Source organism: Neodiprion lecontei, chromosome 2 (genome assembly GCF_021901455.1).
Source record: "Neodiprion lecontei isolate iyNeoLeco1 chromosome 2, iyNeoLeco1.1, whole genome shotgun sequence".
Taxonomy (NCBI): domain Eukaryota; kingdom Metazoa; phylum Arthropoda; class Insecta; order Hymenoptera; family Diprionidae; genus Neodiprion; species Neodiprion lecontei.
Genome location: NC_060261.1, coordinates 24,438,041 through 24,494,977, shown reverse-complemented (window position 1 = coordinate 24,494,977; position 56,937 = coordinate 24,438,041). Strand labels below are relative to the sequence as shown.

At 36.9% G+C, this 56,937-nt stretch overlaps 3 protein-coding genes and 1 non-coding gene across 6 annotated transcripts; all 4 read left to right on the top strand.

Moving 5' to 3' along the window:
- The first annotated feature begins 15,499 nt into the window (after window positions 1-15,499).
- Window positions 15,500-22,842, top strand: LOC107222623 (aminopeptidase N). Of its 3 annotated transcripts, none has more exons than XM_046732817.1 (12): window positions 15,519-15,562; window positions 15,813-15,866; window positions 16,734-17,226; window positions 17,663-17,821; window positions 17,892-18,188; window positions 18,305-18,645; window positions 19,101-19,182; window positions 19,664-20,524; window positions 20,604-20,771; window positions 20,866-21,012; window positions 21,101-21,179; window positions 21,455-22,842. In XM_046732817.1, the coding sequence occupies exons 3-12, from the start codon at window positions 16,736-16,738 to the stop codon at window positions 21,746-21,748; spliced, it is 2,919 nt and encodes a 972-aa protein (XP_046588773.1). In that variant the 5' UTR covers window positions 15,519-15,562; window positions 15,813-15,866; window positions 16,734-16,735; the 3' UTR covers window positions 21,749-22,842. The 3 variants fall into 3 exon arrangements, with proteins under 3 accessions (XP_015517542.1, XP_046588773.1, XP_046588772.1); XM_046732816.1 differs by having other exon boundaries at window positions 15,525-15,562; window positions 15,731-15,866; XM_015662056.2 differs by lacking the exon at window positions 15,813-15,866 and having other exon boundaries at window positions 15,500-15,562.
- A 1,070-nt stretch (window positions 22,843-23,912) lies between these two features.
- On the top strand, window positions 23,913-37,735 carry LOC124293131 (aminopeptidase N-like). The gene is made up of 14 exons (XM_046732818.1): window positions 23,913-23,932; window positions 25,381-25,865; window positions 26,059-26,217; window positions 27,053-27,358; window positions 28,749-29,089; window positions 31,853-31,934; window positions 32,025-32,214; window positions 33,433-33,634; window positions 35,494-35,771; window positions 36,016-36,212; window positions 36,305-36,472; window positions 36,549-36,695; window positions 36,806-36,884; window positions 36,974-37,735. The coding sequence occupies exons 2-14, from the start codon at window positions 25,381-25,383 to the stop codon at window positions 37,211-37,213; spliced, it is 2,874 nt and encodes a 957-aa protein (XP_046588774.1). The 5' UTR covers window positions 23,913-23,932; the 3' UTR covers window positions 37,214-37,735.
- Window positions 37,736-38,361: 626 nt separating this feature from the next.
- LOC107222622 lies at window positions 38,362-51,238 on the top strand. The gene is made up of 26 exons (XM_015662055.2): window positions 38,362-38,433; window positions 38,702-39,177; window positions 39,412-39,570; window positions 39,648-39,950; window positions 40,063-40,403; window positions 40,645-40,726; window positions 40,813-41,002; window positions 41,354-41,555; window positions 42,071-42,348; window positions 43,110-43,300; window positions 43,599-43,766; window positions 43,987-44,133; window positions 44,216-44,294; window positions 44,371-44,586; window positions 46,025-46,083; window positions 46,204-46,704; window positions 47,199-47,651; window positions 47,738-47,921; window positions 48,020-48,179; window positions 48,265-48,346; window positions 48,418-48,800; window positions 48,892-49,169; window positions 49,269-49,459; window positions 49,924-50,238; window positions 50,346-50,424; window positions 50,530-51,238. Exons 1-26 carry the CDS (start codon window positions 38,431-38,433, stop codon window positions 50,803-50,805), a joined length of 5,796 nt encoding a protein of 1,931 aa, XP_015517541.2. The 5' UTR covers window positions 38,362-38,430; the 3' UTR covers window positions 50,806-51,238.
- Window positions 51,239-53,832: 2,594 nt separating this feature from the next.
- LOC124293176 lies at window positions 53,833-53,986 on the top strand. Its single transcript, XR_006903127.1, has one exon. It is a non-coding gene; the product is annotated as a U1 spliceosomal RNA (small nuclear RNA).
- Window positions 53,987-56,937: the final 2,951 nt, after the last annotated feature.

The window sequence follows — 56,937 nt, the reverse complement described above, 5'->3', positions numbered from 1 at the left end:
GCTCACGCACGTAGAATTAAAAATCCGGCAGGGATATACATATACGTCAGATTTCAGAATTTATAAAGAGAGGTAGGTCAAATACAAACTACGAGTGACAGCACAGTTCCAAATGACAAGAGCTACAGTAAAATCAGTTTAAAATTTTCAAATCATACGATTTTAGATGGCATCAAGCACTCTTTATAGGATATAAAATACGGTAGTGAAACCAAATTTTTTCCAGGAATAATGCAGTCTCAACGCAATCGCGGTCTTCTAAGAATTTCATACACAGATGCAAACCAACAATAACAGTATCGATAACCCACGATAAAGTAACGGTCCGTCAAGATACGCATCACAAAGATTCGAGACAAGAAAGTTCAACACTGCATTTCACTGATACTGCACTGTTAGTGTGGAGAGATCACGATAGACGAAACGCACAACTTACACCCATCCGATGGTACACTCCAAAACTTTTTTACAGTAATTCGTGCTTCTATATATACTACAAGGCATAGAGCACATTTTGACACGTCCGTCCAACCAACCTGCCAGCAGAAAGAGAGAGAGAGAAAGAGAGAGAGAGAGATAGAGAGAGAGAGAAACGCATTTATTAATGCTTCGGCAGAGAGAAATCAGCGGAAGCCCAGCGAAAGGGGATGCAGCAGGCTTCCCGCATTGACTACTTGCCACTGCTTCTCGAAGCCTCGACGGCAGAACCTCAGTAATTATATTATGTGGCTGTTTGAAAGCTTTGGTCCTCTCCAAGAGACGCGGCCTGCTGCTGGTCCTGCGGAGGCTCCGCTGCCGAAGGATTTTATTTGCGTGCTGCTTCGAGCACCCTAACTTGATTATGATCTTTGCAAATAAACGGCTTCACTCACTTCAGTCCACGCAATACTACTACAGACGGAGTACAACCCAGTTTCTGCAGTCAAGTACTGTATAACCTGACTTCTGAGCAACCTCTATTTCATTAGAACAACTTTGTGTTCGGCACGCCCATATTTTCAAGCACATACACCGCAGGAAAAGAATTCTTGAACCAACGAAATAGATTTTGAAACTCATTCACGGCATTCTAGTATCCCTCATTGGTTCCAAATACGGTATCTTCAATTAAACTACTCTGATTGAGTTAGTTTGTCAAAGTTATTTAGTCAAACAAATTTCATGGTTCAACAAAAATCTTTCTTGTAGCGATCGAGTGAAGTATTGGTTCATCTGAACCTTTTGATGTGTTTCCAAAATTGAGTCAACTGAATATCGTTTCATTTAAAGTTTATGTCTTATTCCTCCAAGTCACAGGTTCGTTGACATAAACGATTAGGTGTTTCGAATGAAACAAATACGAAACTCTAGCCACCAAAAATTTACATCGATTGTATGACATACTTCGTTGATCTCACCGGAGATCGTCTGGTGTAACTGGCTGAATCAGTTGCACTAATTTGTTTACGAGATGAAAGAAACACCGCATGCTTTGATATAAGTAGAGAATATATTCATCGTATACATCAATATACTAGTATTATGAGCGGCCACTAGGCGGTGAGTTCTCTCGCTGCGGAAATAGCTTCAAAGATAGTTATAAAACCGGGTAGTGGGTGAACCGAAACTCAGATACGAATAACGTTATATAAATTTGACATCAAACCTATTACAAACTAAGACAGCATAATACCAAGTTTCGAGTCATCAAATTTGATATTAATAACACAAAAAGAAAATACTTTTGACACATGTTCGATATAAATTAATATAAAATATAGTTATACTTCGACATATACAACACTAAGCTTTCTAGTCTTACCCGATTACAATCGAGCGAATCTCACATAATTTTGAGTCAACAACATAAATGACATCATGCGATGAATACGTTTTGTGTGCTTCAGAATAACTCTAATGTTCAGTCAATGTAGAAGTTTTTTTTTCCATTAAATTTTATTACATATTTCTACCATTGAACTCTTGACTCAACAAAAATGAATCAGAACAAGTGTAATTTGTTTTGATATAATTTCATAATTTTAAAACAAAACGATTGAGGTGCGTTCAATCAAGGTTTTAGTCATTTCAATCAGACATTTGCTAACTAAAAAATTCACATTATTGCAAAGATCTCTCGCCGTCTTATCTTGAATAAACTGATAGACAGCATGATCATTCAAAGGCTTGATTCAATTCTATATTAGGTTGTCACAAGTATTTTGTCCGACAAAAGTGTTTTGTTGTATTAAGCAAGTAAAGTGTTCGCCGCATTTGACTATAATATTTAGTTGAATGAAACGAATATCGCTTGACTCAAATAATCCTTTCCCTCCGTGTATTAAAGCGCATTCGGCGCAGGAGAGATAAAAATGAGACGTTTTTAATTAAAACCTTAGTAAACAAAGAATTATTATTTCACCGGTATTGTTTCATCCCTTGTATACATTTGTATGCCAATTCACCGTTGTTGAGTTTTTTGTTTTTCTACTTATTTGTATTTCGCATACGAATTCGGGGTGCATGGCATTCGCACCATTGTTTTAGGAGCTAGATTCTGACAGCAGCCTCGGAGTAAAAATCTCCCCAGTACTTTTACCCTCGCTTCTGCCGTATGCGTAGGAATATTTCCATTTCCCCGCGAAGTCTATGTAAGTAATACACCTGGCATGGATGCGCCTCTTTTACGCCCGAGTATTCTTGCACGTATAAACACAGACAGCCTCTTTGTGCTTTTGCCATTTCTTGTCTTCACACTAGGTTGACAGTCCGACGAGGACAAGAAGTGATCCCCGGAGGGAAGGCTCGTCTCTCTTCGTCCAGCCATCGTAGCTCGCAATCTCTTCCGTCAACCTCAGCTCGTAAGGTTTTCTACAAATCTTTCAGCGTCCATACTGTTTACCAGTTTTTCTTGGCTGCTGCAGGATCATCGAGAGTATGACAACGTAGATTCACGCCCCCGAGGTGGAGGATTTTCTCCTCACAAAGCAGTAAAGTCCTTGGCGTCGCCTGATGTCCCATCAGCTGCGACGATGAGGATCCCCCATATTCGCGGGGCGACCGACGTTGGCGATAAAGATTTCATCTAAACGACCCGCAACGTGCACTAAGCGACGATCGCAACTTTTTCTCGATGCTTGTAATACTTTGTGTTTGGGAATGTCAGGCTATAAACAAAATAAACAACGTGACATCAGCATTGAATGGGTAAATACCCAATGTTAGGAAAGACACAAAGCTACAATTTCATGGAAGGAAAGGATTATTTAAATCAAGTGATATTTGTTTGATTCCCATACATGTCATAGTCAAATGTGACAAACACAATACTTACTTAATTCAACAAAATAGTTATGTCGAACGAAATACTTGTGACAACGTAATATAGAATTGAATCAAGTCTTTGAATGATTTTGCTGAATATTAATTTATTCAAGATAACACGGCTGGGTTTTTTTTCAATAATGTGAAGTTTGTACCAAGAAAATTCAAAAGTTCAATGGTTGAAGCAGGTAATGAAACTTCTGTTAACTGAACATTAGAGTTATTCAAGCGCACAAAACGCATTCATCGAATGATATCATTTGTAATTCTGTTGACTCGAAATTTCGTGGGATTTACTTGATTGTAATCGGGTTAAACGCGAAAACTTATTGATTTATACGAAGAAGTAAAAATTGACCATCCGTCAGTAGATTTGTTCATATGTGGTCGATATCAATTTCGATGATTCGAATCTTGATATTATACTTTGTACGTTTGTAAACGGTCTGATAGCAAACTTATCATATGTTATCTGTATCTGACTTCGTGGCAGACTACCCCGTTTTATAACAATCTCTAAAGCTGCATCCGTAGCGAGAAAGTTCACTGCCTAGTGGCCGCTTACAGTACTAGTATACTGATGTTTACGATGAGTATATTCTCTACTTGTTTCAAAGCATGTAGTGTTTCTTTTACCTCGTAAGCAAATTAGTGCTACTAATTCAACCAGTTACGCCAAACAAGCTCCGATTGGATCAACTAAGTTGCATTCAATAGATGTAAACTTTTTGTTGACTATTCATGTACTCATTGTATTTGAAGTACTAATTGTTTCTGTCATTGAATATGCGGCCCGGAGGAACAATACATAAACTTCAAATGAAATGATATTTAGTAGACCCAATTCCGGAAACACATAAAAAAGTTCACTCGATCGCGACGAGAAAGGCTTACGTTGAATCAAGGAACTCGCTTGACTAAATCATTTTAACAAACTGACTAAATCAAAATTGTTGAATAGAAGTCATCGTACTTAAAACAAATAAGGAATACTAGATTGAAGAGAATGAGCTTCAACAAAATCCATTTTGTTGGTTCAAGAATTCTTCTTTCACCGGCGTATTTGACATATCGTTCGAAATTAGTAAAATCTTTCATCAATTTTATTCAAATCTCTGCCGGTATGCAATAATTTAACAAAATTGTTTCATGTGAATAGACATGAATTTTCAAAGAATTTTCTCATTATTTTGAAATTTCTGTTTTCGGAATTTCAAATTTTTTAAAAATAGAGGAAAAATCCCGAATTTTGGACACGTGTCCGTAAAAATGTTGTACATTACAATTAAAAAGTTTCCCGAGTATTGAACGAAAAGTTTCGTATACGAAAATTTCAAAATATTGGAAAAATTTATTAAAATTTGATGTGTATCCAGAATTAACGAATTCATTTCATGTGACAAAAAAAAAAAAATTCCCTAAAAGTTTCTCAGGCAATGCTTTTTTTAAACAATTTGTTCATAATTTTTGAGCATTATTATCATTCAAATTTAATTTTCTCATAATCTTTATTGTGGTTGGTTTTTTTCCATTTCTCACCTTATCATAAAGTATTCAATATTGTCGACGAAACTCATTTTTGGTTGAGAATGTATAGCCAGTAACCCTTAAGCACAACAGCCGTTACGTTACCTGGTGACAGTAAATATACTGCATTACCTAAGTCATATTTAATAGTAAAAATGGATTTTCGTAGCATGTTTCACAGTGCATTCACTGATTGTCATATGAAGAAGGTCCAACAGTATCCACAATGTTCTCTGTGCTTCGATGTTTTTGTAGAATCCAATTAAAACGATCAGCTGATTACCCATTTCCATCGCCATATCACTCTAAGCATCGCCATACTGAAGATGCCATTTTTCGACGGATGCTTCGCGCAGAATTTTTGAATGGATGAATTTTTATCTTAGCGTTCATTGCAGATGGGAAGTGCCGTTGTCTTATTAACGCTCCGTGCCAAAGAAATTAAACTAATTATCCTTTCACTGGGTGATTACCGTTTGCCAGTGCGCGCTAAAACGCATGAATATGTGGTTACTAGTATGTGCGGTGGCCAGTAGACAGGCGCTTAAGGCGCCGTTGAACTGGGTTGTTATATTATATTACGTGACGTCTTAATCACTACAGTGCTTCTGGACGTTTAAATTGAACTTAATGACTCGACACTAACAACAAGTGATTTGATTGGTCGGATTTAACGGAATAGTCCAATAAAATCACTTAGTATCGTGTTGTGCCAGAAAATTGACGTAAATCATGAAAGGGTTCCAGTCACCGGAAAAAATTCTCGTTAAAGCGTGCCATATTTACGGAAAGCTAACCGATGGAATAGGTTTTCCCAAATTGCGTAGTGTTATTATACGTCCCTGACTTTCTGTCGAAAGTGAAATACATTCTGAAATCGTAGAAATAGTAAACGTTCAACAAGTCGAACATTCCAGTCTTTTATGTTTGATATGACGTAATTTTATTTATTCATCATTATTTATAATAATCATTATCAGCAACCTAGATGAGCAATTACTGAATTAGGGACGTACACTTTTATTCAAGGTACGATTTAAAAATTTTCCTACTTAGATTCGTACCCCCGTTATCGCACACTTCAACGAGGAAATTTCCCCGCTTGTGACGTCATGGAATATATAAATGACAAAACAGTTCAGCGGTACCTTAATCTACGCTGCGGATGGCATGTACTCGTATTAGATATGCGTATAGTGTGACACAGGGAGTAAAAAAAAATCGTAGAATCACCCAAATCGATTTAAGCTAAACGAATAATTTCAACTTTCAGCTGATTTCATTGAAAATTTGACGGTTCCAAACAATGTTTAGTTGCACTAACCCGAACGTTCCGGTTGCAGAAAGATGTACCTGCGATTGAGTGCGTGCCTTTGCATCAATGAAATATTTTAATGTCGTTGAAGAATATAGTAATCTACGGAATCAAATTCAACCTTTTTGAATCAACTCCTATACGTCATTCAGTAAACAAAATGAGTTTGCCCAAACGAAGTGACTTTTATTTTTTTTCGTTCACTTATACATTGCTGAATACTTATGGTTGAATGAACTGAATAGCAAATGTGTCTATCGTCAGAAAATTCCGATGATTGGACGAAACAAATTAACTTTCTTAGCCTAAACAACTCAACTTTCGTACGATTAGTCTAGACAAATCTATATCTTGTAGGTCTCACCTGTTTTGTTGATCTAAGTCAGTGAAAATATAATTCAAGTAATTGGAAATACTTTTCTTGATTAAAATTTATGTATCAGTCAAAACAACAACATAATTGTTTCTATATGTATAAATATTTCGATGAATCTATCTACAATCACGAATAGCCTAATAAATTTAGCTACTTTCGAATATTATGGCGGTCGAAAAAAAACCACAACGGTTCGTGGTATGAAACAGCCGAGAAGATATGAAGATATTGAAATCCACATTTTCAGCGTGTTGGTCGAAACGAACGTTCACTAACTTAACTGTTTCATCCGCTATTTCGATACTTTCAACCTGTTTGAATACTGATAAAGTTCTTACATTGTTGCACAAGATCTCTTGACATGATCAAATGGCGATAGCTTCGTATCGCTGAAATATCTCGTCACCTAACAATCTTAATAACAGGCATGATTTATGCTCTGTTGTAAGGGTGAGGAGGACAACGCTAGTCCAATTCAATTGTCTCAAAACTCTTCTGTTCCGAAAATATATATACTTTCCGTTTTGAGGAAAGAATTTTTATGTATTAGTTTATTACAGGTGAGTCAAAAATTTATACAGACGATTGTTGTCAAAATCTTGCCGCCATCATTACGCAGGTAGTATATAATTTGCAGTTTGACTAAGAATAAAACATTTTATGTACAGACATATTCGTCAATGTTTGTCAAAAATCTCATAAATATCTCACAATAGTTTTTAAAAATACGTATTACGTGTGCAGTTGAAACTTTTTCATTTGAAATAAGTACTGAAAACATGGAAGTTCAGATCACTTTTCTAAAGTTGGAAACGAAAGATCGTATTTCAATATTCCTCATGTGAATACCTTTAACTTTGCGGAAAAAATTATACAACCTTTCAACTTTTCAAATGACAACAGATTATCTAAAGACGACCTCATGCCATTAGACATGCATTATGTAAATATGTAATATGCACGCAGTGATATGTGTTATCTAAACAGCATTTTTTACAAGATCGGTAATTTATTTATGACTGATAAGCGCTCATCTTGAGCCTTGACACCGTAACAGACCATTTCGTTTTTCCAATCGATCTTTGGTCGGTGATCAGTTATATCTGAATGCATTCCGCTCTTCTTACCTGTCGATAACGGTAAGATAATACAGCCATTACGCAAACAATTAATCCTGATTATATGTACGCTAAAGCGCGAGAACAAAGTAAGCGTTGATAAAAAATACGAGGCTGACTTCATCCTTAGCAGGATGTACGCAATTGTACCTTAATGAAAATAATTCTATTAATTTCTTTAAAAAATTCTATGCAAAATTGTAGGATTTGGGCCTATTCATAGTTTATGAACTTGGATCTGTTGACAATTCGTAGTTTTTCGTAGATTATAATCTTGAATATTATAATAAACTATGAATCAGCCTAGACCCGCAATTTTGCATATAAACTTTCAAAGAAAGTCATACAAATATTTTCACCAGGGTGAAATTGTCCTAGAGCATTAGTTTTGGGTGAAACGATTAGTAAAAACTACAATTCTTAAAGAATTGTTACGGCTTGCCCTTTTTCCTACTTTGTCATAGAGATCATTTTCACCAGGGTAGACATAGACGTGTAAGAACCTGATATCGATACTCGTGTACAGGTCGTAAATTCGTATATAAAAATTAGTGACCTATTTTGATAGAGCAAAATCAATAATTTCTTACTGCTTTTCAATGACCAATCCCGATTTGTTAAGTTAGAAATGTGTTATTCTTCATTAAGTAGTGAAAACGGCAGCGCAATTTTATTTTCCTAGGAAGGCATGGCAGTTCTTTTGTCGGAAATTTTTTTGAAACGATGCGAAAGGCCCTTGACACTCCAATAACTAGGGGAGAAATTATTTGTGACCGGTCGCAGTGCTGCTATTTATATAATGTTGTTACATTTTTCAGTAAAACATTCCGTATAACTCGGGGAATTTTCGGAATTTTAAAAAAGATAACAGTTGACACGGGCTGTTCCGAACCAACTCAATAAACGATTGATTATGACATTTTTATATTTTTACCACCATCGCGCACTGCCGAAACCCTATATGAAATGTTTTTTATGTTTCTTTGAATAACTCGTTTTTGGCATATCAGTTCTTAAACTTTTCTTAAAAACGTCCCAATCAGTGTTCAAAAACTGCTGATATAAATGTTTGACTTTCGATTTACGTTAAACCATTCACGCCAACTTCAAAATGGATTTTTAGTTTGTTCATGTGTATGGTACTAAATTGCATGTGAAAAGGAAGGTGAATACCATACAGAGTTGGAGAGATTTCGTCACTCTAAAGTCAGAGCTCAATCTCTTTGAGGGACGAGAGTATTCCAACGGCCGTCTTGGCCATTCGGCATAATGTTACATTATACTTATGACTATTTAATGTGTACAAAGGGACGACTCTTTTCAAAAAGAGGGGGCGGAGTAGCGAAGTGCTTTCTCACCCCTTATACCACCCTGCAGAGTTGATGCCGTTCATCTGTACCACTCAATATTCGTCGTCAACTGTTTCATTATTTGTCCCTGTCTTTGCGGTTACTGAGCCAACTCATATCATTGTACAGCCGGCTGTCTCAAGACTTTGGAACGAGAGCACTTACTTGTCCAATATACTCATTGTATCAAATACATTTTTGCCGTGATATTTCTTTAGCTTAAGGTCATGTAGTACTCCTACCTTCACCAACCGACCAAACTCACCCTTTTTCTTCCCATATTAAATAGACAAACGAACGGAAAGGGTTCAAATTTTGAAGATACGTCGCTCCTGTGGAACGGAATTCAGGGAGGTTACTTATAAGCAAGTTACTCCCAACCAAGGAATGCTCGGCAATGGGCTCGGCTGATCGTGAGAGTACCTTTTATGTATTTACGAAATTATTATAATTGATAGTTCTCTCTGGCAACCTCAATATTGCATAAAAACAGTCTCAGGATGGCTCATTTTACCCCTCATTCTTTTGAAAATTGCGCAAAGTATTTTAGCTACGCACTTTTTCCCCCCAAAATGCGAGAAATATGGAAATAGTAACACGTGCCAAAATACCACACATCTCTTTGACGATTTTCCGGATGTGAGTAACACTTTCCTGAATTCCGTTACAAAAGAGCGATGTACCGTCCAAATTTGTATCTTTTCCGTTCGTCTTTTTATTCAATATAGAAAGAAAAAGAGTGAGTTTGCTCGGTCAGTAAGGGTAGGAATACCGCATGACCTTAACGTTTGGTTGCAACAAATGAGGGACCTTTTCGGTTATAACCAAAGCAAACCCTGATTGTTAATTGTGTCATACTGATATCAGAAATAGGATTAAAAATCTTCATTACATGAATACGAATGTGAAGTTGGCGCCACGAGTCGAAGGATAGTACAGGAATTACACGAATACTAGCGTGAACGCACCATAAGCCAAGACGAGCGCTGTAATAACACGAGTCAGATATCGTATATCCGCACGTATGTTACTTGCTGTTTTTCCCAACACTTTTGATGAAAAGTTTTATTCGAGAAAAGGTGAATGTGCGCCTGACATCGCGCAGAACTTGGGTCAGACAACTTACACTTATAATTACAGTGCGTAAAAAGTAGTTATTCCAGAGTATAAATGTGCCGAAGAAAACCCTAGTGTGTAGGATATAGCATCTTGCTTGCGCGTATGTGCCAACGTCGTATTACCACATTGTTTAGAGGTTACGACTCTAAACACACAGCACAACCTTTACGACCGCTTCAGAGGTTTCAAAAAATGAACTTTCCGAACAAGTGTTGGAAAAAATATCGTGTGTCAGATGTGCACACTTGTTACACAATAGGTATTATATCATTCAATCAAGAATGAACGTATTGAAAAATGGCTCCGTGAGTTTTGTTCTTTGTGCGACTGTTGTTAGCCTTAGCACTAAATAATTATTTTGAGAACTTTCTTCTGGTTCCTGAAGGTAGAAAACAAAACAAAATTTGGATCTACTATCGACCTGGTTCTACGGCATAGAAATTTTGTAGGGACCTTCCTTTGATTTGCGATTTTATTTCGTAAACCTGATTCTACTTAGATTAGAGTTTTATTGGCAGGTACATTTTGCCATCTGTATACGATAGATGATGGATCACCAGACACCTCAAATTGGCTTGAGACTCACGGTGAAGCATGATTAGACAATCACTCATTTCTCAAAGCCGGTATGAGATTAATAATTCCAGAACTTTTGCGTCAGTAAATTCAAGTTTTTAGTAGCATCGGGGCCACAACATATTTTCCAAAACTATGGAGAATCACATTATTGTTTCACAGAACAACTGCCACACCAAAGCTTTTCACTACCATTCCGTCATCTGCTCATTTACTTTGATGTCAAATTAAGGCGACTTTGGTTACGGGAGCCGAAAATCATGAACTGGGTCAGACAGAAAATATGTCATTTTATTTCCCAAATCTCAAAGGTAATTAAAGTGCTCTATAACTTGTCCACCGTGAATTATGGACGCGGTACGCAGTTTCAATAATCCTTCAAGTTGCATTAAGACGAATGAAAATAAAAATATTTTCATATACACTGTAGATCTTCAGACAATAGTCATTATGAGAACTAATTCGATAATTATCAATGTCTGCAGGTCTACTTCTCAATCTCTTTGCAATATCGATTGAAGATTATGTAGTTATCTTGACTTACGAAATATCAGCTAGCTTAATATTATCATTGTACACAATGATAAGATAGAATTTGTGTCTACGCAAAAATTATGACAAGAACCTCTGGGCAAATTGAAATACAAACATACATCATATGTGAATTTGCAATTATTTATCAATCAATTATAAACAATGCTCAGGTGTGCCATGACCGACAATAAATTACCGAGACGGGATACGAAGGATATCATCTGAGATGAAGAATATTTGTACATAAAAGCGCCGGTTTTGAAGAAAAAATATTTATCAAATGGCGGGAATCCACAGTAAAGTGAGCAAATTATATTTCGATACGCATTTTCAGGGACTTTTTCGCTTTATTAACTTCTGTGTTATAGATGTTTCCCAACTCGAAAACAGAGGAAGTTGCTCGAAATTATTCGCAAGCCGCTAATATAAAGAATGACTAGTATAAGTACATAGAAGGGATAAAAAGTCTTGGGTGTGACGGTCAATTGCCAAAGAAATGAAACTATTGGGACGTTTCGGTCGAAGCATAGCCAGCCATCCTCAGGTCTGTAAAACGAGAAAATATGGATATTTTATAACATGTGCTTGATATAATAATACGGCAGACTAAAAAATAAAATTATTAGAGTTCCGGGGTGTAAATTTTTAACCCATTGCACGTTGTCAGAACTTCTCAGATTATGGAGGTTAGGAAACTCCACTTGATGTTTTGACTCTAATAAACTACTAAATGACATATATTATGCATATATTATGCATATATATATATATTTCAGAATTTATCAGCACTTAACGTTATTGGATGCTAACGATTAATAACTTACGATTATTGACTTCTTCAAAAGTACATATTGAAAAATGTCCTCACCCCTCGGCCTTTGAATTCGCTCTTTAGGTCGGAGGCTCCACTAGGTAGGTACGCACAGCAGCACGTAGCAGAGCTTTCCTAAGCAGCGTAACTAATTCCTAACGGCGCCACAGCCAATATTGGGGCCTATGGGTCTCGAGTGAACCCATAATGTTTTAGAGGAAGGATGTGTAACTTGTCCCAATCACATGCAAATCTCAGCAGGTTGCTTTGAAAGCCTCAACACGTCTCTAACAAGTATAGCCAACTTCCAGCTGCTCTTCAATCGACGCGGAAGTCAGTAAATCCATTTCCTTTTGTCCCCAACATTAAAACCCGTCTAGTTAAATGAAAAATGGTTAATCATATCGTACGTGATTTGTATCAACATAGTTTAACACGCACCCCCCGTTTTTTAACGCCACAGTTGAAAGAGCCAATGGCTATAAGGATTCTCACTTTGCAATGCCTCATCTGGTGGAACAAAATCAAACTAATGCAATCGGGCTGACAGCTGACCGTTGACCACGTTTTTTCGCATGTGGATGGTAGAACAGCTATATTATTGATTACGTTTCATTAATGTATGTGACATGAGTAATTTGAAGTCCAAGAATTACAATTTGCCTCCATTAAAATTAAAAACTTAGTTTATGTGATGATAAAATTGCGCCGGCAACCAGGCTATGATGTCTTCAGGACATTTTCCAATAGATGGTACCAAACGTGAAAATACATGATACGCAACTTCTTTTGGTACAAAATTCGAATTTTGAATCCTTTTCCAAGTTTTTAAAGGCTAATTTGCATGACTTGCTTACAAATGACACCCATCCAAATTTTTTAGCAACGTTACTTGCAGCACCTGAAAATGACTGAAAAAAATCGGTGTTTTGATCTGATTGGTGCAACAATATGAAAAATTGATATAACCGAGTTTTCTCTCCTTTATCGACACGTGGACTTTCGGCGTAATGTCATTTCTGTTTTGCCATCTGTCTACAAAACAAAAATCAAGTAGGCTGCGTATTAATTTTGAAAAGCCAGTACACCATTTCATAACGTTAAAACACTGCTGAATTAATGAAAAACGGGCTCTCCTCCCAATTCGGAAGATGCTTTAGACATAACTACTTTTTGGTTATACTTTTAAAATTTTGTTTTCTCATTAGTTATATTCACTTAAAATGGAGCGAGGCTTAAGTCCCAAATTTGAAAAGTCCCGAAAACGTTTAATTCCGAATTATTTGGTGACGACACTTAAAATAAAGAAATCAAACTTTTACAAAGCAACAAAAGTTTCGAATGGTCGGAAATCTGACGGCTCAAACTTCCGAAATGCAAGATTCTGAAAATTCAAGTTACGATACAACATAGTTCCGAAACGTAGAGTTCCCATAGAACAAAATTCCGAAAATTAAGTTTGGATAGAGTGAAATTCCGAAAGTTAAAATATACTCACACAGCGTAGTTTAATCAACAATTGGGTGTAAAAAATCAGAAAAACCAAAAATCAGAATTATGAGGATTCGGAAAATAAAAATATCGAAAATCCAGAACAAAGAAAGATGAAAGTGGCGAAATTTCATCACGCCAGAAATTCACAGAACTGAAAACCTTCGATTATTCGAAATTTCGATGTTTAAAATTTTTTAATCTTCACATTTTCGCACTTTTGGAACTTTGACTTGCTGAAGTTATGCCCTTTCGGAAGTTTTCACTTCCGCAACTTTGATCGTCGGGTTTCAGACCATCCGATACTTTGATGTTTCATCAAAGTTTGGTTTCTTTAATTTGAGAAAAATTCGGAATTCGGTGTTTTCGGAACTTTTCAAATTCGTATATGTCTAACCGAGCAAATTTCGAAACACGCGTAAGCCGCATTTGAAATATTGCTATATCAGAAGCCAAGCTAATTGGAAGGGCAAAAAGGTCCAGTAAACAAATTCTAGTTGCTCTTAATTATTATATTGGAATTAATTACCTAGACTTGGCTAAATAATAAATAATACCTGCCGCATGCGAATAATACCCAATAGTTGAACTGCCATTGGGATATTCACATCGGTGACGAAGCATTCCAAAATATCCTGTGGTATCGGGTCAATCTTATTGCCAATGAGAGACTTGTTAGTTTATCTGTTGACATGTCGAGATCTCACTTTCAATGAATCTTTCTGAAGTTTGTAGTATTTAATGTTCTTTGCGACACCATCGTTAAGTATGAAACAGCCTGGGAATATTGATAAGAACTAGTAAAAAACGATTCGCGTCTGTTTTGAATTATTTCGACAAAGTCTAACGGATCGTGACTGGACATGTTGTCAAAAGGAATTGTTTATCTTGACCACCTGTCCGTCTCCGGATCATTAACTAACGGATTATGCAGTTCTCTTCTCAATAAATGTAGACAATAATAAAGACTATACATATATGTGAATTTGTTTATTGTTTTTCACTGTTTCGTATCAATAATCCTAGGCTACTTCAAATGGTGATGGTGATGAATAGTGATGGATAGTGATGGGACACAATCAACATTGAACACCTAATCAGAGTGAAAGTTAGATCTCGACATGTCAACAGAAAAACTGAAAAGTCTTTCACTGAGTGTCGACCTGACATTATATGATAATTTGGAATATCTCGTTATTATTGTCAATGCCCGGAGGACATAAATATTGGATTTATGATTCAGCTAATGCCAGGTAATAAATGTTAGTGAAATAATGAGGACTATTAAATTGAATCTGTTCACCTTTTCCTTTTTTTAAATAGCTTGATGCATGTTCTACCCATATTTTATACGCGGTATACGCATGTTTTAAAATTTTCTTGGTTACACTTGCATAGTAAATTGTTTTAAGAATATGGGGCATTCCATGTCAAATTGACCAGGGTGTAAGCTTCGATCGCCTGGATTTGGACCGCGATTTTTTTACTGTTGTTCCAACTTTAAGAAGCCGTCAAATTTTGTTCAAATTTTTTGAGTAAATTTTTTATATTGCATTTTACTAATTGAAACCTTTTAATTCCCCTAAGATTTTAAAAAGTCAACAATAGCAAGTAAGTACAAATAAAGCAATTCATGTAGCTACGGTATAACAAACGTAGCAGAACACACTGCGGTTTAAAACTTATTCTTTTATCTAAGAATTAGATATCAGTTGTCTGAAAGAGTCATCCAATCGTAATTTTTCTTGTTGTAAAGCTTATTTGAAGTTTCGGTTTTGCATCCACTTAGCACATTAAAATACTATGTCATTCATCGATCCGTATTCGCAAATAAATGTGTTCTATCAGTTTTGTATGGGTCGGTCATCAATTACATTCGTTGTCTATGAAAGGATTTCCAGAGAGATAAATCGTCATCTTATCGTGGATGAGTAGAAGATCACCTGATTAGAATCTGCCTTAAATATCGTGAAGCTACACGTTTCTGATGGTGGTCGAGGTGTCTTTTTACCACGCATGGACATAACCATCTTCTTCAGTCAGGTAAATGATTCGAAATACTTAGTGCGTAGAGTAATGTACCTGAAACTATTTTGTATATCGAGTATAGAAACAGTTTAAGTGGAAGTGAAACCTATATAATGGAGGTTTTTCTCCAAAGTATGGTGTTATATTAGAAAGTGGATAAGAGTGATGACTGTTATGTTTCAGTATGCATACTAGCGCTGTAACATATTGGTTTTACTATCGAAGGATTTAGAATCGTATCAATACCATCTACGTATCTTTCTAGGCATATTAGTCCATGAAAATTTACTTTGAGCTCTTAACCCTTTGAGTCATAGTGGTATGTATTTTTACCATCTATTTTATATCCATTTTTGTATTTTGAGAACTTTTTAACATATTTCTTTGCGATTTTTTGCCATTTCTGGCAATATGTTAATAGCTTTTCAATAATCGAGAGTAATTGTTGCGGTATAATGTAAGATATTATTGTTAGAAACAAACTGATTTAGAAAAATCGTGAATATTGAAGCAATAATTCATTTCCGATAAAGTCTCTCTCTGTAAATACTCACTATATAAATACGTGTTTTACATAAGTCAGAAGTTTTTGGGGTCACTAATTACGAATCGGAAGTCAGATTTTGAAAATTCAAGACGATGGGTCCAATATGGTGGACAAAAATTACAAATTCAATCCAATCCGGAGAAAAAACTCTGGCCAAGGTTCTTGGGTTTGCTGATAACGAATCTGAAATCAAAGTTTGAAATTTCAGTACCACGAATCCAATCAACGACCGTAACTCCTGCGTAGAATTTTCTGACCGGGTTCGTTCAAATTTGAAATTGATGGCCGCCATATGAGGTCCACCATACTGAATTTTTTAAATTCGATCTCAGATCAGCAGCCCCGAAAACCATTGTCTAAAGTTTTTTCGCCAGATTTGATTAGATATGAAACTTTCGTCAGCCATATTGGATGCGGCATCTTGAATTCTTGTTATTTAATTACCGCTTCGTAATCAGTGACCCGAAAAACCATTGAATATCATCTTATGATAAAAGTTGAGTTAGCAAAATAAGGTGCGACTCAAAAGGTCAAGTCAAAACACGAAGTACAGCAGTTTCCTGCCGTGTTCGTCGCATTTTGCCTTATTAAAATATTCATATATATTTGACATTTAAATACCACGTCTTCATCTTTCAGCCATGCAGAATTCTGGCTTTTTGATCGCGACTGTGGTCGCAGTTGTGGTTACTCTGACGTGGTCGACCCCTTTGAAGTTCAACGAGAACTTCCCGGTAGACACCTCGATCTTAATCTACAGACTGCCGTCCACGGTTATCCCAAACCACTATGATCTTGAACTAGTACCGCTCTTCACACCTGACCAGGAGTTCACTTTCACAGGCCAACTTAACATCAGCATCTCAGTGGTTGCTTTAACAAATGTGATTATTGTACACAGCGCAAACCTGAACATCAACCAGTCTGCGACTACGTTGTACAACGTTGCTAACGAGACTTTTGTTGCCATCGCTACTCAGACTTATGATGAGAATAGAGAATTTTGGATTCTCAGTTTTACAGAAAATCTTCCACTCGGAAATTATCGTCTTTACTTCAGTTTCGGTGGGGAATTGTTAACAGATATGCGTGGACTCTACCGCAGTTCCTACCAAATCGGAAACGAAACCAGGTCAATAGTTTAATAGCTCTCACGAGAAAATTGTGTGCACAGTGCAGATACAATTTAGGCATCACGGCAATATAATAGCCAAAAAGCATCTCAGAAAAATGTTTGTACAGGTTCACATACTGAGTTACATTTATTGAATACTTGGTAACATTAGGGTTAATGTCAATAAGCCCATGGTGTATCGTGTGCAAGTTATAAAGATTATGTATAACTCTATCCCACACTGTGATGTAGAAAAAATTAGGTCAAAAAAGACACACATTTACATTCCAGTGAATTCCGATATTCCGTGATGCAAATTGTATTTTGATTTCAATATAATAACTGATGTTCAGGTGCAGATGAGTAAAGTATTCATTTGGACGCCACAAAAGCTACTTAAATTAATCTCGTTAAACTTCTCTTATCTACGACTCTTTACTAACTTTCATTTCAGGTGGCTTGTGGCAACGCAATTCCAGGCTACGTCGGCTCGTCGTGCTTTTCCCTGTTTTGATGAACCTGGTTTGAAAGCAACCTTCAGTGTTCGCCTCGCGCATTTCACAAACCAAACTGCTCTTTCGAACATGCCCAATATATCTACTAGCGATGCCGAGTAAGTCGCAACATCCTTATATTTGGCACATTGATGCACCTCATGCTAAACGTTGTGGTTCACGTCTTAGCGCAACAATTGGAGGTCGTGTTTGGACGCAATTCGAGACAACGTCAGTGATGTCGACCTATCTCTTAGCCTTTGTCATTTCGGATTTCGAGAAGCTGAGTAGTGAGGACGGATTTTTCGCCATCTGGTCACGGTCAGAGGCAGTTGATACCGGGTCTTGGGCCCTCGAAACTTCGCAAGCATGTTACCAGGTGTGTTTGAATATACTGGGTGAAGATCCCTGGCCTAAAATTGACCAAGTGGCCATTCCAGACTTTTCTGCGGGTGCAATGGAGAACTGGGGATTGATCACCTACAGGTATGCTCAGTTCAAAGGTGCAGATTGCTAACTAATAACCAATGCTAACCTTTTTCGAACGTCAAGAGACCAAATCTAGCTGATGTAGGCTCTGATTTTGGCGAATAATTTTCCAGAGAGAGGTTGCTTCTTTGGCAAGATGGCGAATCTAGCACAACGGCTCGCGAGACCATCAGTTCCATCATCAGTCACGAATTTGCTCACATCTGGTTCGGAAACCTGGTTTCTCCAAAATGGTGGGATCATCTCTGGTTCAACGAAGGTTTTGCTAGTTTCTTGGAATACCGAGTACCGTCACTAACTACTTGGATATGGCGTTATGCTGAAAGGGCAATCACTGATCAACAGCTACCAGCCTTGATTACTGATTCTTTGGAAACGACACGTCCGATGACCAACCCTGTAGGTAGTCCTGATTCGATCTGGAGTAGCTTCGACAATATCGCTTATGCCAAAAGTAAGTATTATCCGTTCATCTTCACAGCAGTGATTTTACATGTTCTACTTGCTATCTGCGTCGAGATTCTCGACTTGAAACATTGAGTTCTAAGTGAAGAGGATACGGAAATCGAGATACGTTGCATTTTTTTAAATATTTTATGTCGAGTATGAAACGATGTAAAATATAACTAGGTAGATGAATAATTCAATCATAAAATTATTTCCCGCAAGTTGGTAATAAGGCGTGGTTTTCATCAAACCATTCAAGTGGTATCGTAAAGAGTAAATTCGGTTTTATGAGGTACTGAATAAACTTATAAATGAATTTTGCATATAAGAATATTTTACATGACAATAATATTATTTTCGCAGCTATATCTTTATCCGTGCAGTATAGTTTTTAAATGTATCCTGAACTGCATGTTACTTATTTATCCGTTGATTTCTCAAACACTGAATTTTAACGTGTAGGTGCTTGCGTGATACGTATGCTCAACCGCGTGATGAGGGAAGACCTTTTTGAACTTGCGCTACGAAATTACCTCAACCAAACGTAAGTTAGTTAGTTGTTAACTAACATTTAAGATCAACGAGACTAGAAATCTAGCCGATGTTGAAATTAGGTATGTTTGACGAAGTTGTTGGATTGGTTAACTTGGCCTCACCGCTATACTCATCTGATTGTACAGTGCACTAAAAACAACGGTGTTAGGCTCACATCAATATTTTTATTGCTAAAATTTTCTTCTGAGCGGAACAAGAAATCTTGTTGCTCAATGAAAACCATATTGGTGCCGAGGCTAATGAGTAATGGAAAGAGACCTATACAAATATTATTGAAAAAATATAACTAAATTAGCTATTCTTCAAGATCGCGAAGGTATACCGTGTTCTGATGTGTCTTGTAGCGAGTGCATTGTAAGATCTCGAAAAAACTAGTTACTCGGCTAATAACATAATTATCTTATAAAGCAGATGTGTTTTTCCGCGTGTCACCATAATTGATAGTGAAAATGGCTAATTCTCCCTTACAGAGCTTTTGGAATTTTTGAACCGAGTGAACTTTGGGAACAAATGCAAATCGTGGCTGACAGTAATAGCGCGCTACAAAACCATATGCCGATCACAACAATCATGGAATCATGGACAGAACAAGCCGGTTTTCCCCTAGTCACCGTTTTGAGAAACTATTCAACTACGGTAGTGGCGTTTAGCCAAGAACGATTCTTCATGAATCGCAACTCACCGACAGCCGACCCAGAAGCTCAAAGGTGGTGGATCCCTATCACGGTTGCTCTGGGAACCAACCCTACGCGATGTAACAGTGCCTTTATACAACCCGACTGGCTTCGCGCCCAAGATAAAGCTATTATGATGAACGGATTCGCGAACGATACCTGGGTAATAGCAAATTGTCAAGGGATAGGGTTTTACAGGACCAACTACGATACTCAAAACTGGCGGATGCTCATCGACTATCTGAAGAGCACGGACTACGATCAGATCAATGCCATAAATAGAGCCATATTGGTCGATGATTCACTTAACTTGGCGCGCGCTGGATACATCGACTACTCAATCGCTTTGGACCTGCTCAGTTACATCACCAATGACCTTGACTTCATTGTGTGGCGCGCTGCCATCACCGATATCAGATACCTCAATACGATCCTTGTGAGCAGTGAAAACTACGTTTCCTGGCAGGGATTTTTGCATAGCTTGATTTCAAACGTCACAGAAACCTTGGGCTGGGTTCCCAATACCGCAGACGATCATCCTACCAGGATCCATCGAGAGCAAGTTCTCAATTTGGCTTGTCAGATTGATTACCCGGGCGCTCGGTCCGCGGCTGAATCTCTCTTCGACTTGTGGATCACTAATCCGCAGTTGAATCCGTAAGTATAAACTTGAGGTGCGAAATGGTTCAAATGTTGGTCCAAAGTGGGGTCTTTAATGCCAGTTTAATCATTGTAGGGTTGACCCAGACTTGAGATCAGTTGTGTATTGTTGGGGTGTCAAAACCGTCCCTGAGACAACTTGGGATATAATGTGGAATCGGTTCCTGACAGCTAGCCTCGCCACCGAAGAGAACTTGCTCCTGCGAGGATTGGCATGCACTGAAAATCCGGAAATAATTGAGAAGTACAATCAAAACCCGCACGATCCGCTAGTATGAAAGTATTCTTCAAACATTTTTTTTCACATTAGCCAATTGTTTGTTTTCTGCGTTTTATAGATACTTGCGGCTATCCATTACACCGAATTCAGGTATCCGATCACAAGATACATACACGGTCTTCTCAGCCATTCTGAACAGTGGCCAAAATAACGTTGACATACTTCTGAACTTCATCGAAAACTACACCGCAGACATCGCTGAATTGTTAGTAATTTAAAAAGTTTTTATCAACTACCAATTAGCATTAGAAGCGGTTTCTAAACCAATCATTTAATAAATGTCTTTCTTGTAGCTACGGAGGAATGGGTGATGTGAATAACATGCTCATTAGTATTGCGGGTCGTATCACCAACCAGCAACAGCTTGAAAAGGTACGTCAAGTCATAAATTTATCACTCATGCTGTCAAATGAAAACTTTTGATCTTGGTAAACAATCCATTTTACTTGAACGCCACTTCGGAGTCTGCATGTCTATTCATCGAAATTGGGAAAAGCAACTAGAATACTATTTCGAATAAATGCATGAACATAATTCGCAGGCGTTTACCGAGCTCTCTGTACTTCAATTATGGCAGCAGTTACCGATTAATTCACTATCGATATGCGTATAGATTCCCATTGTATTCACATCTTGGACAATTTTAGTTACAAGAAGTTACCAGCTCTGAAGCATTAGGTGCGAGCTCTGCAGTAATCCAGCGTACACTTCAAACTGCTAATGTAAATCTGGAATGGATTTCGAACTATGAACCACTCATCGAGGAATGGTTGTCTGAACAGGGCTTCATTTCTGATAGCACTGCTGCCCCTGTGGTTACCACACTGCCTCCAGACGTAGAAACGACAACCCTTGAAAGCGGTGCACCAGTTCTTACATCAAGTTTATTTCTTATCTCAAGTTTTGTCGCTATGGCGATGAGTAACTACGTGATTACGTGAAACACTGATTCGACTGGATAACTCATTCAATATAGTAAACTACATCCATCCTAGTCAATCATGTTACGAGATATGCATAAACACACATATCCTTCGGATGTACAAATGCGTGTTCGTAAAATTTCATATTGTGCATGGTATACCGCAAAGCACAGACTCGTCTTACTGCATTCTTCCATGACCACGAGCAGGTGCAAAGCAGGTATTTACAATTAGAATACCACATTGAATGCTGTTGGAGGTGCAATAAATGCAATATTATATGTTGATCCCCTTTCTAATTGCTTTTTAACTACACAGAAGCCGTGCACTATATTCATTTTTTTGACCGCTCCACCCTGAGCTTCCTGAGAGCAGGAAGTTATGAAACGTCCATTGTAGAATGGATTTTCGCAATTATATCAGACTTATCACTTAGTTCTTCTAACCCGATCCCTACACCGATTGGAAATCTGTCGTTCCGTAATACAATGAATCGATTTGCAAAGAGAGCAGATTTTTGCATCCAGAATTGATGTATTTATTCATAGAAATTTTCAAGCTCTATTCGCGTGTAGACATAAGCATATGAAATTTGTTATGTGGTTCCAAATAATTATACTACCAGTTGCATCAGTTTTTTAGATGCATCAAGTACAAATCCTTTCATGCATACATCTTTCCTTACATGTGATTCACTTGAAATGTTGCATTGATGGGCTTTTACGGTCGCTGATCACGAATCTGAACTTTAAATTTAAAAATTCAAAATGGTGGACCCAATATGGCGGATGTAAATTCAATAAGTTGTTTCATTAGCATAAAAACTTTATGTTACGTGTGTTATGTCCTCTAGACCTCACATTCTTTTCTCGCAGTCTTGTAGTCGTTATACACTCTGCATCCTCTCCTTATCTTCGCCGAGTTAACAGTATGCTCCCTCTACTCCTAAAATGCGACTACCCAGTCCCTTCTATCCTTCCTTCTATGTACACATTCTCAAGTCATCTTTGATTCGGCCAACATCTAAATTCACCTCTCTTCCTTTTTTCTTCGTCCACATCTTCTCACTGTACTCTCCATATCTTTGACAATAAACAAATTATACACTAAAACATTAAACTCCTCAATGCAACTTCCTCTCATTTCCTGTGATCCTTCGTACGTGCGTGTAGTCGACGGGTTACGAACTCGAAACATGATGTAATAACATCACAGCTGCGCGTGGATGCGGTCATCGATAGCCGCTCCTTGTGATAACTACCATCCACCCCGTAACACATGGTTTTTAAGGTCACTGACTACGAGTTTAAACTAGAATTTCAAAAATTCAATACGGTGGATCTAATATGGCGGACAAATAAGAACAAGAAGAAAATTTTTTTGTTGTGTATTAAGTTTGCGCGAAAATTGGCATTCAGATTTTCATGGTAAATTAGGAGGAAATGTTTTTTTTCCGTGGGGAAATACGATTTTTTACCATTTTTTTAGAGATGCTATTTTTACAATAAGTAAATAAATGAATTAAAAAAATTTTTTAGATTAAAAAATATTTCTGGAACCATGTGAAATCAAAAAACTGGGCAGTTGTTACCAAAATAGTAGTTTAATAAATAAAAAGCTGCAAAAAAAATGTGGGACGCTGAGAGTCCCAGCGTGAATTAAAAGGTTAAAACATAATAACATAATAACATATTGAGAACACATCATCTCTGACACTGGAAAATATCCGACAAAGATGTGACAATGTTTACTTGATGCAGTGAGTACACACATATATAATAGGAAGTGATTAGGTCGGGTATTGAAGCATCACCGTATTAAAAAAACCAGACCGTTCACAAATACATGATCAAAGGGTAGCTAAAAATGATTCCACTGCTCTAGTACTTTATGGAAATGTGTTTATAATTGGAAAGATACGTGCACCTATTGATCAATTCCTCAATAACGCAGTTTCCTGCCTCTGAAGCCAGACATGCTTATGAAGAGATGGTATTGCTTGATAAGATAATACTTGTTATGTGATAACGATTCATCATTGCTAGATTATTAGAGCCTTATATTTGGAAGCCATTATTAAGCGTGGTTCTACTTCAAGCGTGATTATCGTGCCAGCGATCGTCAGAGAAGGTGAGATATTCGAACTGAAGATCAGGTTTTGTTTCAGTAGAGACTAGTGAAAACACATGTGACAAACAAGTCGTAAGTGGGAATACAATCAAAATACGGCTTAAGAACGCTGCAGACATGAAGGAGAATTTTATTTTTGTAATTTTTGCATCAGCCACTCTTTTCATTCCGTCTGCAATATTCAATTGTTCTCAATAAAATACTATTCATTTGATTCATATCTTTGAAGTCTCGCATTTGCTCGCCTTCGAACCGCGAGTGAGATCTTCGTCAGTTCTGCAAATTACGTCGTCGAGGTGGAATCCATATAAGAATCTTTTTTTTTTTTGTCTTGTTTTTGTGATTTGGCATCTGTAAGTACTGTTATTTATATTTTCGAAGCACTTTTTTTCAATACGTCTTACATCATTATGATTATGATTTTCTAGTTCCAATTCATAATTTATATTAATCAGTAAACGTGCATCCGCTACGATTCTTATGACAGGCAAATATCATCGCATATCGCATATCGCAAAGTTCAACATATTCATACTTCTTTTGTAGAAAGTGGTAAAAATTCTAAATTGATAAGCGGTGGGTGTGTACTCTTGAGAATCAACTGTCGACTGTACTCGACGAGATGTATGAACTTGAATACTTGTGTGCAATTAGTTTCTATTGAAATCATAGTATCAATCGTTTTCTCTAATTTTCTTGAGTGTGCAATTTCGTTGAAAATACGAGGTTGCAGTTCGTAATAATGACGTGGCGAGACTTTGACAGAAAAATCATTATCTTGCAACTTCAAAATAATTGAGATAGAGGTAACGACGAGTGCAAATGTAAGTATAATGTCAACATTGTATCACGGTGTATTGAATTTCAGGCAACCTCCTAAGATTGTTAAATTACGACTTTTCCGAAAAAAATCATTGAAATGTTAATGTTACGAACTTTAATCTTGTTTAAAATCACAATCATTCAGTGACTATAATACATATTATACATTTAATAGCCGGAAGCACTTGAGATTCAAAAATTTTGGGACATCTTACACCAGTTTTGACAGTTTCAAAAATTATGATTATATTAGATTGGCCGTAGTTTTTACGTTATTGTAGTATTGTAAGGAGTCGGATGGTTTCTAATATAGTCATGATTTAATTCAAAAATTCTTCATTCGCAAGCACCAATATTCGCGGAAAAAATCAGAGAAAAAAATTCTATTGAGCTGCGTAGTATTTTTTTTAATAAGCCTTGAATATTAAACAAATCAAACGTTGCATCTAAATACTGCTTTTCTGAGTCATAATATGAAAATGTCGATAAAGTGACTAACTAAGGCCAAGTTCCAAGGGTCGATGACATAAAATTTTACTAAGGCCACTGAAATATGAAGGGCAACAAAACCTCTGTTGACCAGTCTAATGAATACGTAGAAGAGAATCAGTGACTCTATATTATAGATGTTCAATAAGTACATGAAAAATTAAAACGATAGTAAGCTCTTGACAATTGCATAATTTGCTAAAATACAGATGGAGTATTCATGGCACCTCCTCGTCGGTTTGGTAGTAGTGGCGATTTCTGCTGTAACGTCAGAGTCTGTGAACCGACGCTCGAGTACGTCGCGAGTTGACAACGATGTAGACTACCGACTGCCAAACAACACGATCCCGCTTCACTATGACATTCGACTTGTACCCTTCCTTGAAAATGGAAATTTCACGTTTGGCGGCGAAGTTACGATAGATGTAATGGTTGTGGAGCAAACCTCTACGATTGTCCTGCACGCATACGATATTGACATAGATAATGACACCGTGGTGGTAACATCTGACAATGTGACATATGCGATCAGCAACAAAACCTTCAATACAGATCTGCATTTTTATACACTGAACTTCGCAACGAGTCTCGAACCAGGAAACTATTCTATCTATATTGAGTATGTCGGAATTTTATCGGCTAGTATGGAAGGCTTCTATCGCAGCTACTACACTACGAGTTCTGGGGAAACAAGGTCAGTGATTAAAAGATCTAGTTACCATAGAGTTAACCCTTTGATTCATGCTGGGGCGCTCAGCGTCCCACATTTTTTTTGCAGCTTTTTATTTGAGAACAAGGAAGGACACCGTTTTAAGTATTTATGTTCCTGGAACAGCTGATATCGTCATAATACTTGCTAAACACTTATACCCGTTTTTTATTTTCAGGTGGCTAGCAACTACTCAATTTGAGCCGGTTTATGCCCGTCAGGCATTTCCGTGCTTTGACGAACCGGCTTTAAAAGCACGCTTCACGATTAGCATCGCTCACTGGCCGAACCAAACTGCTATTTCAAACGCAGCAGTTGCGTCCACTTCAGGAGCCGAGTAAGTATAAAAAATTAACACTCTGTAGTAATGAATCTTTGCAAAAGGGCGTTCAAGATTGCCGCTAACTTTAAAAAACATTTATGCTTGATAAAATAAACACTTACATAAATCATTCAAATTCTGCTATCGTCTCCTAATCTTGGTTCAAATCATCTCAATTATCATTCGTCTTTCGTCTTTCGCTGTTCGTCTTTTGTTGACTATCCATCCTCGACTGCAGCCTTCGAAACAAAACCCGCCCTTACATTTGTTGTGCCTAACAAGGATGGTATCCCAGGCCGATTTCTCCGATTTTATTAATTTTTTTGTAATATGTTATGGTAGACTAAAAGCTGAACGATACGTATTTTTTTTTTTTTTTACCGCCTTTAAATACTCTATGGTGATGAAACCACCGTCCAGGGTAAGGCATGTCAAGGGGCAATTTGGCAGTTTCATCCAAAAGAACATAACGAGAAATGAAAAATGTAAATATCTGAAAAAAAAATGTCAAATCGTCCCTTGACATGCCTTAACTTTGAGGGTAGTTTCATCACCTGAAAGTGTTTCATGGCAGGTAAAATAAAATGCGTCTCGTTTAATTTTTAGTCTTCTATACCATATTACAAAAGAAATCAAATTGGAGAGATCGACCTGGGATACCTACCTTGTTTGTAAGTCAAGTGCGCACTCTCTCTCTCAAAATGCAACTCTAAACACCCTTATGCGCGACTGGGCTTCTCCGAAGTCTGTCCATTGTTTTAAACTATAAGTCATATGCTTTTGCCGTCGCTGAAATCTCCATAACAAAATTGATTTTCAATCCGACGAAAAATGTACTTTCCATTTCCAGTTCTACCATAGAAAATCGAGTGTGGACATATTTCGAAACGACGCCATTAATGTCCACGTACCTTGTCGCCTTTGTAGTATCTGACTTCGAATACCAATCAAATGATGACGAGTCATTCAGGGTTTGGGCTCGCTCAGACGCTCTGAATACTACGACCTACGCCGTCACCGTTGGTCAGGAGATATTGGCTGATATGAATGATTTTACCGGAATCGACTACAACCTGTCATTCTCGAAGATGGATCAGATTGCAATACCAGACTTTTCCGCGGGAGCTATGGAAAATTGGGGTCTTGTGACTTACAGGTCAGTTGTATAACACGTTGCGGTTCTTTTTCTTGTTATCGCCATAAAGTGAAGACAGAAACAAATGCTTAAGCCCACCGACATATACCACCAAATGTGATCGTTTTAATTTACTGTCAGCAATGAATCATCAATAAGTGAGCTCTCTTCTTCAAGTAGTAAATATTTTCTCTCAAGTTCGCCAGTGACAATTATTACCACGATATATCGATCATTTGGCACTCACAGTAAAGTCAAGTATGATAAAGTATGTTGAGGATATTATTGAAGCTCTAATAGTGATGCGAATTCCTCAAATCGATTATTCGCGTAATATATCATTGCCGTAGAAGGCCGGTTGGAAAAGCTGCAATGCTTTTACTGAAAATTTAAAGGGACTCGGAAGCGAAAATAGCCCGAAAATGGGATAAAATTCAAAAGGCATCTGTCAAGAACTGAAACAGCATACATACATTCTAATTTTCGCAACGTTTTTATTGGAGTTTTAGCTACAAAATTCAGTGGTTAATGTCGGGAAAATATAAATATTTAAGGGAGATATGCACGGATAAACAAGACCACGAGTCTCATGCACCGCTCCCTTATTGCCATGATTCCGAGTGTACGATTTTCAAGTCCCATTATCACCAGGGAATGTTTCTCTACAAACTGAGCCTAAGGTTTTTGAAAAAACATGAATACTAAGAAACTGAGGGCTAAAATTTGAAAAAAAATCGAAAAATGAATGATATTTGTTGTATAACAACAATAATAAAACATTTATTTACATCAATGTAGGTTCACTTTGTATAAAAAGTTGATATCTTCATTAAAAAAAAACGAAGGCTATCTGTTATAGTGTTTTTGAGTTATTGTGGAAAAACCAATGACAAATGTTGTTTATATAAGTATGTATGTACCACACCCAAACGCAAGGTTGCTTTCAACGCTGAATATCTTGTATTATTAAAATTTGTTTACGTGTACCACTGATTGTCATCGACAAAAATGTGCCGAACAACTTAGAAATAACAAAAATTTTGTACATTTTTTCAGTAGTTTATAAAAGCGAATTGAAGACTTAACACATTTTCAGCCCTCAAGGCCTTCCTAGTTCACCTGAGCTCAATTTTGCGAATTTTTCAGTTTTTCTTACGCTAAAGTGTTTGGAAGAGATTGTAGTAAGAGAATGAAAAAATTTTAATAATGAAAAATTTCGAAATTCTACGCTTCCTAATCCGCTTAAATATGCATTCTTTAATGAATGTCAGAGAACCGTTTTGAATCGAAATAATTTGTGAGAGGATAAATTACTTTTAAACCAGTTTCTTTTGACGGGCTTTTGAGAATTGAACGGTCAACTCTTCGAAGAGCAACAAGTAGCAACAATTATGATTAAATATAATTTCAGAGAGCGGCTTCTGTTGTATAAAGATGGTGTGGCGACCACACGAAACAAACAAAACATCGCGACGGTGATTGCACACGAGTTCGCTCATCAGTGGTTCGGTAATCTGGTGAGTCCACTATGGTGGAAATATCTTTGGCTCAATGAAGGATTTGCAACGTATTTCGAGTACTACTCGACAGCAACCGTTGAAACGACTTGGCGTCTAGCAGAACAATTCACAGTCGATTACTATCACCCTGCACTACTCGCCGATAGTTTAGAGACGTCTCATCCCATCAATGAAGACGTTTACAGTCCGAGCGAGATTAACGCAATTTTCGACACTATCTCTTATTCGAAAGGTACGCTTGATCGATCTATCATTAAGCTATCATTTGCAGTCAGCATTAAGACAAACGTGGCAGTAAATTGATAACAAATTTCATGCTTGTGTTATTTGTTCAAATAACCGTGACGTACTTATTAGAAAAGAAAAAATATTCCACAGAAAGAAATATTTTTATTGTAAAATAATTTCCGGGAGATATTGTGTTATAGTCCGGTCGAGAAGTGAGTTTACTGAGGAAAATCGTTAGAATGGTCTTAAAAATATGGCGGTTGGTGCATTGGATTCAGAATTTAAAATGATAAAACCGGTATTTTTTAATTAATCCGCCATTAAAAATTTCAATAGTTATAAACAAACAACGAAAAGAAAAAAGGGAGTCTCCGTTTTATAGTTATAATTTCGAAAATATAAAAGATAAATGAATTTTGAAAAAAGATCCTAAAAGAGGAGGAAATTTCCGATGAAAAAGTCTGTACTTCCGGAATTCTAGCTTTATTATTTATAATTTTGATTTAACGTTGAAAATAGGGCTCCGCGCGGCCGTTTCGGTGCCTAGGCGTCACCGCCTAGCGAAGCATGGAACACGAAACAATTTTTTTATAACATTCAATATTAATTTAAAAATTTGAAAAAATTATAGTGTTATCTAGACACTTGAACGAATGTAGTCTTACCAAAAAAAAATTTTTAACTCGATTTTCGTTTAAGTTATTTCATTGTTAATTAACTCATTTTTCGTAGACTTAACTTTTCATAAAATCACTTGTAAAAGTTTAAAAAATGGCTCTATAAATTTTTTTTCTTTTGTGAGCTCTTCTTATATAAATAATAAACAAGATTCAGTGGTAAAAGTTTATAAAAGTTTTTTCATTTGTTTATAATGATTTTTCAAAGTTATCAAAAATGGAAAAATCCGGCTAATGTTATGAAAAAAATTTTTTTTCATAAATCTTGAATTTTGGTTGTTTTTAAATTAATATGTTGCGTTTATTAGCTTGGCTGAAAATTTTTTAACGTGTATTGTTTAAAAATTTATTATAAACAAATAGACAAGTTGAATATTTTTGAAAAATTTTTTTTGGTCATTTTATTGTCTTAGTGAAATAATGATTTTAAAAAAAAATTTTTTCCTTAAAAAAATTATTTAATTGTTCAAAACTGTTTTTTTCATTTATCCACCATTTAAATTATTTATTAAGAAATAATTTTTTTTCTAAAAATCATCATTTACAATTGTTAATATAATTATGAGAAAAATTTTTTTTTCTATCTGAATTTTCATTGTTTATTTTATAAACAATTTGTTACAAACAAATTTATATTTCCATTTTATTTTTTTTTCGTTGCATTAAAAAATTACAAATACAGCCATGTGCACCAGAGTTGTAAAAAAAATTTTTTGGGGTGAAGTATTTTAAAATTCAATAATAAATTTTTTTTACAACTCTGGTGCACATGGCTGTATTTGTAATTTTTTAAAGTAACGAAAAAAAAATAAAATGAAAATATAAATTTGTTTGTAACAAATTGTGTATAAAATAAACAATGAAAATTCAAATAGAAAAAAAAAATTTTCTCATAATTATATTAACAATTGTAAATGATGATTTTTAGAAAAAATATTATTTCTTAATAAATAATTTAAATGGTGGATAAATGAAAAAAAACAGTTTTGAACAATTAAATAATTTTTTTAAGAAAAAATTTTTTTTTAAAATCATTATTTCACTAAGACAATAAAATAACCAAAAAAAATTTTTCAAAAATATTCAACTTGTCTATTTGTTTATAATAAATTTTTAAACAATACACGTTAAAAAATTTTCAGCCAAGCTAATAAACGTAACATATCAATTTAAAAACAACCAAAATTCAAGATTTATGAAAAAAAATTTTTTTCATAACATTAGCCGGATTTTTCCATTTTTGATAACTTTCAAAAATCATCAATCATAAACAAATGAAAAAACTTTCATAAACTTTTACCACTGAATCTTGTTTATTATTCATATAAGAAGAGCTCACAAAAGAAAAAAAATTCATAGAGCCATTTTTTAAACTTTTACAAGTGATTTTATGAAAAGTCAAGTCTACGAAAAATGAGTTAATTAACAATGAAATAACTTAAACGAAAATCGAGTTAAAAATTTTTTTTGGTAAGACTACATTCGTTCAAGTGTCCAGATAACACTATAATTTATTCAAATTTTTAAATTAATATTGAATGTTATAAAAAAATTGTTTCGTGTTGCATGCTTCGCTAGGCGGTGACGCCTAGGCACCGAAACGGCCGCGCGGAGCCCTATTTTCAACGTTAAATTAAAATTATAAATAATAAAGCTAGAATTCCGGGAGTACGGACTTTTTCATCGGAAATTTCCTCCTCTTTTAGGATCTTTTTTCAAAATTCATTTATCTTTTATATTTTTGAAATTATAGCTATAAAACGGAGACTCCCTTTTTTCTTTTCGTTGTTTGTTTATAACTATTGAAATTTTTAATGGCGGATTAATTAAAAAATACCGGTTTTATCATTTTAAATTCTGAATCCAATGCACCAATCGCCATATTCTTAAGACCATTCTAACGATTTTTCTCAGTAAACTCACTTCTCGACCGGACTATTATATTAAAATACTCGTGCTAATCGGTATAAACTACTTCACGTTATCTATTCCAAGATTTTCATAGTTCAAAATTCGTTCCCCACGGATTCATATGGAGTTACCGTCTTCATGCTTATAAACAAAATACTTCCTGTGTGTTTCTTACCAAGCTGGTTCTGTCATCCGTATGATGCAGCATTTCCTTGGGGGGCCTGTATTCCAGGCAGGATTACAACTTTACCTGCAGAACATGTGAGTGCGACTTCTCATTCCCCGATGAAACATGTTACGACTTTGGAAAAATATTTGAATCTTGAGATATCCTACAATTTATCATTGTAGGGCATATGGTGCAGCAACACCTGATGATCTCTGGGAGGCGCTTACAACTGCAAATACCAATATGTCGAGTCCAATTCTGCATACGCACGTTGACATAAAAACTGTAATGGATACCTGGGTAAACCAAAAAGGATATCCTCTGGTTACCGTGACAAGAAACTACACAACAGCCACCCAGGAAATATCACAAGTAAGCTATAATTAAAATGTTTTATCGACCTTATCCATTAATGTAGTATAGGTTCTCAGTGTCATAGGTCCAATAAAGGCAGTCAAAATTACTTGACGTTTCGGCCATTTGAGGGGGACTTCTCAGAAGCAGTATCATATATTTAAATGCAAAAAAAAAGAAATACAAAAAAAGTGTATAACATAATACAAAGAAAACCAAAGGAATCAAAATCAATTGCAATAGAACTGCTAACATCAAATACGTGATATATCGCCAAAAAACATACTCATAAGATTCCTAGATGTTAACACATCCGGACATTAACAAAATTATAGAAAGTTAGGTTGGAACAGCAAGTTCATCGATCTGTAACAGTACTCAGGACTGTAACAGTACACACAGCAAGCAGGTAAATCAGTCAAACACTTACAAAAAAACCACTAGGGTATGCTTGAAAGACACTTTATCGGGCTCCTTTGGTACCATGTTAGTTAAAAAGGTAATAAAACGTAGCTCTTAAGCCGTGATTAAATAGGATCAACCCATCGTATAGTAACGTTCGACCTTTAGTCATGCTAAAGGCGGGAACGAGTAAACACCTGGGTAATAAGAAAACATAGAGTGACAACTCATAATCGATGAAAGTGTCAACCATCCAAGCGCCAACAAGTCTAACAGTTCGACTAGTTAGATCCGTTGTCATGAAAGGAGTCAGTTGCTAGACTTACTCGAAATCGAATTATGATATGCCTTACTTAAATTGTTAATATTTGGTCTAAGAATAACACAACTATCGTCACTAACCATATTACACAACTGTAAAATCAGTCTTTTCCTATAATCCCTTTCATGGCAAAGAATACTTACATCATTAAAATAAAAATTATAATTCAGATCAATCCTGTATTTTGTCAAAGCGGTTTCTTCATCCGTATCCATAAGAATGTCCCTCTTATGCTCGTTGACTCTAGTTTTCAAAAGCCTCTCCGTTCGACCAATATAACATTGGTCACAATCCTTGCGAGGTACTTTATACACAACTTTGGACTTATTTCCAATAGGAACAGCATCTTTTGGCCAAAAAATATATAATAATATAGTGAGCTCTAATTATCACCGAAGATAACGAAGAAGTCGCCGAATCCGGCTATAAATAATTGTTTTCCAAGAACAAAAGCACAGTATCAGAATTACAACGAAGTATACAGATTTTGAAATCGGATGATTTACTTCCAGGAACGTTTCCTGCTGAAGGGTCGTGGCTCATCGAATGACACAACGGAGTACAAATGGTGGATTCCAATCAACTTTGCTTCGCAAGCTAACATTGCCTTTACTGCGACGGCACCATCTGACTGGATTCGTTCACAAGATGATAGCGTGGTGATTAGTGGTTTCTCGCCTACACAATGGGTCATCTACAATGTGCAGCAAACAGGTAAAAAATTGGTATTATTTCTACTAAAATTTAAACACGGTTGTATAAAATGAACATAAGTATAAGAAACCTCTGTCGATTCAGAATACGAAGGTAAGATGAGAAAATAGCACAGATCATAACCAGACATTGTCGTTAAGAGTGTAATAGCACCATGCAATATGATAAAAGTGACCACGATTTCGTTGGAGAGTCCAAAGAATTAAAACAAAAAAAATCAATGGTAACGAGCATGCTTACACAAGTTCATGTTCCATAAAGAAGTGATGAATAGCGGGTGGTTGCAATCACAGTATTCAAACGATTAACTGTTAAAACATGCACTTCCTCGGGACTCCAAATTTTGTTCAGGATAGGTTGGGGTAGATTAAGAGAAGGGTAAAACGTCAATTCATGTAGCTAATAGAAAAATCCGATCGGGCTGGTGATTTTTTTCCGACCACTTCTTTTCATGCCGAATGCAACGCAAAAACCCGCGAAAAAATAACTCAAATTTTCGGAAAATTTCTACAGGTTTTATTTCGAAGGAATTTACCGCAAATTCCATGTCCTTATTTGTGACAAATGTTATAAAGAGCTCCAAAAAAGAAGATGGTTACTTTTTAAATCATTTCCACGACTTCTGAAACATTTCTTGAGCGTAAAAAAGTTGTTTTTGCCGAATATTTCCATAAATATAAGTTTCCTGGCGAAATGTGTCTCTACCGAAATTGTAGGTCTTGTCGAGATTCGGATTTTCAGTGGTACACATTTTTTTGCTTACCTGCATAATTTTTGTTCTAATGATTGAGCACCTGATTCACAATTTTTTCTCGAAAAAAATCATTTTTACGATGATAATAATCATACAGATATAGTATTATTCATTCAACTTCCCGTATTCTATAGTACTATACCGTATTCCGATTAAAACTTTTTGCGATGTGCTAAATAACTTCGCTTATGTTATGATATAAAATGTTTACGTTCCGTCTTCTGTGCATTTGCTTCAAACTACCATCGTAAAATTGATCAATTACCTATTATAAATGCGCCATATATCGGAACCAAGGAGACATCCAATCGATGAAGAGAGAAATCATTGCAGCATTGTACCACGGAGTCTCCAATGATGTTGAGCGACAACACTTCTTCTGCCCCACGAGCGCCAGTTCTTGGTGCTTTTACCAATAAGCAGTCGCTGAAAATCGAAAACCTGGTCTGCACACGAAAAACATAAAAACACTGCTGAACCAAACGGTGTTCACTCATAGCATCCCGATCTATCAAAAGGTTTCAGATGAAGAATTGTAACGTCGTTATAAGCAGTTCTTTGGTGTACTGAAACGTTGATAAATAAATAATACTTTCTCTATGTTATTAACGTTACCGTAAAAGTGATTTTTTTTTTCGAAAACTTGTACTTCGGGTGTCCAACCATTTGAATAGAAATTATACTGGTAAGCGAAAAAATGTGTACAATTGGAAATACGCGTCTCCACAAGACCTACAACTTTGGTGGATACACATTTCACCAGAAAACTTATATTTATGGAGATATTCGGCAAAACCAACTTTTTTGATCTGAAGAAATCTTTCGGAAGTCGTAGAGTAAAAGTATGAATTTTTTTGGGAACTTTTTATTACATTTTTCACAAGTAAGGCCATGGAATTTTCGGTAGGTCAATTCCTTCGAAATAAAACTTGTAAAACTTGTCCGAATATCTAAGCTGTTTTTCGGTGGTTTTCCGCGTTGAATTCGACGTGAAATGAATAGTCGAAAAAAATCACCAGCCTCGTCGGACTTTTCCATCACGTACATGACGGGTGTATCCTTCCCTTAAATCACGTACTTCCTCAAGCATCAAATTCTTGTGCAGGTTTCTACCGCGTCAACTACGATGATACTAATTGGGGCATGATTTCCTCGTATCTCCAGACGTCAGCCTACATAATTATTAACGTACTAAACCGTGCGCAGCTCATTGACGATTCGTTAAACTTGGCACGTGCTGGGTACCTCAACTACAGTGTCGCTTTGCCTGTAACCCGTTACTTGACTCAAGAGACTTCTTATGCTCCATGGGCAGCTGCATTCACTGCTTTTACTTACTTGAACACAATGCTGGCGAACTCCACAGGCTACGAAGATTTCAAGGTGAGATTAAAAAATTATGGAAAATACATTGTGTTCAATATAAATGCTTCATACTACTTGAGATGACTCTATGTTTTTTATTAACCGCTGTGGTTTGGCTTTCGCTGCGGATCAAAAGTTCGACTATAAAAAACCATATTTGTAGGTACAGGTTTTGGTTTAACACATTTTGTAGCGAAGTTCAATGAATCATAGATTTTGTTTTTTGTTTTCAATTTTAACCTCCGTTAATTTTTTTCCACAGACGTACGTGTTGTCACGCGTTACTCCGATCCATGAATCCCTTGGCCATGAGGAACTAAGCTCTGATGAACACATCACCAAATTACATAGGCTGAGTGTTAATTCTTGGGCTTGCCGGATGGGCTCCACAACCTGTCGGGAGAAAGCAGAGGAACTACTGCTGGACTATTACAGTAGCTCAGATCCAACCGATTCAACGTTAGTAGTTGATATTCTACATAATCACGGTATTCAGAGGTTACGTGATTTCAACCGACACCTCTTACATTTGAACTGTCTCTTTTTCGCAGAATTTCTGCTGATTTGAAGGCTTGGGTTTACTGCGAGGGCCTACGAAACGCCAATACTTCTGTGTGGAATTTCCTATGGGAAAGGTACTTGGCTACGGATTTCTCTGGCGAACAAACTCTGATCCTATCGAGTTTAGGATGCAGCCAGGATGAGGATATATTGAATAAGTACGTCCATAATCGGTTTGTCATTTCAGTGTGACGGTGTAGGTACTTGTTAATATGGCGACTATCTTCTTTGCAGTTACCTGGCATTATCAATATCAACGAATTCTTCAATTCGTTCCCAGGATACGTCTAGTGTTTTTACATCGGTCTACACCGCTAGCCCTAGCAACGTGGACGTAGCTTTCAATTTCCTCGTCAACAATTACGAGGAAATATCCGAGTTGTGAGTATACCTTTGGAAAGAAGCTTATCCAACCCCACTTCCAGTATAATTTACTAATATTATTCACAAATCTTACACGCACTAAAATTATATGATTTACTTTCGTGTAGTTACGGTGGAATGAATCGTATTGGCAGCATGCTGCAGGGGCTAGCCTCACGGGTGGTCAGTTCTGAGCAACTTCAAAGGGTATGAGAAATTATGTGAATTGGTAATCCATTTTAGGATGAATTTTTAGTAATCTTGATTAATGCTGGGTACCCAAAACGATTCTGTAGCTGAAGGATTTCGTTGAAGAGAAACAAGACGTTCTGGGAGTTGCACTTACATCGGCTCAGCAAGCTATCGAACTTGCCGAGGAAAATATCTCCTGGCTAGAAAACTACGAGGCTGACATTGTGGAGTGGCTGGCTGAAGAGGTAGCAGCCATTGATGAACCTCAAGACAGTGGATCCGAACGCGTCAGCTTCGGCATTCTTCTCATGACCATATCTATAGGTGTTATAGGATTTATCTAGAACATTTCCAATGGCAGACCAATGGCAATGAGCATTTCGATTAGGAGAGTGGTTATCGTTAGATCTTTACGACTATTTTTCAATTCCCACTGATTGGTGATTCCTCAAAAATATTGATATTATCTTTTAAAATCCTATACTCACGGTGGAAATTTTTTCCGACAGTTTGTCGTCAACCCGCGATATTTAACTGGATGATTTTACAACATCTGTACGATCACCATGTTTTCAAAATTTCAAAGATCCATTGAGCATCACTTCACGTGTTCGAACCATATTTTATACGTATAATACGGAAAAAAGTAAACATGATTTCGGATCAATATAAAAAAAAACTTAATTAAAACTGAATATTTTACACGGCTTGTGAAAATCGTTGCTTTTTTTAAAATGCGATTTTCATGAGTACCTTCAAAATTTTATACCCAACCCCTGTTATACAGATTTGACCCAGTGTTGAATTGATTTTTTCATGAAAATACATTTGTATATGAAATAAATATAGCATAGTGTAATAAAACTTGTTTTTCCTAGATCTCTGGCTTAACCCATTTTTCTGCAGTCCAAATCCTCTTCGCGATAAACTATTTTCCGTATTAACTTGGGATTTTTCGAGCTTCTTGTCAGATATCTTACTAACAAAGCTACAAAAGAATTTTTTTTCAGTATCATTTTTATACTATAGCGAGATATGCAGCACGAATAAAAGTTCACTTTTCAGTTAAATTTTTTAATGAAGCATGTATATTTCCTCAGTACAGACAAAACATACTTTTATAATTCAAATGGCAGTTGCATTTTATCTAAGTTATCAAATGCAAGATTACAATTGACAAATCACCCGATAGGTTAATGACAATTAGTTGATAAAATTTCCGAGCTGAAGGCTAAACTGAATCACATGTTAATTAGGACCAAAATTTACACAAGTTACAGATATTTGTGTAAGGTATTAAATACCTCTCTTAGTGATGAGACTACAGATTGGCTAACTAATTTATGAGTGCATTTTCAACGCTGATTAAATCTTCGGTCATGTAGAATATAAATATGAGACCCCCAGAAATGCAACTAGGCTGGGATTTGTGTGCTGACAATACATGATTAATCGACCGATAACGCTTAGCATCCCAGATTAACTAAGTGCCGTCTTACTCTGGCATCAGAGTTCACAGTCGTAGCCAACTTCGTACATCTCAGGGGCTTCGACGGAAATAATGGTAAGTTTATCGAAAAAGTAACAATTATATTGATTAAAGGTACACTGTAATTTTTAACAAAACGTACACACTCTACGCAAATGAAAAGTGATGTTGATAAAAAAAGACTTTTGACCGCGCTGGTTCACTAGTGAATATTATTAAGCCACCAATTACAAATTTGACGATGAAATAATTTCAAAAAACATGATAATCTACCTTTTTATACTAAGATACGATATCGTTATATAAGTGGGATTATCAAATTATGCAATGAACTTTTACGCAGATGAAGTATCTGACGCTAATTTTTGCTGTCATTACAACTTCCGTAACCTTGGCTCATGACCCCTCGCCAAAAGATAACCAAAAAACACACAAGGTTAAAGTTGGGGCCAATGAGGACTACAGGCTTCCGAACAACACTGTTCCCATTAATTACAGCGTGTGGTTAGTTCCTTACACGGAAGAAAATTATTTTGAAGGCAAGGTGGTAATCGAAGTGACAGTCGTCGCTGAAACTTCCACTATCGTTCTCCACGTCAACCAGCTTGAAATTAGCAGCGTGGCAGTAACGTCTGATGTTAGTGTCCCTGCAATCAGTACTACAGTTTATGATCAAGATCTGCAGTTTTATACGTTTACTTTCGCGACGGCTCTTACCCTAGGTAATTACTCACTGGATATAGAGTACACTGGCCAGCTAAGGAATGATTCAGTTGGCTTCTACAAAAGTTATTACAACACCAGCTCCGGAGAGATAAAGTAAGTAAACAAACATGATCGTGAAAATTGATCGCTACGTCTAAAATAACTCATTTGGTGTCACTTGAGCGATATTGTGACGAAGTTGTGTAAGAGGTAATTCCAAGAGATAAGACGCAATAGGGAAAACCCCTGCATTACACCGAGAGAAACGCCCTTCGTCATACGAACATTTATCCACGAAGTACTTCATCAGAAAAGTTATCTCTTAAACCCACATTTTGTTCACTGCAGGTGGTATGTGAGTTCATTTTTTGCGCCTATTTATGCTCGACAAGCGTTCCCATGCTTTGACGAGCCAGCCTTCAAAGCCCATTTCACCATCAGCATTGCCCACTGGCCTGATCAGGTAGCCATCTCTAATGCACTGGATGAATACGTCTCTGAGCCCAAGTACGAATTCTTTTGGCATAATTGAACAGGTTTGTAAAACAACCAAGATATTTTTTCATGCAATAAAATGATTTTAGCTCGACGATCGGAAATCGAGTGTGGACCAAGTTCTACACAACGCCTCTTATGTCTACCTATCTCGTCGCGTTCATGGTTTCCGACTTTGAATATGTTGCCAACACGGGTGGATCCTTCAGGATCTGGTCTCGCCCAGAAGCTGTGGGCACTGCAAGCTACTCGCTAGCTGGCGAATTGCTTTTGGACAATCTGAGTACATTCATTGGAATAAACTACAACGAATCGTTTCCAAAAATGGACCAGGTTGCACTACCTACCAGCGCTACAACCGCTATGGAAAATTGGGGTCTTATCACATACAGGTTCGAAATATTTTCTCATCCTAAAACTGGATATCAACAGCATTCTTATTAAAGCTCGACTGTACTTTGAAATCAAAATTATAGTGCTGAGTGAACGGTAGTTTCTTTTTAGGGAACGTTGGCTATTATGGCAGGACGGTGTATCCACCACGCGTGACAAACAGAACATCGAAACCGTTGGGGCCCATGAGTTTGCTCATCAATGGTTCGGTAATCTAGTTACTCCGGAATGGTGGAGTTACGTTTGGTTGAGTGAAGGATTTGCCACGTTTTTCGAGTACTACACAGCCGCCCAAGTTAACCCCAGCTGGAGATTGATGGAACAATTCACCGTGGATATATACCATGCCGCCATGCTTGCTGATAGCTCGGACGATAGCCGTCCAATCAATGAAGACGTCTATAGTCCAGATGAAGTCAAATCAGTGTTTGATGTAATCAGTTATTACAAAGGTCTGGCACGTTTTTCTATGTACCCACATCACTAAGATATTACCTAAAAATCTCACCAACTAATTGTAAAATTGTTGGGTAACTATAGTTGGGGCAACCCTTAGACTCTTTAGATTCTGTAACTTGCAATAATCAAGTTAAGTTTTTAAAACTGTTGAATATTGGATGACTGAACAACGTTTTGTGGCTAATCCAGAAAATCGAGTATTTTACTCCTATGATACGAGAACTTGTTACACAGGTGGTTCCATAATTCGAATGTTATTAAACTTTTTGGGAGAGCCTGTATTCCAAAAAGGCTTACAAACCTACCAAGCAAATAAGTAAGTACCACTTGTGAGAGTTTTTCTGCTCATTAGCAGCTCTCTGAGATAGAAATCATGTAAGAATCTGCGGACCGGCATTTTAGTTCGTATGGTACTGGTACTCCGGAAAAACTGTGGGATGCTTTGAAGGAAGCCAATGATAACTTGGATGACAGCATTCTTATTGGACACGTTGATATTAAGACGGTTATGGATACCTGGACAAATCAGAAAGGCTATCCTCTGATCACCGTCACCAGAAACTATACTACCGAAACTCAAACAATTTCCCAGGTATCACGTCGACAATGTACACTGACTAGTACTGTTCGGTATATAGTAAAATGTCATTAGTGACAAGTGCTGCATATTTCATCTTGGATGGTTACGCTTGATAAATTACAAGCTTTGCATTTTTAACTTGTTTATGTTCAATCAACAGTGCTGAAGCAGCTGTTATTAAGACGTAACTTATTAAATTAGTTGATGTAATATATCGCACTTGACCTAATGTATCAGACATTACAGAGTCGTCACCAAAACCACTGTCAGTCTACGTGTAAATTTATATATGATCTCAGATAGCTTACGTAATATCAGCTTTATACTTGGTCGACTAGTTCTAACATTTTTTTTTGTGTTAAGGAACGTTTCCTGCTCAAGGGGCGTGGTTCTTCAAACGACACAACAGAATACAGGTGGTGGATACCCCTCAACGTCGCTTCGCAGTCGTCCCCGAGCTTCAATAACACGAGGGCTACCGCGTGGATTCGAGCACAAGATGAAAGTGTTTTCATGAGTAGCGGTCAGACTAGCGACTGGGTCATTTGTAATTTACAGCAAACAGGTAACTCATTCAATATCACCAATTACCATGAACCCTTGAACAAAAGTGTTGCAAATGCGGTTGGAGCTTATTAAGATGTTAAATTCAAACGGTTGTTAAGTAAACCGAGATGAATTCTGTATCGCTTTCCAGACTTTGAAACACAATAACATTCATTCCCTAGTTTAAAAATCACTTGCAATAGCTCTTATAACGAATCTCTGAAATAGGAACCTGAGCTTTCACATCACACAAACCATTATTTTGAATACTCGAATTCTTTTACTGATCGTTGCCTTGGAAGTGATGATCCAATATAATAAACGCACACATTCTTGTATTTAAAACACTCAACTCACTTTGTAGCATACTTAGGAAGCCGAGTGATGCAGAAACTATTCAACTGTTTAAAACTAGAAACGCGCGAACCATAAATCTGATTTTATACAATCATCATTTCAACAACTGTTTATTAGAAGACGAGATGCGTACAGAACTTTACGTAAAAAAGCCTAATGACTGGATATCGTTTTCAGGTTTTTACCGAGTCAACTACGATGAACAAAACTGGAACCTGATCAGCGAGTACCTTCTAACTTCAAATTTCACGAATATATCCCCGATAAACCGCGCGCAACTTATTGATGATGCATTCAACCTCGCACGTGCCGGATATCTCAGCTACAATATCGCGCTATCGCTCACTCGTTACCTGAGACAAGAAACAGACCATGTCCCTTGGACTGCAGCATTTAACGCGTTCGCGCACCTTGACAGGATGCTAGCTCGCTCTACTGTCTACGCGAATTTCCAGGTAAGACAATCCGCATCTCTGAATTTATATCACTTGCTTTATGTTAGAATCAATTGGAACATTGATTGTTTAGTGTAGTTTGTAACGCAAAAATTTAACACGTAATTTTACTTTTCTTCACCTTTGACGATACTAGAAAAGTATTGATTTCGGTCGAAAATCACTTTTCCTAATTTGAACGATTCTTTACATTTTCGAACTTCTTCAATCCGAAAGACAGATATTTAGAAAAATTTCGGTCGTTTGGTATGTCCTAAAAACTCCGGCGATTATCTCGGAAACGACTCGATGAAAAAATTTAAAAACTCACAGGATTTTACAACGAAATGATAGGTATGAAAAAGTGCCATATCCCGTTCAACTTGAATTCCCGGTTCTACCGGATATAACTCGATTTTTCATGTCTTACCGACAAGCATAAACGTTTACCTCATTATTACTCTTCTTTAAGTAAACAATAATGGTTTTTCTAATTTACATATTTATTTTTGACAAAATTTGTAAATTTTTTGAATTTTATAAATTTTTTCATTTGTGATTTCCTTTTAAAACTTTTTCATTTGGCTGCCAAATTCTATCAGTTTCTGATATCTCACTCGGCCGTTTCCGAGATCGTCGCGCAAGTTTGTTCAAATAGAATCTTCCCTTTTAAGGTGATGAAAAGTATTGCAAAAAAAATATTTCTCTGGCTTATTTTTTCTAAAACGACGTCGCCTGCGCACAATTGATCTAAATCATATTTTTTTTCGTTGTACCTTCAGAGTTATATATTCTCTCGAGTATCTCCTATCCATAATAGTCTCGGGTACACGGTTCAGGATGGCGATGAACATGTAACAAGTTTTCTCAGGGCAAATTCGCACTCCTGGGCTTGTCGGATGGGCTGTCCTGGTTGCAATAGCCAGTCTCAACAGCTTGTACAAGACTTTTATAATAGCGGAGGGAATACCTCGTAAGAATTTGAACTTCAATTGCACCTAATAATGAGGTTCATGTTAGTAGCGTTACTTTAGCGATGCATGTTTAGATGAAATCGTTACTTGGACTCTTAAGATTTTTTGAAATTCAGCGAGTAAATAATATCATAGAAAACATGTTGATATTTTAAAAGTCAACTCCTTGAAAGTTGTTTTAAAATTGTACAATAACGATTTTTTCCATGACTTATCGTAACGTTAACGTTACTAACTTCTACCTAATAACCAAGCTTCTGGACCACCGGTTCAAATTTCGATATCATTTCCTGTTAGCATTGCAGTTGACCTCAGAGCGTGGGCGTATTGTGAAGGGCTGCGGATTGCTGATGCCAATGTCTGGAACTTCATGTGGGAGAGGTATCTAGAGACGAATGTAGCTGGAGAGCAGGCCTTAATTCTTTCGGGTTTGGGCTGCAGCCTGGATGAGAATATTTTGCTCAGGTGAGAACCAAATATAGTTGATAATGCAACGTATTTAAGAACAACATGGATAAGTTCTCGAATAGCTGATTAATGATTAATTGTCATCATATATCAACCACCATAACTGCCGCTAGTTGTTCGTGTTGAATAAATAAAAGTTTTTTCCCAGCAATTAGTTTTCAGGTATATAAAAAAGTATAATTTTTTGCGAAAATAATATCACACAAATATTTCATAGATACCTGACATTCTCCATTACTGAAAACTCTGGCCTCCGTTCTCATGATAGACTTGCTGCTTTTACTTCAGTTTACTCGAACAGCCCATCCAATGTAGACGTTGCACTTCAATTTTTGTTTCACAACATTGCGAACATATCTCTTCAGTGAGTACCATTCACAGCAATTCTTATTTGCTACCCTACTTTTGGTTCGACAAGTTCATCTCTACACTGTCACGTGTTTCAGCTACGGAGGATTGAACGTTGTCGGAAATTTACTGCAAAATCTTGCCACTCATTTAGTGTCAGAGAGTCAGTTGGTCAACGTATGAAGTTTTTTCCTATTATCTACACTAATGTTTTGAATATTCTGGTTTACTAAAGAAAATTTGGTTCTTACAGCTCGAGACGCTTATTTCTGAGTACGGCGATCAGCTAGGAGAGGCCGCATCCTCGGCCCAACGTGCAATAGAAATCACGAAAGAAAATATAAACTGGCTTGACACCTATGAAGGTGATATAACCCAGTGGCTCGAAAACGAATTAAGTTCTGCCGGAAATTTACCAACTGCCTTTGGCCCGATTATTCTCTGTTTTATGTATGGGATTCTCAACCTTGCAGGTTGATTATCTTGGAGAAAACTGTTGTTAAATATATGCAATACGAGGTGTGAATTTTACTCAGGTTGTGAAACGTCAAATGATCGTTGTAATTTTCAAGAAATAAGTAAGTAATTCAAAAAATTCAACAAGTGTTCCATTATTTCATTTTAATTTATGAGATTGACCCTAACGTCCAATATTAATGGTTGAAGCGTATTGCAGCATAGAACAAAATGTGATACCGATTAGCCTCTGAAATTTGAAATTGCCTATCAAAATGCACGGTAGATCAGTGACATTTACTATGATCGGAATAATAGATTTAAATCGGGTGTTTTCACGTCAATCCCGCAAACTATTACTGAACCAATTCATACCGATCATAAAGTTATAACAAGGAATAACACTCATTAGTACAAATCATACTCATAAGTAACACTTATCCGTGAACATTCTTATATAACGCTGATACATAGACAGAAATTATGATGTCTGCATCAATGCTCGATTAATTATCCAATAGCGATAAAAGCCTCAGATAGTATCTGGTACATGTGTCAGAAATTTTTAAACACGTGTATTCTTCAACTGACGATGAGTCTGATTAACGCAGAATCAATATTGTGTACGTTCTCAGACAATGACTCAACATTCCTCCGAATGTAGGTGACAATCACGTCAGAGACCGTTGACTCCTACTAATCAACAAAATTGAGTTTAGCAGTGATAAGCATGATCGTAATAACGAGATGAATACGTGCGCCAGTTACTTCACCCCATCACAGAAGTTCTAGGGGAAAGTTCATCAGTTACCAAATTATTTCACTCATTATCAGAAATAATAGAAAGAAGTTCAAGTACTCGTTACTGGAATTGGAACAATCCGAGGTTGACGGACGCGTTTTAGAACAGAAAATTATGGTGGCTTAAACTTCAGCTCGGTTAATCCCGTCAGTAACTGATACGATACGTTCAGACAATCTGAAGTAGGCACAACAAAATTTGACAAGCCATAAAAGATAAAGCTGACATAGACAAATATCACATTGTGCAAGGACATCTAAGAAGTTGTACTGACAATGAGCTATGCATACGAACAATTACAACCCACTTAACAGGCGCTGATCACTTTCGAGGGTGCTCCGACAGGTTGTGTATCAAACAACGATAGCGATAAGATTGAGAGCACCGAATTTTTTTTGCGGTGAGTGGATGACAAGTGCACCATATAAAAGCAACGAACTGGAGTCGATATCTGGACTTGTTCTGCCATTTGTGAAACCATCATCAGTGAGTGCTCTTACGGTGACGTAACGTTGACCGATTCTATCCTTTTCATCACAGTGCTATGAAGTTGAATAATTTATCGCTTCACCCTTAACATAGTTTTTGCCTTTAATTGAATAGGAGAGTAATGAATGAATGAGTGTTGTTATTTTTTTCACCTCTTACTTATCAATATTTGAAATTTCTCTCAAATATTTTCAAGTATTTGTATTGTAGGTCAGAAATGTATGTAATCATCATGTGTTTACGTTGTCCGTATAGTTTAAATATCTAACCCTATATCACCTGCTGTGGAAATATTTCTGACAATTCTTTCAAACGATTACCGGTGATTTTCTTCTACAGAAAAAACAGAATGACCTTGATGAAGATCGTTCTGCAACTGGCCCTGCTGGTGGCCATCGCTTTTTCAAGCCCTGTTCCCCGTACGGAAGTAGGGCAATTCGGGATTGGAAGTCGCGTGGACGGCGACTATCGTCTTCCAAACAACACTGCTCCTCTGCAATATAACATCACGTTGGTCCCGTACATTGTCGTTGGCAATTTCACCTTTGACGGTACAGTCGACATACTCCTCCAAGTCTTGGAAGCTACGTCGACTATCACTTTGCACACAAATGCATTAACCTACAACGAAAGTCTTACAAAGCTCGTGAATCAAAATGGCTCATCAATCAATGTTACTAGTCACACTTACGACACGGCTGAACAATTTTTAATTATTGGAGTTGCAAGTCAGCTCTCGATTGGAAACTACACACTCAGTTTTACATACGTTGGTGTACTCGATAGCGATATGTATGGGTTTTACAGAAGTTCATACACCAATGCATCAGGTGATACAGTGTAAGTTCTTAACTCAGTTATTTATTTACAGTTGGGATACCATGTTCATATTCGTTAAAGCTTTTTCGCTTCAGGTGATATTTGAAATCATTCCGTCACTCTCGGGTCATAAATTCAATTCATCCATTGATTGGTATCAATTCTTAGCGGAGTAATAATAATACTTGATACAGAAATGTCACATAGGAAGATCTATGTCACTGTAATTCGATTTATCAGTGACATATTCAATAAGCCCAAAACATTCGGGACAGAAATTTGATTATTTTATTTCTAAAATAGCTGATCTTGAGTTGGACATAATGTTGCACTGAATCATTCAGATTCGATTACCTAAGTTTAATCTTTTAACCTGAAATTTAATCATTCAATTGGAAATCATATACAGTGACGTATAATATTACTACTTCTGTATCTAATCACATATATTGTATTTTACTTCACCCTTTTCCATACACCTCAAAACTTCTTTACCGATCTTAAACCCCTTACAGATGGCTTGCTACTACACAATTTGAGCCTACAAGCGCTCGCCGAGCTTTTCCATGTTACGATGAGCCAGCATTGAAGGCAACATTCGCCATCTCAATCAAGCACGAACCTGAGCTCCATGCACTTTCCAATATGCCTATCAATTACACCTACGAGGACTCAACCGATGGAAAAATCTGGACTGTGTTCGAAACTACTCCTATAATGCCCACTTATTTGGTTGCTTTCGTAGTCTCGGACTTTATTGCGATAAAAAGTGACGACGAAACATACAATGTTTGGACCAAACCCCCCGCTATTGATCAGGCACAATATGTTTTTGACATAGGACGTATAGAATTGGCGGAACTCGAAAATTACACAAACATATCTTACATGCTACCAAAAATGGACCAGATTTCGATACCCGATTTCTCGGCCGGTGCCATGGAAAACTGGGGTCTCGTCACGTATAGGTTAGACGAATTGTGCAAGTTCTGCAATAGATTCTATCTGATGAAGATTTTAAGTAGATTTCTAACGGAAAGTTCCATGATTTCAGAGAAAGCATGTTTCTGTACGAAGAAAACGTGAGTACACTCTCCACGAAACGAAGTATAGCAACGGTGATTTCCCACGAGTTTGGTCATCAATGGTTTGGAAATCTCGTGAGTCCTGCCTGGTGGAAGTACCTTTGGCTGAATGAAGGTTTCGCAACTTATTTCCAGTACTATACGACAGACGTAGTATGTACCCTTCCTTCGACACTAGTGGCTAATGCGCATCTATTTATGATTTAACATCTATAGACTATGTTCTAACAAGATTTTGACCACCACATTAGGCGGAAGATAACTGGCGCCTAATGGAGCAATTCGTGGTCATAGCTCAGCAAGCCACTGCATTTGTTAGCGATGCTTCAGCAACCTCTCATCCGATGAACCAAGATGTGGCGAGTCCGAGTGAAATCAGCGCCATTTTTGACAATATATCATACAGGAAAGGTTATACCGCCTATTAGTAACGTCAATCACTTTATAATTTCTTCAATGAACCCATCACTTATTTGTTTCTAAAACTGTTTTGTAGCTGCTTGCGTGATTCGTATGATGTCGCACTTTTTGACGGAGGAAGTCTTCAAAGCTGGACTTACCAAGTACTTGAATAAGATGTAAGGCTTGGGGTGAAATTTTTCAAACGGAGATCCTGGAGAAGAAGATGAGTATATGTTTTGTTTTATAGGGCGTACAGTGCAGCCACCTCGGATGATCTTTTCGAGGCACTAGACGAGGCTGAGAGTGAGGCATATATACTTCCAACACTGGTCTATGTTGCGGATATCATGGAAACTTGGGTGGAGCAGATGGGATATCCAGTCGTAACGGTGACTAGAAATTACACCACAGGCACAACAGAAATCACTCAAGCACGTTTCTTGCTTGGAGATGCTGACTCGAGCGATACACACGATTATAAATGGTGGATTCCCATAAACTGGGCGGTCCAATCAAGCCCTGATTTCAGCTCCACTGTTGCCGCTGATTGGATTCGTAGCCAGGACGAAAGCATAATAATCAGCAGTTTCAATGCGAGCGGATGGGTTATCTTCAATAAACAACAGACAGGTGCAATATGCATACTATTTTGTTTCTCGTGAACGAAAATCTATAACCCAGCTTTCTTATTTCTTATCATTCTGTTTTCAACTCCAATCAGGCTACTACCGCGTAAACTACGATGACACGAATTGGGGAATGATCGCCAATTACTTAAACAGTGATGAATACTTGGCCATCCATGTCCTCAATCGGGCTGCACTCATAGATGACGCTCTCAATTTGGCCAGAGCAAACCTACTTTCTTATTCAGTTGTGTTAGATGTCACTCTTTATTTACAACGTGAGGTTGACTATGTCCCGTGGTACGCCGCATTCACTGGCCTTAGCTACCTTCACAGAGTATTCGCGAACACAGATGAATACGAATCGTTCAGGGTAATATGTCACTGTCAGCTGTGAGGCTTTTTCAGCGTGTTACTGAAACCTGAGTAATCATCATTGGCAGTATACTTTAAACAAATATTTAATTTCCAGACCTACTTTGCCTTCCTGACCAGCAATGTTTTCGAAACAGTTGGTATCGAAGAGTCTTCCGATGACGAACACATGACAACTTTGAACAGAATCAATGTCATAAACTATGCCTGCAATTTCGGTCTCCAAAGCTGCAGGTCTAGTGCTGAAGAGAAACTCATTAACTGGCTCGATAATTCAACGGTCAATCCGTAAGTTCCTAACCATGTGGCAATTACCGACCGTAATGACTCAGGTGTGAGCACTTGAGTCTATGGAGTGGAAGGACCCAGGTTCAAGTCCCCGGCCTATCAATGAGGCTCTGAACGGCAACTTGCAACAATGTAAGACGGGTCACGCCGTTCAGGTGCTGAGTAGCGGGGCGGTGCCTTGAACTCAGCCCGGCTACAATCGGGAAAGGTTTTCTGCAGTCTTTCTTGTCCGTCGTGCGAATGCGGGTGTTTGTATTGAACATCTTAAGTCGACTGCAGCCGCATAATGTTGGCTACTGATACATCCCCTCCTTTGCTCTCCACAAGCCAGATAATGGCTTCCGGGGACATACCCCATCGGGTATGCCGGGTGTAGGCAGTAATAAAATATGTTTGAAAAATAATGTAAAACCAACCTGTCAATTGAGTCGAAGACTCCTTCAACATCTGCATTATTATTTCAGCATCGCCCCAAATTTATTGACCAACACGATTTGCGCGGGGCTACGTGGTGCAAATTCCACAACATGGAACAGAGCTCTAAACAAATATTTGACCACCGAATCTTCTACCGAGAAAACTGCGCTGTTAGCTGGTCTTGGGTGTTCTGAGAACGAGAGTATCATTAATAACTGGATGAGTGCAATCATCAATTCCACGACTGGACTAACTACGTCAACTTCCTCATCGGCTTTCATTTACGTTTATCAAGGAAGTCCATACAATGTAGATCGAGCCTTCGACTTCCTCGTTGATAACGTGAACGATATTGTTTCATAGTGAGTCGATTATTAATTGACACTTCTGTACTTCACGTGGGTGATCTGTTCACTAAATAAGTAAAAACTAGATGACAATGTTATTGATGATATGTTTTTTTTTCTAGTTTTGGCAGTAACTCGACAGTTCAAACATTCCTCACAGGCACCGCCTATCGAATGACGACCCAGACTCAGCTGGACAAGGTAACTAGCATTAGTTAGTTGGAAGAATATTTATTGAACGGGTTTTTATGTAATTGATCTTCTGAGTTCTGAGACTTTTTTACCATTAAATATATCGTATTGCAGCTGAACGCGTTCATCACAGCACAATCCGCCATCCTGGGCACGGCGGCCGCGACAGCTATCGAGTATGCTGAGTCGAATATCGCATGGAATACGGCTTATGAAGAGGAGGTCAGAACTTGGCTGGTTGCAACGCTGGCCGAATTAGAAGCTACTGCAACGGAAACGTACGAAACAACGACCTTTGAGGAAGATCACGATGAGAGTTCAGCTGCTACTGCATCTTTGAACTTCTGCGCAGCATTACTGATATTCGTTTGCCTCGTCCAGACAAATTAGAAGTAATCATTGTACGCTTATATCGATGAATGATTGAGAAACCTGCAAGAATTGAACCCGACGTAGTTTCGAGAAGATTGGTTAACGTTGAATAATCACTACATTAGTGAGATTTTCAATGAACGTTGGGGTTCTACTGCAGAGTCTGAATATGACTACTCATCAGGAAGTCTATATACACTATTTCAACAAAAACGTTGCACTCTTAAAACTTTCAATAGTGCAACGTTTTAATTCAAAAGCTATAACATTAAGACCATCTCTGACAATCTGCGTTATCAACTTTTGTTTGTATACACATAAAGAGCAGTATTTAGTCAATTACGTCGTGTACATTAGGGTGGCTTTTAATTTGTACTTTTTCGAATTTTAACTTGGCCGATTCCGAGATTGGTCCCAAATAAATAAATAAAAATCTACTTCAAATCACAAATCTCTATCTTAGCCCGTAACTTTTGTGCAAGGGTTGTGAAGTTTTGCCATTTAAAATATACACTTTTTTTTCTACAGTTTCAGTATATATTTCATCGCAGGACCTAGTGTTCGCAAAATAACTGTGTGAAATCAGTAAGCATTGATCCCAACATTCAATAAAAATATTAGCATTGCTTACGAAGCATTCTATGTTTTTGTGAGTTGGATATTAGTGAATAATTGACACAGAATGCTCCATTGACGATATTGACATCTTTCTTAAACAGAAGCATCAATGCTGATTGGTTTTTTACACTTATAGATTTTTTTGTCAATAATTAGTCCAACGATCAAATAAATGTATACTGAAAGTTGAGAAAAATGTGTATATTTCAATTGGCAAACTCACAAATTTTGCGAGAAAGTTTAGGGTTAAGATGAGAACCTGCGCTTTTGACAAGATTTGTATTTATTTATTTTGAACCAATTTAGGGGGCATGCCGGTCAAATGTAGAAGAAATCGAAAATTGAACCTCGTGTTGTTTTATATTACCGCTATGATAAGTTACAACCCAATTTATTCGTCCTCAATTTATAGTGCCCTTGTTAGGCTGGGCAGTGAAAACAGAGTCAAGAAGTTTAACATTGATTTTACAAGTCTAAAAAATATTGAGAAAATCCAATTATTGCGTCACTTATTAATCATTTTATTTACTTGCGTTGCTTGTTCAAACATTATAAAGTTTATTCGAAATCAGAAAATTCAATTTTTGAAGTATTCAGCCTACTTTGAAAATTTTTGTTTCATTTTTAAAACAGACTAAAGACTTTCCCAATGTATTCCCCAAGTGACAAATCAGAATAATTTTTGGTTTAGTGACTGTTAAAAAAAAGAAAACAAACAAACAAATTTCTAGAAAATTTTTTTAAAATTAAATGTACAAAATGGGCAGGGTGCTTGAAAATAGAGATGCCACGAATATTTGGCTACTGTTCGGTATTCGGCCTATTTGGCCACTTTTTTTAATATTCTGTATAAAAAAACGCATATATTAAACAAAAATATATCTATTTTAATAACAAATTATTGCTTCAATAATTAAAATCTATCAGCGATAGGTTGTGATGAATAGAAACAATTTTTTCAGCATTGGTTGGTAAGAAACGATCGCGCTTGTCCTTGTAAACAATACCTGCTTCTGAAAATAGTCTCTCACTATAACTCTACCGCCAGAAGACGATAGATAAATCTTAGCGAATTTTGACAGGCTTGGATACTGCTTCGGGTTTATTGACCACCACTTGTAAGAGTCTATCGTCCGATCTTGACACGCAGTTTTCAAATAAAAATCAATTTCGTGTGCCGTAGAACTCTTCTCTACATCCTCATCATTTTACATATTATTATAATCTGTAGCGACTTCCTCATAACAGTTCCAGAAACAGTCGTGTATTTCAATCGTTTTATCATTTTCATTGGCGTTTCTTTTCTGACGAAGTGAAGAAGAATCACCATCAGTACTACTAGACTCATCGCAAATAATTTTTTCTTTTGCTCTTTTCGTTTGAACCCATCCCAGGAAACTAGTTTTAAAACGTAGATCAAAAAAGTGGCAACCAGATATTTGTTATTACCATCAAATTTGAATCGTTTTTCAAGCTCAACTTTCAGTGAAGATCTCATTTTCAATAAATTTGGTGTTCTATCTGCACTCTCTTCCTTCCCCAAGTATTTCAACAATGTGATATCACGTGTGACATATGGAATCACTTCAGAGATGCAGGAAATACCTGAACTGGTTATTTTAGTAATGTCTTCGAACGGTTTGAGGAGTTTCATGCGTTGTTCCACTAACTCCCACTGAGAAGGTGTTAAATTGTTCAAAGATTCGTGATCTGGTATGTATAAAGAAGTAGCTCACTTTTGTTCTAATAATCGATCCATTAAATACTACGTAGAATTCCAGCGTGTGCTTACATCTTGTACTAGTTGGTGGTTTGGCAAGTTAGGTTCTTGGCGAATCGATTTCGACTTTTGTTGCGCTATACCAGAGTGGTTGAAATGGGTATCAATTCGTCTCGCAGGAGCTGCCGTCTCTGGTATTTCCGTTTGAGACGTAAAAGTCCACCATAGTGGCCGCGATCTCTGTTAATCGACAGCAGAATTGACTGGTGGTCAACGCATGAATTTTCTCGCCCAGGAGCATTCATATATGCGAAATCATTTATGGTGTTTACGTTGTCCCAAATTTCTGATTTTTTTTTTTTTACGGGAACATTAATGCTTTGATTGCGAAGACCGACTTAGTCGTAATGAAATATGTTTTTTTGGTTTTAGTTTTTTTCTTTTATTTCTGTAGTGTATTCTGGAACAGAAAACTACTTCACATCTGATCAACACATGTAACAGTACGATTAACACAAACGAATAAGTCAATAAAAAATATGTTGATCGTTCATAGGAATATTTGCTTACACAGAGAAATGTTGTTATTCGACATAATAACGTAGCCTTACAATGGTCTGTAAAAACAATAGGATTAGCTTATAGGTCCATCAATATTTTGAAGTAGAATAGAAGTACGCATTTATCTTTGTATCAAAGTACATAGGATACTTACCTGGCGCCGAGGATACCTCGATCAACAAGGTGGTTCCTCCAGGACGAGGCTCGGTCCATTGCACTTCGTTCGCGCTAAACGTTGCGAATATCCCTAATGTGGATATCTCGGGTGTATTATTTTTGGTAGTTATTACTTGTCATTTTTTTTATTCTCCTACATTTTTTTGCAGAGGACACAGCTTTTTCGATAACTTATGATTATAAATAAATTTTACGATCGTTGCCATATTATAGTTACAAAAATTTGCACAAAATGTTATCAAAAATAGTTCAACAAAAATATCATGTCATTGCGGTGGTCCTTAAAAAGCTCATCTTAAAAAGGTCTCCTTCCAAATTGGTTCCAAAAAAATTAGAAACATTCTTTGAATATTGGAGGTAAACGAAAACATTCAGCAACGATGATCGACCGCCAACTTCAAGTAATGACTAATGAGTGCGAATTCGAAATAATGACTGATTTATTTGTAATTAGGTTATAAATGATTTGTCTCTTTTTTTATCTTCAATATGCAAAGAATTTTTCTGCCAAGGTTTGAATTGTTTTAGGAGTGCCAACGTACAAAGCTATGATTTTTTCTTCGTTTCTCCACTACGTTGGAAATACTGTTCAAATAGCTGATATAATATTTCGTTTTTCAAAACGATTTTTCAACGTCAATGACTATTAGCTATCTCTGTTCAAATTCGAAACTCAAAATGAATTTATGCTCACGAGCATTCTTTCTAATTGAACTAGAATGCTGAAATTTTTTACCAATTTTTTTTAGAACCGATCTAGGTGGTGCATTGCCGGTTCAAATTCAAAAATGACCTTTTCAAAAACTGCTCCAATAATTACACCACACGATGCTACATGCTTTGCTTTTTGTACTGTCAAGCTGATTGCCCGCTCAAAATCAAGCGTGTACCCAACGCATCAATCGACCTGCAATGTAAGAGGTTCTATAAAATAAGAAACGATTACAGTAGGCGCTAGATATATGGCCATGCCGCGGGGCCCGAGGAGAGGAAAATTGAGCTACGTCTACTTATCTCCTAGAACGATCACGAAGATCTGTACACTCACTTCACATCATCTTCGTTCCATTTCCATACGAGTAGATTATCACCTTTAGGTTCAGTCTTCCCACATCACACCATTTCGTGCTGTTATAGTACAAATTGTAGACTCCCTCAAGGTTGTCTCGCTGTATTTACTTCGTACAAATGTGAGCATTTTCAACTCTGTGCTTTCTTGGAACCCTTGCCGGATTCATTTTGTGCCTTCAAGGTTGTGTTGAAGCCATCAAGCGATTATGCTGCAGATCTCAACCATGTTCAGTCTATACCTGGTACAGCAGAGTCTTTTGAAGATCAAGGTACCTTATCTAGAAAATTTTTAACAAATCTTCATTACGTTTCGGAGGAAGCACAGCTGTTACGAGCTGTAGTGTAATGTTACGTAGCGCATAACATTTTTTATTCATAACATATAATATATGCGAATAAATTGTAATCTAAGCTTTTTTAGTTTTATTACGTCACTTCAATTCATACCATACTTGGGATGGTTAAAAAACTCGCTTGTAGTTGAAATTCGGTAATCGGATTCTTCTCTATCGTAGCACTCAACTTTGAGTATGACTTTTGTGTTGAATTGCACAACAGCCGCAGCGCATGGAGCGTAGTAAAAATTTCTTCCTCGGAAATGAATACGCCTTTCTCCCATGAACTTGCTGACGGTAGCATTGTAGCTTTCGACAACGTTACTGTTGTCATTTTACAGCAAATTCTCAGCATGCCAACTAAATTGTTTAATCGCTTTAAAGATCCTGTAATACAATCCTAGCTCGGTCAAAACCGGCGCAATTTCTTCTTCGGAATACTATTTCACAAATGTTGATTTGATTATTTGTATTTATAAAATTAAATTTTCTGACTGGATTTATAAACTATAACTGCAGTCACCTTAACCAGTTTTTCTTCCACTAGCTAACATATTTTACGATTCAAATTTTATTTCTGTAATATTGGAGCTTAAATATGAGTGTAAAGTTTCTCGGTGTCGAGGGTCAATAATTTGACGTTTCGGCTGTAAGTGGGAGCCCTCCTCAGAAAACTAAAAGACATTAATTGAATACAGTAACATTTAAGTTATCTCTAAGTATTGTTTTTCTAAAAAAAATAATTTGACCAAAGAACACTTACGTTTAATTACTTGATAAACCTCATAATGAGGTGAAACTTTCTTAACGAAAGGTAAAATCTGAACCGCAGTAACGGTAGAATTTAAATTAGAATGCCATAGCCAAGGTATTATACATTAACAGTAATTACAATCCAAAGTGGTTGCTCGGTCATTATTTAAATAATGACACGGTATTGTTAACCTTTGCATCATAATCCAACGTAATCAATCATTAGTTAAATTTTAAATGCTCACCAGCATCGAAGGATTTCCTTATTTATATATTTCCGATTACGATGTGTAATAACATTCTGTCTAAAGTCAGGGAAGGAAAAGTTTCAAAAGAAACAGAGTTTAAATCCAAAAACTGCAAAGAGCGACGATGGCAGAGCGAGTACGTCTGCGAAAAAACTAAAAAATCCGTAGGAATATCATGCGCCAAAAATAAATAACGTTGAATACAGATTTTTCAATTTTTCCACTGTTTTTATGGTACATAATTGCAAATCTCGTTAAATATGCAAAGTGCTTTTTGGCATAACATGCGAATGTGGTCCTGGCTTTAAGGTAGTAGTCTGGTAACTTAAGCCGATTTTCATGTCTTTTTTGGAAGGCGTTTTTTTGTAGGAAAATAAAAATGAATCGTTTTGGATATTTAGGATGTTTTTATTTACATATTAAAGATAAAAAGAAAAATTTTTTTGAAAAAATTTAACAGTTTATTATTACACTGGCACACAAAAAAAAAGTGGACTGTACATTTGACCAGACACATCTAGAATTGTGTATTTCGATGCGCTGAATCCAAATCTTAGCTCCGTTTGGCCCGTACACCCTCAAAATTTTGAGTAAATTGCAGAAAAGCGCTAAAAATCTCTAAAAATCGTAAACAATTGCAGTTATGAAAATGAACAAAATTTTCTTT

Coding starts and splice junctions, on each gene's coding strand:
- LOC107222623 (XM_015662056.2), top strand. CDS start 16,736: ATGCAGAATTCTGGCTTTTTGATCGCGACTGTGGTCGCAGTTGTGGTT. Junction 18,189..18,304: donor TGGGGATTGATCACCTACAG/GTATGCTCAGTT, acceptor ATAATTTTCCAG/AGAGAGGTTGCTTCTTTGGC. Junction 20,525..20,603: donor ACTAATCCGCAGTTGAATCC/GTAAGTATAAAC, acceptor TAATCATTGTAG/GGTTGACCCAGACTTGAGAT.
- LOC124293131 (XM_046732818.1), top strand. CDS start 25,381: ATGGAGTATTCATGGCACCTCCTCGTCGGTTTGGTAGTAGTGGCGATT. Junction 36,473..36,548: donor GATGAGGATATATTGAATAA/GTACGTCCATAA, acceptor TCTTCTTTGCAG/TTACCTGGCATTATCAATAT. Junction 36,696..36,805: donor TACGAGGAAATATCCGAGTT/GTGAGTATACCT, acceptor ACTTTCGTGTAG/TTACGGTGGAATGAATCGTA.
- LOC107222622 (XM_015662055.2), top strand. Junction 39,571..39,647: donor GAATACGTCTCTGAGCCCAA/GTACGAATTCTT, acceptor AAATGATTTTAG/CTCGACGATCGGAAATCGAG. Junction 40,727..40,812: donor CAAACCTACCAAGCAAATAA/GTAAGTACCACT, acceptor CCGGCATTTTAG/TTCGTATGGTACTGGTACTC.